General features: G+C 38.0%; 1 protein-coding gene and 1 long non-coding RNA gene across 2 annotated transcripts in view; both read right to left on the bottom strand.

Moving 5' to 3' along the window:
* LOC133571989 (uncharacterized) overlaps window positions 1-4234 on the bottom strand; it is a 163499-nt gene extending 159265 nt beyond the window's left edge. Inside the window, exon 1 of the long non-coding RNA XR_009810478.2 lies at window positions 4094-4234. This is a non-coding gene — a long non-coding RNA (uncharacterized lncRNA). The remainder of the gene's footprint in view (window positions 1-4093) is intronic.
* A 37905-nt stretch (window positions 4235-42139) lies between these two features.
* LOC133571983 (ubiquitin-conjugating enzyme E2 H-like) lies at window positions 42140-70571 on the bottom strand. Its single transcript, XM_061924559.2, has 7 exons — window positions 70296-70571; window positions 54167-54243; window positions 53794-53868; window positions 53659-53698; window positions 50350-50402; window positions 45809-45937; window positions 42140-43588 (listed from the first exon to the last, which is right to left on the bottom strand). Exons 1-7 carry the CDS (start codon window positions 70346-70348, stop codon window positions 43464-43466), a joined length of 552 nt encoding a protein of 183 aa, XP_061780543.1. The 5' UTR covers window positions 70349-70571; the 3' UTR covers window positions 42140-43463.
* Between the last annotated feature and the right edge of the window lie 1518 nt (window positions 70572-72089).

The following is a 72089-nucleotide window of genomic DNA, read 5'->3' as shown; positions in this document are numbered from 1 at the left end:
ACTCTCCTCAATATATTGAGTCCAAATTGAATTCGGTCTCTGTTTGATTCTTTGCCTCTTGTCTTGTTTAATAGATGTCATCAGTGTTTGAACCTGACAGTATGACTGGACATGAAGAGATTGATGAACACACGAGCGGATGGGTGCACCGTTTAAAGTATAGTTGTTGGACTGATAGATAAATGAATGGGTGGACGACTGGTCTAATCAATAGATTGTTGGATGGTCAAATTGTTGGTTGGTTGGATAGAAAATTCATTTCGAGAGCAAAGAAGACAAGCTGGTAGATTTCTGCAGAAGTTTTCACGTTGCTCTGAGACCACAGGACACTCAGGAGGCAGGGTGGACATGTCAAAGTCCTCACTGACATGCCTGTGGTCACTCACACTTCCCCTCCAGGTTTTGTCCTTCAAAGACGTCCTGCACGCGTTGCTGCTTCAACCTCTCCCTCAGTTTTTGGCAAGTCTAGAACCACCGGATCCTGCCAAGCCCCCAGAGTGAGTTCTACCATTGCCAAACACTGCAGGAGAGCATCTTAGTGTTCATCCGGGCTGTAGGTGTCCGGTTACGTCTCCACGGCAACCTGCGATATCTCCACAGGCCGGTGCAATTGATCAGCATCAACTAACACGAGAGCACACTCTGAAGACGCTCCATCTTGTCCCATATTGGCACCATACATGATTGCTGAAGACGAGACACACATAGCAAAAATGTGCTAGTGCCAAAATGGGCCGAAAGGCAGATCAGACACACTTTTAGGTGGAAGCCCACGGTGGAGATGTCTCTACTCTGTTTATGGCCCTATGGTAATTCACTGATAGTGTGATGAGACAGTGAATTCTACCAGTGCCATACACTGAATAGGAGGAGATACAAGTAGAGGACGCCGTGGTCCACTGAATAATTCAAAAGTCAAAACCTAAGAGTATTTCAATGTGTTCTGTGACAATAGTTAGTCGTACGTTCAAAACGCCAACAGGAAATTGTGCTTCCCCGTCATCTTGTGGAAAATTTAAACCAAATGTACAATTTTCTATTGATGTCTTTCCACTTATACTCCAGTTTACGTGGCAATATGGAAAAGTTGCCATAAAAATTTGTATTTGTATTTTATGAGCGGCAACCAAGGGCTAAAAAAAAGTGATGGGTCAAATTAAAATTGGTCTTATACTTTTATGAGAGGCAACAGAAGGCTAAAAACTAGTGATGGGTCAAATAAAAATTGTATTACATTTTTATGAGAGGCAACCGAGAGCTAAGAAATAGTAATGGGTCAAATACAAATTTGTATTGGACTTTTATGAGAGGCAACCGAGGGCTAAAAAGTAGAAATAGGTGAAATAAAAAACTTTAATTGGACTTTTATGAGAGGCAACCGAAGGCTAAAAAGTAGTGATGGGTGAAATAAAAATGTGTATAAGACTTTTATGAGAGGCCTCCAAGTGTTAAAAAGTAGTGATTGGTCAAATTAAAATTGGTATTTTCCTTTTATGAGAGGCAACAGAAGGCTAAAAAGTAGTGATGGGTCGAATAAAGTTTGCATCAGACTTTTATGAGAGGCCTTCAAGGGTTAAAAAGTAGTGATGGGTCAAATTAAAATATGTATTTTACTTTTATGAGAGGCAACAGAGGGCTAAAAAGTAGTGATGGGTCAAATTAAAATTTACATCAGACTTTTATGAGAGGCAACAGAGGGCTAAAAAGTAGTGATAGGTCAACTAAAAATTGTATTAGACTTTTATAAGAGGCAACCGAGAGCTAAGAAATAGTAATGGGTCAAATACAAATTTGTATTGGACTTTTATGAGAGGCAACCGAGGGCTAAAAAGTAGTAAAAGGTGAAATAAAAATTTTGAATTGGACTTTTACGAGAGGCAACCGAGGGCTAAAAAGTAGTGATGGGTGAAATACAAATGTGTATAAGACTTTTATGAGAGGCCTCCAAGGGTTAAAAAGTAGTGATGGGTCAAATTAAAATTAGTATTTTACTTTTATGAGAGGCAACAGAGGGCCAAAAAGTAGTGATGGGTTAAATTAAAATTTGCATCAGACTTTTATGAGAGGCAACGGAGGGCTAAAAAGTAGTGATAGGTCAAATAAAAATTGTATTAGACTTTTATAAGAGGCAACCGAGGGCTAAGAAATAGTAATGGGTCAAATACAATTTGTATTGGACTTTTATGAGAGGCAACCGAGGGCTAAAAAGTAGAAATAGGTGAAATAAAAAAATTTTATTGGACTTTTATGAGAGGCAACCGAGGGCTAAAAAGTAGTGATGGGTGAAATTAAAATGTGTATAAGACTTTTATGAGACGCCTTCAAGGGTTAAAAAGTAGTGATGGGTCAAATTAAAATTGGTATTTTACTTTTATGAAAGGCAACAGAAGGCTAAAAAGTAGTGATGGGTCGAATAAAGTTTGCATCAGACTTTTATGAGAGGCAACAGAGGGCTAAAAAGTAGTGATAGGTCAAATAAAAAATTTTAATTGGACTTTTATGAGAGGCAACCGAGAGCTAAAAAGTAGTGATGGGTGAAATAAAAATGTGTATAAGACTTTTATGAGAGGCCTCCAAGGGTTAAAAAGTAGTGATGGGTCAAATTAAAATTGGTATTTTACTTTTATGAGAGGCAACAGAAGGCTAAAAAGTAGTGATGGGTCAAATTAAAATTTACATCAGACTCTTATGAGAGGCAACAGAGGGCTAAAAAGTAGTGATGGGTCAAATAAAAATTGTATTAGACTTTTATGAGAGGCAACCGAGGGCTAAGAAGTAGTAATGGGTCAAATTAAAATTTGTATTGGACTTTTATGAGAGGCAACCGAGGGCTAAAAAGTAGTGATGGGTCAAATTAAAATTGGTATTTTACTTTTATGAGAGGCAACAGAAGACTAAAAAGTAGTGATGGGTCAAATAAAAATTGTATAAGACTTTTATGAGAGGCAACCAAGGGCTAAAAAAAAGTGATGGGTCAAATTATAATTGGTATTATACTTTTATGAGAGGCAACGGAAGGCTAAAAAGTAGTGATGGGTCAACTAAAGTTTGCATCAGACTTTTATGAGAGGCAACAGAGGGCTAAAAAGTAGTGATGGGTGAAATACAAATTTGTATTGGACGTTTATGAGAGGCAACCAAGGGCTAAAAAGTAGTGATGGGTGAAATAAAAAATTGTATAAGACTTTTATGAGAGGCAACCAAGGGCTAAAAAAAAGTGATGGGTCAAATTATAATTGGTATTATACTTTTATGAGAGGCAACGGAAGGCTAAAAAGTAGTGATGGGTCAACTAAAGTTTGCATCAGACTTTTATGAGAGGCAACAGAGGGCTAAAAAGTAGTGATGGGTCAAATAAAAATTGTATTAGACTTTTATAAGAGGCAACCGAGGGCTAAGAAGTAGTAATGGGTCAAACTAAAATTTGTATTGGACTGTTATGAGAGGCAACCGAGGGCTAAAAAGTAGTAATGGGTGAAATAAAAATGTTGAATTGGATTTTTATGAGAGGCAACCAAGGGCTAAAAAGTAATGATGGGTGAAATAAAAATTTGTATAAGACTTTTATGAGAGGCAACCAAGGGTTAAAAAGTAGTGACACCAACACAGTATCAGTGCAGTGTCAACACAGCCCCGGGTGTCATCTATCCATCAGTAAAAAAAAAAAAAACAATTTTGCGTCAAAATCGCTGTGTTGTCGTTAATCACTGAACTAGTCAAGGCTGTGATTAGTTCATCCTGAATATCCCACTTTGCTCCTCAATTTTGGGAAAAGACATTGCACATTTTGTGTTTTTCCCCCAAAGGTAAAATATTGTTATTATGACAAAAACATAAAACACATAATAATAGACATATAGTTAGGTCTTAACTTTCTCAATGTTTCTTTTAATAAACACAATAATAAAATAAAGCATTACGTTTTAAACCAGCCCAATTTCCGCACAGGAGGGATGCTATTTATTTGATGATTTACATGACTATTTGATGTAATTTGGGTCGTTAGAAACTCTCCATTCACAGTTATTAACAATATGTTAATGAACACTTTCTACACTCTTCTGTAAAAATAAAATTTGATATGTGTACTCACGAATGATGACTGAAGAGCTAAAACTTCATGACCCTGAGACGGTGGTGGCGTCACTCACTCTTGGCTCGTTCTGAGTCCGCTGCAAAGTTACGGTCTTTTCACAAGACACCGTTGCTGTCGTCCTCATATTCCCGTCTTCCTGTAGCAAACAAGCACCTATTGACAGTAGCAGAACTACCTCGGTATAGCACAGCAATGATAAGGTCCACTAAAATTTTTATTTTTATTTTATGAGAGGCAACCAAGGGCTAAAAAAGTGATGGGTCAAATTAAAAATTGGTATTATACTTTTATGAGAGGCAACCGAAGGCTAAAAAGTAGAAATGGGTCAAATTAAAATTTGTATCAGACTTTTATGAGAGGCAACCGAGGGCCGAAAAGTAGTGATGGGTCAAATAAAAAATTGTATTAGACTTTTATGAGAGGCAACCGAGGGCTAAAAAGTAGTAATGGGTCAAATTAAAATTTGTATCAGACTTTTATGAGAGGCAACTGAAGGCCAAAAAGTAGTGATGGGTCAGACAAAATTTGTATTACACTTTTATGAGAGGCAACCAAGGCCTAAAAAGTAGTAATGGGTCAAATTGAAATGTGTATTGGACTTTTATGAGAGGCAACCAAGGGCTGAAAAGTGATGGGTCAAATTAAAAATTGGTATTATACTTTTATGAGAGGCAACCGAAGGCTAAAAAGTAGAAATGGGTCAAATTAAAATTTGTATCAGACTTTTATGAGAGGCAACCGAGGGCCGAAAAGTAGTGATGGGTCAAATAAAAAATTGTATTAGACTTTTATGAGAGGCAACCGAGGGCTAAAAAGTAGTAATGGGTCAAATTAAAATTTGTATCAGACTTTTATGAGAGGCAACTGAAGGCCAAAAAGTAGTGATGGGTCAGACAAAATTTGTATTACACTTTTATGAGAGGCAACCAAGGCCTAAAAAGTAGTAATGGGTCAAATTGAAATGTGTATTGGACTTTTATGAGAGGCAACCAAGGGCTGAAAAGTAGTAATGGGTGAAATAAAAATTGGTATTATACTTTTATGAGAGGCAACCGAAGGCTTAAAAGTGGAAATGGGTCAAATTAAAATTTGTATCAGACTTTTATGAGAGGCAACCGAAGGCCAAAAAGTAGTAATGGGTCAAATAAAAATTTTGGGTCAAATTCAAATTTGTATCAGATTTTTATGAGAGGCAACCGAGGGCCAAAAAGTAGTGATGGGTCAAATAAAAATGTGTATTAGACTTTTATGAGAGGCAACCAAGGCCTAAAAAGTAGTAAAGGGTCAAATTAAAATTTGTATTGGACTTTTATGAGAGGCAACCGAGGGCTGAAAAGTAGTAATGGGTGAAATAAAAATTAGAGACGGTGGCGGCGTCACTCACTCTTGGCTTGTTCCGAGTCCGCTGCAAAGTTACGGTCTTCTAGCAAACGAGCACCTATTGACAGTAGCAGAACTACCTCGGTTTAGCACAGCAATGATATGGTCCACTAAAATTTGTATTTGTATTTTATGAGAGGCAACCAAGGGCTAAAAAAGTGATGGGTCAAATAAAAAATTGGTATTATACTTTTATGAGAGGCAACCGAAGGCTTAAAAGTAGAAATGGGTCAAATTAAAATTTGTATCAGACTTTTATGAGAGGCAACCGAGGGCCAAAAAGTAGTGATGGGTCAAATAAAAATTTGTATTAGACTTTTATGAGAGGCAACCGAGGGCTTAAAAGTAGAAATGGGTCAAATTCAAATTTGTACCAGATTTTTATGAGAGGCAACCGAGGGCCAAAAAGTAGTGATGGGTCAAATAAAAATTTGTATTAGACTTTTATGAGGGCAACCAAGGCCTAAAAAGTAGTAATGGGTGAAATAAAAATTTGAGACGGTGGCGGCGTCACTCACTCTTGGCTTGTTCCGAGTCCGCTGCAAAGTTACGGTTTTTTAGCAAACGAGCACCTATTGACAGTAGCAGAACTACCTCGGTTTAGCACAGCAATGATATGGTCCACTAAAATTTGTATTTGTATTTTATGAGAGGCAACCAAGGGCTAAAAAAGTGATGGGTCAAATAAAAAATTGGTATTATACTTTTATGAGAGGCAACCAAAGGCTTAAAAGTAGAAATGGGTGAAATTAAAATTTGTATCAGACTTTTATGAGAGGCAACCGAGGGCCAAAAAGTAGTAATGGGTCAAATAAAAATTTGTATTAGACTTTTATGAGAGGCAACCGAGGGCTTAAAAGTAAAAATGGGTCAAATTCAAATTTGTATCAGATTTTTATGAGAGGCAACCGAGGGCCAAAAAGTAGTGATGGGTCAAATAAAAATGTGTATTATACTTTTATGAGAGGCAACCAAGGCCTAAAAAGTAGTAAAGGGTCAAATTAAAATTTGTATTGGACTTTTATGAGAGGCAACCGAGGGCTAAAAAGTAGTAATGGGTGAAATAAAAATTTGAGACGGTGGCGGCGTCACTCACTCTTGGCTTGTTCCGAGTCCGCTGCAAAGTTACGGTCTTCTAGCAAACGACCACCTATTGACAGTAGCAGAACTACCTTGGTTTAGCACAGCAATGATATGGTCCACTAAAATTTGTATTTGTATTTTATGAGAGGCAACCAAGGGCTAAAAAAGTGATGGGTCAAATAAAATATTGGTATTATACTTTTATGAGAGGCAACCAAAGGCTTAAAAGTAGAAATGGGTCAAATTAAAATTTGTATCAGACTTTTATGAGAGGCAACCGAGGGCCAAAAAGTAGTGATGGGTCAAACAAAAATTTGTATTAGACTTTTATGAGAGGCAATCGAGGGCTTAAAAGTAGAAATGGGTCAAATGAAAATTTGTATCAAACTTTTATGAGAGGCAACCGAGGGCCAAAAAGTAGTGATGGGTCAAATAAAAATTTGTATTAGACTTTTATGAGAGGCAACCAAGGCCTAAAAAGTAGTAATGGGTGAAATAAAAATTTGAGAAGGTGGTGGCGTCACTCACTCTTGGCTTGTTCCGAGTCCCCTGCAAAGTTACGGTCTTTTAGCAAACGAGCACCTATTGACAGTAGTAGAACTACCTCGGTTTAGCACAGAAATGATATGGTCCACTAAAATTTGTATTTGTATTTTATGAGAGGCAACCAAGGGCTAAAAAAGTGATGGGTCAAATAAAAAATTGGTATTATACTTTTATGAGAGGCAACCGAAGGCTTAAAAGTAGAGATGGGTCAAATTAAAATTTGTATCAGACTTTTATGAGCGGCAACCGAGGGCCAAAAAGTAGTGATGGGTCAAATAAAAATTTGTATTAGACTTTTATGAGAGGCAACCGAGGGCTTAAAAGTAGAAATGGGTCAAATTCAAATTTGTATCAGATTTTTATGAGAGGCAACCAAGGGCCAAAAAGTAGTGATGGGTCAAATAAAAATGTGTATTAGACTTTTATGAGAGGCAACCAAGGCCTAAAAAGTAGTAAAGGGTCAAATTAAAATTTGTATTGGACTTTTATGAGAGGCAACCGAGGGCTGAAAAGTAGTAATGGGTGAAATAAAAATTTGAGACGGTGGCTTCGTCATTCACTCTTGGCTTGTTCCGAGTCCGCTGCAAAGTTACGGTCTTTTAGCAAACGAGCACCTATTGACAGTAGCAGAACTACCTCGGTTTAGCACAGCAATGAGAATGTCCACTAAAATGTGTATTTGTATTTTATGAGAGGCAACCGAGGGCCAAAAAGTAGTGATGGGTCAAATAAAAATTTGTATTAGACTTTTATGAGAGGCAACCAAGGCCTAAAAAGTAGTAATGGGTGAAATAAAAATTTGAGACGGTGGCGGCGTCACTCACTCTTGGCTTGTTCCGAGTCCGCTGCAAAGTTACGGTCTTCTAGCAAACGAGCACCTATTGACAGTAGCAGAACTACCTTGGTTTAGCACAGCAATGATATGGTCCACTAAAATTTGTATTTGTATTTTATGAGAGGCCTCCAAGGGCTAAAAAAGTGATGGGTCAAATTCAAAATTGGTATTATACTTTTACGAGAGGCAACCGAAGGCTTAAAAGTAGAAATGGGTCAAATTAAAATTTGCATCAGACTTTTATGAGAGGCAACCGAGGGCCAAAAAGTAGTGATGGGTCAAATAAAAATTTGTATTAGACTTTTATGAGAGGCAACCGAGGGCTTAAAAGTAGAAATGGGTCAAATTCAAATTTGTATCAGATTTTTATGAGAGGCAACCGAGGGCCAAAAAGTAGTGATGGGTCAAATAAAAATTTGTATTAGACTTTTATGAGAGGCAACCGAGGGCTTAAAAGTAGAAATGGGTCAAATTCAAATTTGTATCAGATTTTTATGAGAGGCAACCGAGGGCCAAAAAGTAGTGATGGGTCAAATAAAAATTTGTATTAGACTTTTATGAGAGGCAACCAAGGCCTAAAAAGTAGTAATGGGTGAAATAAAAATTTGAGACACAGCAATGAGAATGTCCACTAAAATGTGTATTTGTATTTTATGAGAGGCAACCGACAATAAGCAGCGTCCTCTGGGGCTTGGGTTCTGTGCCTTAGAAGGTGCAGAAATTTTGGACGACATTTGAAGGATTTCAATCAACAGAAATGTTGGCAGAGCTAAAACAAACATGAGGCTGGATGTGGCTGAGCCAATCAGCTGTCAGGACAGAGAACACAGTGCATTGTGATTGGTTCGCCCACCAGCCTATTACGTGCCAAACAGGTGTGATAAGACGTGTATAAAAACACTTTGAAAAGTTCTGAATCCGTGCTGAATTTATGGAAGTAATATTGTCGCAAAACAATTTGCAATTGTGCAATTAAATCGGATTCATGTGTTTGTGTACTAATGTGTGCGTCTGCATCGCAATCTCTGTGTGTAATTGCATCTGCCTGTGTACGTTTTCATTTGTGTGTCCTTATTCCGAATTGTGTGTATGCATTAGTGTTATTCTGTGTTGAAGCCCTGCCTTTAAACTCTCAGTGACACACACCTGTCCCTAACCCCGGCCCTAACCCTAACCCTGACCCCGACTCCAACCCTAACCCCTAACCCTAACCCTAACTCAAACCCTAACCCTCTCAGTGACACACACCTGTCCCTAACCCAAACCTAACCCTAAACCTGACCCTGGCCCTAACCCTTTCAGTGACACATACCTGTCCCTAACCCAAACCTAACCCTAACCCTGACTCTGACCCTAACCCTCTCAGTGACACATACCTGTCCCTAATCCAAACCTAACCCTGACTCTGACCCTAACCCTCTCAGTGACACATACCTGTCCCTAAACCCAACCCTAAACCTAACCCCAACCCTAACCCTAACCTTAACCCCAAACCTAATCCTCTCAGTGACACACACCTGTCCCTAACCCAAACCTAACCCTAAACTTGACCCTGACCCTAACCCTCTCAGTGACACATACCTGTCCCTAACCCAAACCTAACCCTAACCCTGACTCTGACCCTAACCCTCTCAGTGACACATACCTGTCCCTAAACCCAACCCTAACCCTAACCCTGACCCCAACCCTAACCCTAACTCAAACCCTAACCCTAACCCTCTCAGTGACACACACCTGTCCCTAACCCAAACCTAACCCTAAACCTAACCCTGACCCTAACCCTTTCAGTGACACATACCTGTCCCTAACCCAAACCTAACCCTAACCCTGACTCTGACCCTAACCCTCTCAGTGACACATACCTGTCCCTAATCCAAACCTAACCCTAACCCTGACTCTGACCCTAACCCTCTCAGTGACACATACCTGTCCCTAAACCCAACCCTAAACCTAACCCCAACCCTAACCCTAACCTTAACCCCAAACCTAACCCTCTCAGTGACACACACCTGTCCCTAACCCAAACCTAACCCTAAACCTGACCCTGACCCTAACCCTCTCAGTGACACATACCTGTCCCTAACCCAAACCTAACCCTAACCCTGACTCTGACCTTAACCCTCTCAGTGACACATACCTGTCCCTAAACCCAACCCTAACCCTAACCCTGACCCCAACCCTAACCCTAACTCAAACCCTAACCCTCTCAGTGACACACACCTGTCCCTAACCCAAACCTAACCCTAAACCTGACCCTGACCCTAACCCTCTCAGTGACACATACCTGTCCCTAACCCAAACCTAACCCTAACCCTGACTCTGACCCTAACCCTCTCAGTGACACACACCTGTCCCAAACCCCAACCCTAACCCTAACCCTGACCCCAACCCCAACCCTAACCCTAACCCTAACCTTAACCCCAAACCTAACCCTCTCAGTGACACACACCTGTCCCTAACCCAAACTTAACCCTAACCCTGACCCTCTCAGTGACACACACACACACCTGTCCCTAACCCCAACCCTAAATCCTAACCCTGACCCCGACCCCAAACCTAACCCCTAACCCTCTAACCCTAACTCTAACCCTAACCCTCTCAGTGACACACACCTGTCCCTAACCCAAACCTAACCCTGACCCTGACCATAACCCTCTCAGTCACACACACACCTATCCCTAACCCTAAAACTAAATCTAACCCTGACTCTGACCCTAACCCTCTCAGTGACACACACCTGTCCATAACCCCAACCCTAACCCTAACCCCGATCCCAACCCCAACCCTAACCTCTAACCCTCTAACCCTAACTCTAACCCCAAACCTAACCCTCTCAGTGACACATACCTGTCCCTAACCCAAACCTAACCATGACGCTGATCCTAACTCTCTAGGTCACACACACCTGTCACTACCCCTAAAACTAAATCTAACCCTGACTCTGACCCTAAGCCTCTCAGTGATACACACCTGTCCCTAACCCTAAAACTAAATTTAATCCTGACTCTGACCCTAACCCTCTCATTAACACACACCTGTCCCTAACCCTAAAACTAAAGTTAAAGTTAAAATACCAATGATTGTCACACACACACTAGGTGTGGTGAAATTTGTCCTCTGCATTTGACCCATCCCCTTGTTCACCCCCTGGGAGGTGAGGGGAGCAGTGGGCAGCAGCGGTGCCGCGCCCGGGAATCATTTTTGGTGATTTAACCCCCAATTCCAACCCTTGATACTGAGTGACAAGCAGGGAGGTAATGGGTCCCATTTTTATAGTCTTTGGTATGACTCGGCCGGGGTTTGAACTCACAACCTACCGATCTCAGGGCGGACACTCTAACCACTAGGCCACTGAGTAGGTGCCTAAAACTAAATCTAACCCTGACTCTGACCCTAACCCTCTCATTGACACACACCCGTCCCTAACCCTAACCCAAACCTAACCCTGACCATAACCCTCTCAGTGACACACACCAGTCCCTAACCCTAACTCTAACCCTCTCAGTGACACAAACCTGTTCCTAACCCTAATCCAAACCTATCCCTAACCCTGACCCTAACCCTCTCAGTGACACACACCTGTCCCTAACTCTAACCCTGACCGTAACTCTGACCCCATTGTGTTCTGTGTCCTGATTGGCTAAGGGACTGTAGACCCTTGTCAATCAATCTTCTTCATGCCATGTGTCCTGTACAGTACAGAATGTATACTGTGGTGGGGGATATAATCCTGGATGAGACAGACTTATTTTGGAAAGGAATGCCCTCTCGCACCTTTATAATGCAGGACTCTGGTTATGTGTGGAAATGCTGCGGGCTTTATGATCAAACCCGGGCTTATAGGTAGGTCAAAAAATCCTGGAACCCAAAAAAACTGGTTTTGATCTCTGGTTCCATTCTTTAATACAGTAGTTTAGTGTACTTATTTTTTTCAAATCCACCAATGTTTGAACTTTGTGAGTGTTTCAATGAGAGAAATGTGAGAAAATGTTCATGCCTGTTTGAGAAAAGTTGATAAAGTGTGTGGTTAGGGGTTTTACTGACTTAAAACATATATAAGAAAGGAAAAAACATATACTGTACAGTACTGTAAACGGGAAAAAAAACATAATAAAAAAACAAACTGTAAACAAAAAATATATATATAATGAACGAAAACGCATATAAAAAACGAAGAAAAAAACCAAAAAACTTCTACTACACAAATTTCACTTAAAGTGGATATTTTTTGGAACGTAACCCCGGCGATAAACGAGGGAACACTGCACAACTATTTTGCAATGTTGTTTCAACGTCCGTTTTAAAGGACATGTGTCAGAATAATTGTATCTAAGTTATCACAAAACTTTGTGTTTCAATGAGTTCCCGGCAAGAAGACAAAAGCTGTCTTAAATCCTACCGAGCAAAACTCTTGTAAAACTCCACTGTGTAGGATGGGAAGCAACATGAAGGTTTTCTGTTTCTTTCATGTATTGCAATCAACAGAAAGATATTGTCTTGACCCAAGAACTACAAAGTGAGGAGGAAGCATGACCCGACTCCCCTCAAGGCGACCTTTTCTGTGAACTGTTTACGACCTTTTCTTTGAACTGTTCTGTAACCAAAGGCAGCACCTGTTTACGACCCCCGTCCCTTAGAAACAGCTGTTGCCACGTAATCAGGGAAAGTCCAAATAAAAGAGGGGGCGTACAATCTTTCGCCGGAGCGTGTTGAGACACTGTGCAAGGGTACAGTGTCTACGCGTTTCTCCTCAATGAGCTAAATGTAATTCTGTCTCTGTTTAATTCCTTGCTTCTTGTCTTGTTTAATAGATGTCATCAGTGTTTGAACCTGACAACATGTATCAACGTCGTATCAACGTCTTGTGCCCGCTGGGTAATGACTACATTGGCGGACTCGCGCAAAGCACTCTGGGTAAGTTCAAACCAGACGTGGAAATATCTGCTGACGTTGTCAAAAAGCATGTAGTTTCAACGTTGTATTTGTGTTGTAGAATATTGGTTGGGAGTAAACACGGAGAAAGGCAAGATTGTTTTATAAAGTCTCGATAGGTAAGAAAAGTAGGTGTGAGCATGATGAAAGCAGGAGTGTGCAGAAGGAAGGTGCTAGTAGTACTCACAGGCAGATCCCCCTCTCACATTGATTGTGGATGTTGGGAATGATGTGCTAAGTGATTTTTGAGATGCTCCAAATGGCTCCCAGAGCGGGTCTCGTCTTCCCGTTTCCGGGCGAGATCAATGGAGCAGAAAGCTTGCGAGGGAGAGAGAGAGATATGACATCTCGCTTTGTGCGGAGTGATAATCGCATTGTCTGCGAGGAGGACGGCCATGATTGCTCATCAGACTAAACCGGGAGGGTCAACAACCCAAAACGTTGAAAGAGCCACATTGGATCAAAAATACAAAAAAGCAATCTGTCTGGAGCTGCAAAAAATGAAAAGTCCTATGTAAGGCAACAATGATGTAAGTGTCTATATTAGCTATATTAGCCTACTATCAAAATGACTTTAAAAGTCTTATATAAGTGTTATAATGAAGACAACACATGATGTAAGTGTCTATATTAGCTATATTAGCCTACTATCAAAATCAATTCAAAAGTCTTATATAAGTGTTATAATGAAGACAACACATGATGCAAGTGTCTATATTAGCCTACTATCAAAATGTATTTTAAAGTCTTATATAATTCTTATAATGAAGACAACACATGATGTAAGTGTCTATATTAGATATATTAGCCTACTATCAAAATGACTTTAAAAGTCTTATATAAGTGTTATAATGAAGGCAACACATGATGTAAGTGTCTATATTAACTGTATTAGCCTACTATCAAAATGACTTTAAAAGTCTTATATAAGTGTTATAATGGAGGCAACACATGACGGAAGTGTCTATATTAGGTATATTAGCCTACTATCAAAATGACTTTAAAAGTCTTATATAAGTGTTATAATGAAGTCAACACATGATGTAAGTGTCTTTATTAGCTATATTAGCCTACTATCAAAATTACTTTAAAAGTCTTATATAAGTGTTATAATGAAGGCAACACATGATGTAAGTGTCTATATTAGCCTACTATCAAAATGACTTTAAAGGTCTTATATAAGTGTTATAATGAAGGCAACACATGATGTAAGTGTCTATATGAGCTATAATAGCCTACTATCAAAATGACTTTAAAAGTCTTATATAAGTGTTATAATGAAGGCAACACATGATGTAAGTGTCTATATTAGCCTACTATCAAAATGACTTTAAAGATCTTATATAAGTGTTATAATGAAGGCAACACATGATGTAAGTGTCTATATTAGCCTCCTATCAAAATGACTTTAAAAGTCTTATATAAGTGCTATAATGAAGGCAACACATGACGTAAGTGTCTATATTAGTTATATTTAGCCTACTATCAAAATGACTTTAAAAGTCTTATATAAGTGTTATAATGAAGGCAACACGTGATGTAAGTGTCTAAATTAGCTATATTAGCTTACTATCAAAATGACTTTAAAAGTCTTATATAAGTGTTATAATGAAGGCAACACATGATGTAAGTGTTTATACTAGCCTACTATCAAAATGACTTTAAAAGTCTTATAAAAGTGTTATAATTAAGACAACACATGATGTAAGTGTCTATATTAGCTATAATAGCCTACTATCAAAATGACTTTAAAAGTCTTATATAAGTGTTATAATGAAGACAACACATGATGTAAGTGTCTAAATTAGCTATAATAGCCTACTATCAAAATGACTATGTGTCGCAGGCTGACGCAAATCTTCGTTGACGAGTAATATTTATTCGACACATTTTTACAACATTGGAAAACATTAGTAAAACTCCTCAGAGGGTGAGATAACTCCTGGAAATGACTGTCTTAAAATGGCCGAAGGTATAGATGTGTGTGTCCAAGTTAAAGGACGCGGCAGGCTGTTTTCTTCTAGTGGATTTATTACAATCTTTGCAAGATGGCTAACGTTTGCTGTGGTCTGGAACAACACCTAGACAACTATGAGAAAATGCAGCCAATATTACATACATATAATGTGTCATGAGACATGCAAATCATGCACTGAGCAAATATGCCTGCTTAGCACTCCACAACAAGTCAATAACATCAACAAAGCCTTTCACGCACAGCATAAAACGTTTGTTGGACGAAATGAGACAAAGAAGGAGTGGCATAAAACATGTCTTTCCGTGGCAGCGTCGGAGAAAGTCGTGCACGCAAAAAAATCTGTCGCGTCACGGTCCACACAACTACGGCGAGTTCAAGGGCCGCTGAAATTAGTAGGACAAAACGGCGCTCGGACAAATACTGTCATCAGTGAAGCATGAAGACAAATAAACTGGGAGAGTTCTAACAATTAGTGTACAGACACCATATTACAACTAAAAGTATATTTTTATCCCCATTTTTTTACCATTTCCATACATTTTTAATAAATGCATGTGGCTTTAGGGCTGCATGGTTGCCGACCCCCGGACTAAACAAACGTATTGAAGTCCTTCTAATCAGGGATTAAAGTCCTTCTGTGGGTCATGACTTGCTGAATAATTCAAGAGGTGTTCTTACCTTACGGGCGTCCCGAGTGGCACACCTTCAAAAAGAGACGGGACACTCCTTAAAAGGGCGCCTGGAAATAATGGGGACGACTTAAGTGTGCACCATGTCGGCGTCCTGGCCCGAGTGGACCGTGCAGGACCAGGGATCCTGCGCTAATGACTTGTAAGCATCTTACCGTGGAGTGGGGGTGGAGTCATCTGCACGCCACTTCCCTTCTCCCACAGCCTGCACACTAAAAAAATATGGGTTATTTTGATAACCCAATTTATGAGTTGCGAGTGTTGGGTTACATTTTGGTGTTATTTTTATGAATAGCAATCCATTTTTTGGGGTTATAAGGGTATTATTTTAACTCAATTTCTGGGTTTTTAAAACTATGACCCATTTTTGGGTTGTTTTTCAACAGTAATGCAATTTTGGGTAAAAGGCTTTTTTTTATTAAAAATTACTTTTTTCTAGAAGGGAATTTTATTATGGATTAATCTCATTAAGATTATTTACAATCACCCAACATTGAGTTAGCATAACTCAACTTTTGGGTTAAATAATTCAACCCAATAGTTTGGTTGGGAATAACCCAACATTGAGTTATTTTAACTCAACTTTTGGGTTAAATAATTCAACCCAATAGTTTGGTTGGGAACAACCCAACATTGAGTTATTTTAACTCAACTTTTGGGTTAAATAATTCAACCCAATAGTTTGTTTTGGAATAACCCAACACTAAGTTATCATAACTCAACTTTTGGGTTAAATAATTCAACCCAATAGTTTGTTTTGGAATAACCCAACACTAAGTTATCATAACTCAACTTTTGGGTTAAATAATTTAACCCAATAGTTTGGTTGGGAACAACCCAACATTGAGTTATTTTAACTCAACTTTTGGGTTAAATAATTCAACCCAATAGTTTGTTTTGGAATAACCCAACACTAAGTTATCAAAACTCAACTTTTGGGTAAATAATTTAACCCAATAGTTTGGTTGGGAATAACCCAACATTGAGTTAGCATAACTCAACTTTTGAGTTAACTAATTTACCCCAATAGTTTGGTTGGGAACAACCCATCATTAAGTTATCTTAACTCAACTTTTGGGTTAAATAATTCAACCCAACAGTTTGGTTGGGAATAACCCAACATTGAGTTAGCATAACTCAACTTTTGAGTTAACTAATTTACCCCAATAGTTTGGTTGGGAACAACCCATCATTAAGTTATCTTAACTCAACTTTTGGGTTAAATAGTTTAACCCAATAGTTTGGTTGGGAATAACCTAACATTGAGTTAGCATAACTCAACTTTTGGGTTAAATAATTCAACCCAATAGTTTTTTTTTGGAATAACCCAACACTAAGTTATCAAAACTCAATTTTAGGGTAAATAATTTAACCCAATAGTTTGGTTGGGAATAACCCTACATTGAGTTAGCATAACTCAACTTTTGGGTTAACTAATTTACCCCAATAGTTTGGTTGGGAACAACCCATCATTAAGTTATCATAACTCAACTTTTGGGTTAAATAATTCAACCCAATAGTTTGGTTGGGAACAACCCAACACTAAGTTATCATAACTCAACTTTTGGGTTAAATAGTTTAACCCAAAAATTTGGTTGGGAATAACCCAACATTGAGTTAGTGTAACTCAACTTTTGGGTTAAATAATTCAACCCAATAGTTTGGTTGGGAATAACCCATCATTAAGTTATCTTAACTCAACTTTTTGGGTTAAATAATTCAACCCAATAGTTTGGTTGGGAACAACCCAACACTAAGTTATCATAACTCAACTTTTGGGTTAGATAATTTAACCCAATAGTTTGGTTGGGAATAACCCAACACTAAGTTATCATAACTCAACTTTTGGGTTAAATAGTTTAACCCAATAGTTTGGTTGGGAACAACCCATCATTAAGTTATCTTAACTCAACTTTTGGGTTGAATAATTCAACCCAATAGTTTGGTTGGGAACAACCCAACACTAAGTTGTCATAACTCAACTTTTGGGTTAAATAATTCAACCCAATAGTTTGGTTGGGAATAACCCAACACTAAGTTATCATAACTCAACTTTTGGGTTAAATAATTTACCCAACAGTTTGGTTGGGAATAACCCAACATTGAGTTAGCATAACTCAACTTTTGAGTTAACTAATTTACCCCAATAGTTTGGTTGGGAACAACCCATCATTAAGTTATCTTAACTCAACTTTTGGGTTAAATAGTTTAACCCAATAGTTTGGTTGGGAATAACCCAACATTGAGTTAGCATAACTCAACTTTTGGGTTAAATAATTCAACCCAATAGTTTTTTTTTGGAATAACCCAAAACTAAGTTATCAAAACTCAATTTTAGGGTAAATAATTTAACCCAATAGTTTGGTTGGGAATAACCCTACATTGAGTTAGCATAACTCAACTTTTGGGTTAACTAATTTACCCCAATAGTTTGGTTGGGAACAACCCATCATTAAGTTATCATAACTCAACTTTTGGGTTAAATAATTCAACCCAATAGTTTGGTTGGGAACAACCCAACACTAAGTTATCATAACTCAACTTTTGGGTTAAATAGTTTAACCCAAAAATTTGGTTGGGAATAACCCAACATTGAGTTAGTGTAACTCAACTTTTGGGTTAAATAATTCAACCCAATAGTTTGGTTGGGAATAACCCATCATTAAGTTATCTTAACTCAACTTTTTGGGTTAAATAATTCAACCCAATAGTTTGGTTGGGAACAACCCAACACTAAGTTATCATAACTCAACTTTTGGGTTAGATAATTTAACCCAATAGTTTGGTTGGGAATAACCCAACACTAAGTTATCATAACTCAACTTTTGGGTTAAATAGTTTAACCCAATAGTTTGGTTGGGAACAACCCATCATTAAGTTATCTTAACTCAACTTTTGGGTTGAATAATTCAACCCAATAGTTTGGTTGGGAACAACCCAACACTAAGTTGTCATAACTCAACTTTTGGGTTAAATAATTCAACCCAATAGTTTGGTTGGGAATAACCCAACACTAAGTTATCATAACTCAACTTTTGGGTTAAATAATTTAACCCAACAGTTTGGTTGGGAATAACCCAACATTGAGTTAGCATAACTCAACTTTTGAGTTAACTAATTTACCCCAATAGTTTGGTTGGGAACAACCCATCATTAAGTTATCTTAACTCAACTTTTGGGTTAAATAGTTTAACCCAATAGTTTGGTTGGGAATAACCCAACATTGAGTTAGCATAACTCAACTTTTGGGTTAAATAATTCAACCCAATAGTTTTTTTTGGGAATAACCCAACACTAAGTTATCAAAACTCAATTTTAGGGTAAATAATTTAACCCAATAGTTTGGTTGGGAATAACCCTACATTGAGTTAGCATAACTCAACTTTTGGGTTAACTAATTTACCCCAATAGTTTGGTTGGGAACAACCCGTCATTAAGTTATCATAACTCAACTTTTGGGTTAAATAATTCAACCCAATAGTTTGGTTGGGAACAACCCAACACTAAGTTATCATAACTCAACTTTTGGGTTAAATAGTTTAACCCAAAAATTTGGTTGGGAATAACCCAACATTGAGTTAGTGTAACTCAACTTTTGGGTTAAATAATTCAACCCAATAGTTTGGTTGGGAATAACCCATCATTAAGTTATCTTAACTCAACTTTTTGGGTTAAATAATTCAACCCAATAGTTTGGTTGGGAACAACCCAACACTAAGTTATCATAACTCAACTTTTGGGTTAGATAATTTAACCCAATAGTTTGGTTGGGAATAACCCAACACTAAGTTATCATAACTCAACTTTTGGGTTAAATAGTTTAACCCAATAGTTTGGTTGGGAACAACCCATCATTAAGTTATCTTAACTCAACTTTTGGGTTGAATAATTCAACCCAATAGTTTGGTTGGGAACAACCCAACACTAAGTTGTCATAACTCAACTTTTGGGTTAAATAATTCAACCCAATAGTTTGGTGGGGAACAACCCAACATTGAGTTATTTTAACTCAACTTTTGGGTTAAATAATTCAACCCAATAGTTTGTTTAGGAATAACCCAACACTAAATTATCATAACTCAACTTTTGGGTTAAATAATTCAACCCAATAGTTTGGTTGGGAATAACCCAACATTGAGTTAGCATAACTCAACTTTTGAGTTAACTAATTTACCCCAATAGTTTGGTTGGGAACAACCCATCATTAAGTTATCTTAACTCAACTTTTGGGTTGAATAATTCAATCCAATAGTTTGTTTTGGAATAACCCAACACTACGTTGTCATAACTCAACTTTTGAGTTAAATAGTTTAACCCAATAGTTTGGTTGGTAATAACCCAACATTGAGTTAGCATAACTCAACTTTTGGGTTAAATAATTCAACCCAATAGTTTGTTTTGGAATAACCCAACACTAAGTTGTCATAACTCAACTTTTGGGTTAAATAATTCAACCCAATAGTTTGGTTGGGAACAACCCAACATTAAGTTATCATAACTCAACTTTTGGGGTAAATATTTTAACCCAATAGTTTGGTTGAGAACAACCCAACATTGAGTTATTTTAACTCAACTTTTGGGTTAAATAATTCAACCCAATAGTTTGTTTTGGAATAACCCAACACTAAGTTATCATAACTCAACTTTTGGGTTAAATAATTTAACACAATGGTTTGGTTGGGAACAACCCATCATTAAGTTATCATAACTCAACTTTTGGGTTAAATAATTCAACCCAATAGTTTGGTTGGGAACAACCCAACATTGAGTTATTTGAACTCAACCTTTGGGTTAAATAATTTAACCCAATAGTTTGGTTGGGAACAACCCATCATTAAATTATCATAACTCAACTTTTGGGTTAAATAATTCAACCCAATAGTTTGGTTGGGAACAACCCAACATTGAGTTATTTTAACTCAACTTTTGGGTTAAATAATTCAACCCAATAGTTTGTTTTGGAATAACCCAACACTAAGTTATCATAACTCAACTTTTGAGTTAAATAGTTTAACCCAATAGTTTGGTTGGTAATAACCCAACATTGAGTTAGCATAACTCAACTTTTGGGTTAAATAATTCAACCCAATAGTTTGTTTTGGAATAACCTAACACTAAGTTATCATAACTCAACTTTTGGGTTAAATAATTCAACCCAATAGTTTGGTTGGGAACAACCCAACATTAAGTTATCATAACTCAACTTTTGGGGTAAATAATTTAACCCAATAGTTTGGTTGGGAACAGCCCAACATTGAGTTATTTTAACTCAACTTTTTGGGTTAAATAATTCAACCCAATAGTTTGTTTTGGAATAACCCAACACTAAGTTATCAAAACTCAACTTTTGGGTTAAATAATTTAACCCAATAGTTTGGTTGGGAACAACCCAACATTGAGTTATTTTAACTCAACTTTTGGGTTAAATAATTCAACCCAATAGTTTGGTTGGGAATAACCCATCATTAAGTTATCATAACTCAACTTTTGGGTTAAATAATTTAACCCAATAGTTTGGTTGGGAACAACCCAACATTGAGTTATTTTAACTCAACTTTTGGGTTCAATAATTTAACCCAATAGTTTGGTTGGGAACAACCCAACATTGAGGTATTTTAACTCAACTTTTGGGTTAAATAATTCAACCCAATAGTTTGTTTTGAAATAACCCAACACTAAGTTATCATAACTCAACTTTTGGGTTAAATAATTTAACCCAATAGTTTGGTTGGGAATGACCCATCATTGAGTTATCATAACTCAACTTTTGGATTAAATAATTCAACCCAATAGTTTGGTTGGGAACAACCCAACACTAAGTTATCATAACTCAACTTTTGGGTTAAATAGTTTAACCCAATAGTTTGGTTGGGAATAACCCAACATTGAGTTAGCATAACTCAACTTTTGGGTTAAATAATTCAACCCAATAGTTTGGTTGGGAATAACCCAACACTAAGTTATCATAACTCAACTTTTGGGTTAAATAATTCAACCCAATAGTTTGGTTGGGAATAACCCAACATTAAGTTATCATAACTCAACTTTTGGGTTAAATAATTCAACCCAATAGTTTGGTTGGGAACAACCCAACACTAAGTTATCATAACTCAACTTTTGGGTTAAATAGTTTAACCCGATAGTTTGGTTGGGAATAACCCAACACTAAGTTATCATAACTCAACTTTTGGGTTAAATAATTCAACCCAATAGTTTGTTTTGGAATAACCCAACACTAAGTTATCATAACTCAACTTTTGGGTTAAATAATTTAACCCAATAGTTTGGTTGGGAACAACCCAACATTGAGGTATTTTAACTCAACTTTTGGGTTAAATAATTCAACCCAATAGTTTGTTTTGAAATAACCCAACACTAAGTTATCATAACTCAACTTTTGGGTTAAATAATTTAACCCAATAGTTTGGTTGGGAATGACCCATCATTGAGTTATCATAACTCAACTTTTGGATTAAATAATTCAACCCAATAGTTTGGTTGGGAACAACCTAACACTAAGTTATCATAACTCAACTTTTGGGTTAAATAGTTTAACCCAATAGTTTGGTTGGGAATAACCCAACATTGAGTTTGCATAACTCAACTTTTGGGTTAAATAATTCAACCCAATAGTTTGGTTGGGAATAACCCAACACTAAGTTATCATAACTCAACTTTTGGGTTAAATAATTCAACCCAATAGTTTGGTTGGGAATAACCCAACACTAAGTTATCATAACTCAACTTTTGGGTTAAATAATTCAACCCAATAGTTTGGTTGGGAATAACCCAACATTAAGTTATCATAACTCAACTTTTGGGTTAAATAATTCAACCCAATAGTTTGGTTGGGAACAACCCAACACTAAGTTATCATAACTCAACTTTTGGGTTAAATAGTTTAACCCGATAGTTTGGTTGGGAATAACCCAACACTAAGTTATCATAACTCAACTTTTGGGTTAAATAATTCAACCCAATAGTTTGTTTTGGAATAACCCAACACTAAGTTATCATAACTCAACTTTTGGGTTAAATAATTTAACCCAATAGTTTGGTTGGGAATAACCCAACATTGAGTTAGCATAACTCAACTTTTGGGTAAACTAATTCACCCCAAAAGTTTGGTTGGGAACAACCCATCGTTAAGTTATCTTAACTCAACTTTTTGGGTTAAATAATTCAACGCAAAAGTTGGGTTGAAAAAAATTAACCCAAAATGTTGAGTTAAAATAACTCAAATAAGGGGTTCGTCCTTTTCTGAACCAGCAGTTGGGTAAAAATTGGGTTATTTTTTAACCCAACATTTTTTAGTGTGTACACAATAAAAAATGCTGAGTTATTTTGATAACCCAAGTTATGAGTTGCTAGTGTTGGGTTAAATTTTGGTGTTATTTTTATGAAAAGCAATCAATTTTCTGGGTTATAAGAGTATTATCTTAACTAAATTTCTGGGTTTTCAAAATTATGAAACATTTTTGGGTTGTTTTTCAACGAGTAACGCATTTTTGGGTTACTTTTTTCTAGAAGGGAATTTTATTATGGATTAATCTCATCAACAGTTAACTCATCGAGTTAGCATAACTCAGCTTTTGTGTGAAATAAGTTCAACCCAATAGTTGAGTTATGAATGAACCAACATTGAGTTAGCATAACTCAGCTTTTGCGTTAAATAAATTCTACCTGATAGTTGGGTTCTGAATCAACCAACATTGAGTTAGCATAACTCAACTTTTGTGTTAAATTAATTCAACCCAATAGTTGGGTTATGAATCAACCAACATTGAGTTAGCATAACTAAACTTTTTGGTTAAATAATTCAACCCAATAGTTGAGTTAGGAATCAACCAACATCAAGTTAGCATAACTCAGCTTTTGTGTTAAATAAATTCAACTCAATAGTTGGGTTATGAATCAACCAACATCGAGTTAGCATAACTCAACTTTTGTGTTAAATAAATTCAACCTAGTAGTTGGGTTATGAATAGACCAACATCGAGTTTGCAATAACTCAACTTTTGTGTTAAATAAATTCAACCCAATATTTGGGTTATGAATCAACCAACATTGAGTTAGCATAACTCAGCTTTTGTGTTAAATAAATTCAACCCAATAATTGGGTTATGAATCAACCAACATTGAGTTAGCATAACTCAACTTTTGTGTTACATAAATTCAACCCAGTAGTTGGGTTATGAATCGACCAACATCGAGTTAGCATGACTCAGCTTTTGTGTTAAATATATTCAACCCAATAGTTGGGTTATGAATCAACCAATATCGAGTTAGCATAACTCAGCTTTTGTGTTGAATAAATTCAACCCATCAACCAACATCGAGTTAGCATAACTCAACTTTTGTGTTAAATAAATTCAACCCAATAGTTGGGTTATGAATCGACCAACATCGAGTTAGCATGACTCAGCTTTTGTGTTAAATAAATTCAACCCAATAGTTGGGTTATGAATCAACCAATATCGAGTTAGCATAACTCAGCTTTTGTGTTGAATAAATTCAACCCATCAACCAACATCGAGTTAGCATAACTCAACTTTTGTGTTAAATAAATTCAACCCAATAGTTGGGTTATGAATCGACCATCATTGAGTTAGCATAACTCAACTTTTGTGTTGAATAAATTCAACCCAATAGTTGGGTTATGAGTCGACCAACATCGATTTAGCATAACTCAGCTTTTGTGTTAAATTAATTCAACCCAATAGTTGGATTATGAATCAACCAACATCGAGTTAGCATAACTCAGCTTTTGCGTTAAATAAATTCAACCCAATAATTGGGTTATGAATCAACCAACATTGAGTTAGCATAACTCAATTTTTTGGGTTAAATAATTCAACCCAATAGTTGGGTTGTGAATCAACCAACATTGAGTTAGCATATCTCAACTTTTGTGTTGAATAAATTCAACCCAATAGTTGAATTATGAATCGACCATCATTGAGTTAGCATAACTCAACTTTTTGGTTAAATAATTCAACCCAATAGTTCAGTTATGAATCAACCAACATCGAGTTAGCGTAACTCGGCTTTTGCGTAAAAAAAAATTCCACCCAATAGTTGGGTTATGAATCAACCAACACTGAGTCAGCATAACTCAGCTTTTGCGTTAAATAAATTAAACCCAATAGTTGGGTTATGAATCAACCAACATCGAGTTAGCATAACTCAGCTTTTGCGTTAAATTAATTCAATCCAATAGTTGGGTTATGAATCAACCAACATCGAGTTAGCATAACTCAGCTTTTGTGTTAAATAAATTCAACCCAATAGTTGAGTTATGAATCAACCAACATTGAGTTATCATAACTCAACTTTTGTGTTACATAAATTCAACCCAGTAGTTGGGTTATGAATCGACCAACATCGAATTAGCATGACTCAGCTTTTGTGTTAGATAAATTCAACCCAATAGTTGGGTTATGAATCAACCAATATCGAGTTAGCATAACTCAGCTTTTGTGTTAAATAAATTCAACCCATCAACCAACATCGAGTTAGCATAACTCAACTTTTGTGTTAAATAATTCAACCCAATAGTTGGGTTATGAATCAACCAACATTGAGTTAGCATAACTAAACTTTTTGGTGAAATAATTCAACCCAATAGTTGAGTTAGGAATCAACCAACATCAAGTTAGCATAACTCAGCTTTTGTGTTAAATTAATTCAACCCAATAGTTGGGTTATGAATCGACCAACATTGAGTTAGCATAACTCAATTTTTGGGGTTAAATAATTCAACCCAATAGTTGGGTTATGAATCAACCAACATTGAGTTAGCATATCTCAACTTTTGTGTTGAATAAATTCAACCCAATAGTTGAATTATGAATCGACCATCATTGAGTTAGCATAACCCAACTTTTTGGTTAAATAAATTCAACCCAATAGTTGGGTTATGAATCCACCAACATCGAGTTAGCATAACTCAGCTTTTTTGTGAAATAAATCCAACCCATAGTTGGGTTATGAATCAACCAACACTTAGTCAGCATAACTCAGCTTTTGAGTTGAATAAATTCAACACAATAGTTGGGTTATGAATCGACCAACATCGAGTTAGCATAACTCAACTTTTGGGTTAAATAATTCAATGAAAAAGTTTGGTTGAAAAAAATTAACCCAAAATGTTGAGTTAAAATAACTCAAAATAGGGGTCGGTCCTTTTCTGAACAAGCAGTAAAAAATAACTTCATTTAAACCCAACATGTTTTAGTGCCTGCAAAATACCTACAATTTAAACACACTTTTGAAGTCATGGTTCACTCTGCTTAAAGTCAAAGAATGGTGTGTGAAACGGCCCTACCCACATCCACGGAGCGGGCGCCACGTCCCCACTGCAGCCCAGAAAGAAGCACCCTTGCCCGGCCAAGTGTCTCCGACCCCTCCGCCTCCTCCGGTCCTCGTTATATACTCCAGCCCGGTGGCTTCACCCGCCTGCTGTCGGCGATTATTAGACAGATTGTGCGTGGAAGGTGGGGGTGTGCGTCGTCTTTGTGATGGTTTGTGTTACCGGAGCTCCAAAGTTGCGAGTGAAATCCACCCGTGGATGCTTTTGTGCGTGGTGCTGCTCTGCATGCATTATGGAGGAAGTGCAGCCGGCCAGCGCCAGCCTCCATCCTCCATCCTCCATCCTCCATCCTCCATCCTCCATCCTCCATCCTCCATCCTCCATCTCGCCTTACTGAGCACCTCCTGCCTGCCGCTGGAACATTAATATCCCTGACAAATCCTTCAATAAAACAGACTTATATCGTGCTTTGACTGTGAGGCATTGGTGTCAAACTCAAGGCCCGGGGGCCATATGTGGCCCGCAAAGGCCTGGGATTACCATGCGTCTATTTTACTTCTAAATGTAGTCAACTTTCTACAAAAACAGGTCTGGACTACAGGGAGGCCAGTCTAGTCCCCGCACTCTTTTACTACGAAGCCACGCTGTTGTAACACGTGGCTTGTCTTTGTCTTGCTGAAATAAGCAGGGGCGTCCATGATAACGTTGCTTGGATGGCAACATACTGTATGTTGCTCCAAAACCTGTATGTACCTTTCAGCATTAACAGATGTGTAAATGACCCATGCCTTGGGCACTTATACACCCTCATACCATCACAGATGCTGGCTTTTCAACAACCCGGATGGTTCTTTTCCCCTTTTGACGTCCACAGTTTCCAAAATAATTTGAAATATGGACTCGTCGGACCACAGAACGCTTTTCCACTTTGCGCCAGTCCATCTTAGATGAGCTTGGGGCCCAGCGAAGCCGAAAGCGTTTCCGGGTGTTGTTGATAAATGGCTTTGGCTTTGCATAGTAGAGTTTTAACTTGCACTTACAGATGTAGCGACCAACTGTAGTTACTAACAGTGGTTTTCTGAAGTGTTCCTGAGCCCATGTGGTGATATCCTTTACACACTGGTGTCACTTTTTGATGCAGTATGCAATATCATCGCTTACGTGCAGTGATTTCTCCAGATTCTCTGAACCTTTTGATGATATTACAGACCGTAGATGGTGAAATCCCTAAATTCCTTGCAATAGCTGGTTGAGAAATGTTGTTCTTAAACAATTTGCTCACACATTTGTTGACACTTCCTTGTTTGTGAATGACTGACATGGAAGCTGTTTTTTATACCCAATCATGGCACCCACCTGTTCCCAATTGGCCCATAATCATACATAATCCGCTTGAAAAGTATCCAAAAGTGTTCCCCTGCTAATGAAGTGTCCAAAAAGTACACTTAACGTGACGTAACCGTTGGTAACCACATCGTGCTGTAGCAACACATAACCTATAGCCTAAGTGCACGACGTACCATACCTTACAGTACGTAATATTCGATGGTATGACCATAACATAATCATCTTACTGCACCATAACCACAAGACAAAGTGGAAGAACACGTGCTGCACCTCAACATAGTAGGGTTGTCCCGATACCAATATTTTGGTACCGGTACCGGTACCAAAATGTATTTCGATACTTCTCTAAATAAAGGGGACCACAAAAAAAATGTCATTATTGGCTTTATTATAACAAAAAATCCTAGGGTACATTAAACATAGGTTTATTATTGCAATTTAGTCCTTAAATAAAATAGTGAACATACTAGACAACTTGTCTTTTAGTAGTAAGTAAACAAACAAAGACTCCATTTATTTACCTATTATTTTGTCTACATTATAAAGGACAACCGGTAGAAAGTAAATTATTAATCTACTTGTTCATTTACTATTAATATCTGCTTACTTTCTGTTTTAACATGTTCTATCTACACTTCAGTTAAAATGTAATAATCACTTATTCTTCTCTTGTTTGGATACTTTACATTAGTTTTGGATGATACCACACATTTAGGTATCGATCCGATACCAAGTAGTTACAGGATCATACATTGGTCATATTCAAAGTCCTCATGTGTCCAGGGACGTATTTCCTGAGTTTATAAACTTGTTTCCCCTCGGGGTGATGGACGGCTGGCAGCGCTTCATAGCAGCAGTCGACCTCCAGGGGCCCCAACTCCCCACCCCTCTGTTGCGAGTTGTCGTGATTAAATGTAACGTGTTTATGTGTGCATTGCATGGAGGTTTTTCCCCCCCTAGGAGCCCAGTCTGGATTGTATTTTTTTTTACTCATCTTCTTCCCCAGCGTTTTACCTTTTCTTATCTTTTACAGCGTTCCTGTTCTGTAACCCTGTACACTGTTTGTTTGTCTAATCTTGAACGGGTTTGTGCTGAAAACACAGTTTCATTAGTGTTGGGTTACATTTTGGTGTTATTTTTATGAATAGCAATCAATTTTTTGGGGTTGTAAGGGTATTATTTTAACCCAAAATGTTGATAACTCCGATAAGGGGTTCCTCCTTTTCTGAACCAGCAGTTGGGTTATTTTTTAACCCAACATTTTTTAGTGTGTACACACTAAAAAATACTGGGTTATTTGGATAACCCAAATTATGGTTAAATTTTGGTGTGTTTTTTTTTTTTAATGAATAGCAATCCATTTTTTGGGTTATAAGGGTATTATTTTAACTCAATTTCTGGGTTTTCGAAATGATGAACCATTTTTGGGTTGTTTTTCAACGAGTAACACATTTTTGGGTAAAAGGCTTTTTTTTTTAATTAAAAATGTACTTTTTTCTTGAAGGGAATTGTATTATCATTAACATTATTTACAATCACCCAACATTGAGTTAGCATAACTCAACTTTTGGGTTAAATAATTCAACGCAAAGGTTAGGTTGAAAAAAATCAACCCAAAATGTTGAGTTAAAATAACTAAAATAAGGGGTTTGTCCTTTTCTGAACCAGCAGTTGGCTTATTTTTTAACCCAACATTTTTTTAGTGTGTACACACTAAAAAAATTCTGGGTTATTTTGATAACCCAAATTATGAGTTGCTAGTGTTGGTTAAATTTTTTTTTTTTTTTATGAATAGCAATCCATTTTTGGGGTTATAAGGGTATTATTTTAACTCAATTTCTGGGTTTTCAAAATGATGAACCATTTTTGGGTTGTTTTTCAACGAGTAATGCATTTTTGGATAAAAGGCTTTTTTTTTTTTATTATAAAGTCACTTTTTTGTACTTGTGCAATGACAATAAAGTCCTATCCTATCCTAATATCAATTAAAAAAAAAATGAAAGAAGTTGTTGTGATGCTAAAAAATATCGATGTAATCATAGTAGTATTTACTAGATACGCTCCTGTACTTGGTATCATTACAGTAGATGTTAGGTGTACATTGTTTACATTGTGACGCCGGTGAGCTACGGTGTGTAGTGAAGCATGTTTAGCTGTCGTCCTCCAGTGATAATGATACTTGTAAGAAGCGTACTTTATTCGTAGAAGGCCAGGATTAGTGATTTAGAAGTAGCTAAAGCACCTTTATCTTTACTTTTTAAGCCAAAAATGCATCCGTTCTCCCTTTTCGGTCCACACACTGTGTCTGCTTGTTAGTATTCTGTGTGTGTGCACTGCCGAACATGCTCCTCTGCTCGCAAAACCAGCAGTGTCACGACATGACGACAACAGCGGGGTGGGTATAGAGGCGGTACAGTACCGAATATGACTCATTTGTATCGCGGTACTATACTAATACCGGCACAACCTTTATACATACAGTTCCATAACGCCGATTAATCTTACTGTGCCAGAGCCTTTTTTACCATATATTGAAAATACTCCACAATATCATCTCACTCATGTAGATAAAACTACAGTAATAATGAAATGCATGCGTACATTCCTTGTCGTATTCATGCAGTCACTAAGGAAAGACTACAAGAGTTGCCACAGAATGCAACTAGAAACCAGATTGTGTTGAGGGGAAGATCTGCAGATGAATATTTCATAAGCTCATTGAACTGTCAGCCTGTTGAAGGACGCATCATGGCTACAGTAGCAGCAGCCTCTTCACTCACTTATTCATGAACATTAATAACACCGCATCACTCTTTTTTTTATATATATATTTTGTTTAGCTACATAATGTAGGCAAAACGTTACAGAACTTCTCCTGTGTGGATGCACTGCATTCCAGCGTCATTGCAGGGGACAGTAGAGCTCCCTCTAGTGGACGTCAAGACTTGATCATTATTTGTTTCTCGGTTTAATTTCTGTCTTCCAGTTGCAAATAAAAGGGAATTAATTGCTCATGGTGAAGATTGACCTGACCTGATTAACCTGGAGAAAGAAAACCACCAAGTTTAATTAGAAAGTGGTTTTTCAGTTTGAGCACATAAATAGATATCCTTGTGTTGAGACTGTACACTAAACAATGCTGGGTTATTTGGATAACCCAAATTATGAGTTGCTAGTGTTGGGTTAAATGTTGGTGTTATTTTTTTGAATAGCAATCCATTTTTTGGGTTATGAGGGTATTTTTTTAACTCAATTTCTGGGTTTTAAAAATGATGAACCATTTTTGGGTTGTTTTTCAACATTTTGGGGTAAAAGGCTTCTTTTTTTTTTTTATCAAAAAGTCACTTTTTTCTTGAAGGGAATTTTATTATGGATTAATGTCATTACCACCCAACATTGAGTTGGGATAACTCAACTTCTGGGTTAAATAATTCAACCCAATAGTTTGGTTGGGAATAACCCGACATAGAGTTAGCATAACTCAATTTTTGGGTTAAGTAATTCAACCTAATAGTTTGGTTGGGAATAACCCAACATTGAGTTATAATAACTCAATATCAAAATAACCCAGCATTTTTTAGTGTATACACACTATAAAATGTTGGGTTATTTTGATAACCCAAATTATAAGTTGCTAGCGTTGGGTTCAATTTTGGTGTTTTTTTTATGAATAGCAATCCATTTTTAGGGTTATAAGGGTATTATTTTAACTCAATTTCTGGGTTTTAAAAATTATTAATCATTTTTGGGTTGTTTTTCAACGAGTAACACATTCTTTATTATTAAATAGTTACTTTTTTCTTGAAGGGAGTTTTATTATGGATTAATCTCATTAACTTTATTTACAATCACCCAACATTAAGTTAGGATAACTCAACTTTATTATGGATTAATCTCATTAACTTTATTTACAATGACCCAACATTGAGTAAGCATAACTCAACTTTTGGGTTTAATAATTCAACCTAATAGTTTGGTTGGGAATAACCCAACATTGAGTTATCATAACTCAACATTTGGGTTAAATAATTCAACCCAATGGTTTAGATGGGAATAACCCAACATTGAGTTAGCATAACTCAGTTTATTGGTTAAATAATTCAACGCAAAAGTTGGGTTGAAAAAATTAACCCAAAAATGTTGAGTTAAAATAACTCAAATAAGGGGTTCGTCCTTTTCTGAACCAGCAGTTGGGTTAAAATTGGGTTATTCTTTATCCCAACATTTTTTTGTGTGTACACACACAAAAATACTGGGTTATTTTGATAACCCAATTTATGAGTTGCTAGTGTTGGGTTACATTTTGGAGTTATTTTTATGAAGAGCAATCCATTTAACTAAATTTCTGGGTTTTCAAAATTATTAACTATTTTGGGGTTTTTCAAAAGTAACGCAATTTTGGGTAAAACGCTTTTGTTAATTAAAAAGTTACTTTTTTTCTTGAAGGTAATTTTATTATGGATTAATCTCATTGACATTATTTACAATCACCCAACATCGAGTTGGCATAAGTCAACTTTTGGGTTAAATAATTCAACCCAATAATTTGGTTGGGAATAACCCAACTTTGAGTTATCATAACCCAATTTTTTGGTTAAATAATTTAATTCACGGCAAAGGTTGGGTTGAAAAAATTAACCCAAAATGTTGAGTTAAAAGAACTCAAATAAGGGGTTTGTCCTTTTCTGAACCGGCAGTTGGGTTATTTTTTTAACCTAACATTTTTTAGTGTGTACACACTAAACAATGCTGGGTTATTTTGACAACCCAATTTATGAGTTGCTAGTGTTGGGTTAAATTTTGGTGTTTTTTCTATGAATAGCAATCAATTTTTTGGGTTATAAGAGTATTATTTTAACTAAATTTCTGGGTTTTCGAAATTATGAACCATTTTTTGGGTTGTTGTTTTTTAACGAGTAATGCATTTTTGGGTAAAAGGCTTTTTTTTAAATTTTTATTAAAAAGTCACTTTTTTCTTGAAGGGAATTTTTTTATGGATTAATCTCATCAAGATTATTTACAATCACCCAACATTGAGTTGGCATAACTCAACTTTTGGGTTAAATATTTCAACCCAATAGTTTGGTTGGGAATAACCCGACCTTGAGTTAGCATAAACTGGGTTGAAAAAATTAACCCAAAATGTTGAGTAAAAATAACTCAAATAAGGGGTTCGTCTTTTTCTGAACCAGCAGTTGGGTTAAAATTGGGTTATTCTTTACCCCAACATTTTTTTGTGTGTACACACACAAAAATACTGGGTTATGATAACCCAATTTATGAGTTGCTAGTGTTGGGTTACATTTTGGAGTTATTTTTATGAAGAGCAATCCATTTAACTCAATTTCTGGGTTTTCAAAATTATTAACTATTTTGGGGTTTTTCAAAAGTAACGCAATTTTGGGTAAAAGGCTTTTTTTAATTAAAAAGTTACTTTTTTTCTTGAAGGTAATTTTATTATGGATTAATCTCATTGACATTATTTACAATCACCCAACATCGAGTTGGCATAACTCAACCTTTGGGTTAAATAATTCAACCTAATAGTTTGGTTGGGAATAACCCAACTTTGAGTTATCATAACCCAATTTTTTGGTTAAATAATTTAATTCACGGCAAAGGTTGGGTTGAAAAAATTAACCCAAAATGTTGAGTTAAAATAACTCAAATAAGGGGTTCGTCCTTTTCTGAACCGGCAGTTGGGTTATTTTTTAACCTAACATTTTTTAGTGTGTACACACTAAAAATGCTGGGTTATTTTGATGACCCAAAGTATGGGTTGCTAGTGTTGGGTTAAATTTTGGTGTTATTTTTATGAATAGCAATCCATTTTTTGGGTTATAAGGGTATCATTTTAACTACATTTCTGAGTTTTAAAAATGATGAACCATTTTTGGGTTGTTTTTCAATAGTAACGCAATTTTGGGTAAAAGGCTTTTTTTTATTATTAAAAAGTTACTTTTTTCTTGAAGGTAATTTTACTATGGATTAATCTCATTAAGATTAATTACAATCACCCAACATTGAGTTAGGATAACTCAACTTTATTATGGATTAATCTCATTAACATTATTTACAATCACTCAACATTGAGTTGGCATAACTCAACTTTTGGGTTAAATATTTCAACCCAATAGTTTGGTTGGGAATAACCCAACATTGAGTTAGCATAAACTGGGTTGAAAAAAATCAACCCAAAATGTTGAGTTAAAATAACTCAAATAAGGGGTTCGTCCTTTTCTGAACCAGCAGTTGGGTTATTTTTTAACAGCATTTTTTAGTGTGTACACACTAAAAAATGCTGGGTTATTTTGATAACCCAATTTATGAGTTGCTAGTGCTTGGGTTACATTTTGGTGTTATTTTTATAAATAGCAATCCATTTTTGGGGTTATAAGGGTATTATTTTAACTACATTTCTGGGTTTTCAAAATTATGAACCATTTTTGGGTAAAAGGCTTTTTTTTAATAAAAAGTTACTATTTTCTTGAAGGGAATTTTATTATGGATTAATCCCATTAAGATTATTTACCATCACCTAACATTAAGTTATCATAACTCAACTTTTTGGTTAAATAATTCAACCCACTAGTTTGGTTGGGAATAACCCAACATTGAGTTAGCATAACTCAATTTATTGGTTAAATAATTCAACGTAAAAGTTGGGTTGAAAAAATTAACCCAAAAATGTTGTGTGTGTACACACACAAAAATACTGGGTTATTTTGATAACCCAATTTATGAGTTGCTAATGTTGGGTTACATTTTGGAGTTATTTTTATGAAGAGCAATCCATTTAACTTCAATTTTAACTATTTGGGGGTTTTTCAAAAGTAACGCAATTTTGGGTAAAAGGCTTTTTTTAATTAAAAAGTTACTTTTTTTCTTGAAGGTAATTTAATTATGGATTAATCTCATTAACATCACCCAACATTGAGTTAGGACAACTCAACTTTTGGGTTAAATAATTCAACCCAATAGTTTGGTTGGGAACAACCCAACATTGAGTTAGCATAACTCAATTTATTGGTTAAATATTTCAACGCAAAAGTTGGGTTGAAAAAATTAACCCAAAATGTTGAGTTAAAATAACTCAAATAAGGGGTTCGTCCTTTTCTGAACCAGCAGTTGGGTTAAAATTGGGTTATTTTTTATCCCAACATTTTTTAGTGTGTACACACACAAAAATATTGGGTTATTTTGATAACCCAATTTATGAGTTGCTAGTGTTGGGTTACATTTTGGAGTTATTTTTATGAAGAGCAATCCATTTCTTTGGATTATAAGGGTATTATCTTAACTCAATTACTGGTTTTTCAAAATTATGAAACATTTTTGGGTTGTTTTTCAACGAGTAACGCATTTTTGCGTAAAAGGCTTTTTTTTAATTAAAAAATTACTTTTTTTCTTGAAGGGAATTTTATTATGGATTGATCTCATTAAGATTATTCACAATCACCCAACATTGAGTTAGCATAACTCAACTTTTTGGTTAAATAATTCAACCCAATAGTTTGGTTGGGAATAACCCAACATTGAGTTATCATAACCCAACTTTTTGGTTAAATAATTTGATTCAACGCAAAGTTTGGGTTGAAAAAATGTACCCAAAATCTTGAGTCAAATAGGGGGTTCGTCTTTTTCTGAACCAGCAGTTTTGGTTAAAATTGGGTTATTTTTTTACCCAACATTTTTTAGTGTGTACCTGTCTCGCTCAACGCCAACATTTAAGTTATGACTTAAAGGCCTACTGAAAGCCACTACTACCGACCACGCAGTCTGATAGTTTATACAATCAATGATGAAATCTTAACATTGCAACACATGCCAATACGGCCGGGTTAGCTTACTAAAGTGCAATTTAAAATTTCCCACGAAATATCCTGCTGAAAACGTCTCGGTATGATGACGTCAGCGCGTGACATCACGGATTGTAGAGGACATTTTGGGACAGCATGGTGGCCAGCTATTAAGTCGTCTGTTTTCATCGCAAAATTCCACAGTATTCTGGACATCTGTGTTGGTGAATCTTTTGCAGATTGTTCAATGAACAATGGAGACAGCAAAGAAGAAAGCTGTAGGTGGGAAGCGGTGTATTGCGGCCGACTTCAGCAACACAAATACAGCCGGTGTTTCATTGTTTACATTCCCGGAAGATGACAGTCAAGCTTTACCATTGGCCTGTGGAGAACTGGGACAACAGAGACTCTTACCAGGAGGACTTTGAGTTGGATGTGCAGACACGGTACCGTGAGTACGCATGCAGCTGCGGCTTCCAAACATTTGATCGCTTGCCCGTACGTGCGTGCCGCTATGTGCATGTCACGTACGTAACTTTGGGGAAATATATGTGCTGTATGAACTTTGGGGAGGTGAACGGTACTTTGGGCTGTGGGATTGAGTGTGTTGTGCAGGTGTTTGAGTTGTATTGGCGGGTTATATGGACGAGAGGGGGGAGGTGTTTGTTATGCGGGATTAATTTGTGGCATATTAAATATAAGCCTGGTTGTGTTGTGGCTAATAGAGTATATATATGTCTTGTGTTTATTTACTGTTTTAGTCATTCCCAGCTGAATATCAGGTCCCACCCGCCTCTCACAGCATCTTCCCTATCTGAATCACTCCCACTGCCCTCTAGTCCTTCACTCTCACTTTCCTCATCCACGAATCTTTCATCCTCGCTCAAATTAATGGGGAAATCGTCGCTTTCTTGGTCCGAATCGCTCTCGCTGCTGGTGGCCATGATTGTAAACAATGTGCAGATGTGAGGAGCTCCACAACCTGTGACGTCACGCTACTCGTCTGCTACTTCCGGTACAGGCAAGGCTTTTTTATCAGCGACCAAAAGTTGCAAACTTTATCATCGATGTTCTCTACTAAATCCTTTCAGCAAAAATGTCTATGTTGCTGCTTCTTGATCTTAGCGCTGCTTTTGATACCGTCGATCATAATATTTTATTAGAGCGTATCAAAACACGTATTGGTATGTCAGACTTAGCTTTGTCGTGGTTTAACTCTTATCTTACTGACAGGATGCAGTGTGTCTCCCATAATAATGTGACCTCGGACTTTGTTAAGGTAAAGTGCGGAGTTCCTCAGGGTTCGGTTCTTGGCCCTGCACTCTTTAGTATTTACATGCTGCCGCTAGGCGACATCATACGCAAATACCGTGTTAGCTTTCATTGTTATGCTGATGACAGCCAACTCTACATGCCCCTAAAGCTGACCAACACGCCGGATTGTAGTCAGCTGGAGGCGTGTCTTACTGAAATTAAACAATGGATGTCCGCTAACTTCTTGCAACTCAACGCCAAGAAAACGGAAATGCTGATTATCGGTCCTGCAAAACACCGACATTTATTTAATAATACCACCTTAACATTTGACAACCAAACAATTACACAAGGCGAATCAGTAAAGAATCTGGGTATTATCTTCCACCCAACTCTCTCCTTTGAGTCACACATTAAGAGTGTTACTAAAACGGCCTTCTTTCATCTCTGTAATATCGCTAAAATTCGTTCTATTTTATCCACTAGCGACGCTGAGATCATTATTCATGCGTTCGTTACGTCTCGTCTCGACTACTGTAACGTATTATTTTCGGGTCTCCCTATGTCTAGCATTAAAAGATTACAGTTGGTACAAAATGCGGCTGCTAGACTTTTGACAAGAACAAGAAAGTTTGATCATATTACGCCTATACTGGCTCACCTGCACTGGCTTCCTGTGCACTTAAGATGTGACTTTAAGGTTTTACTACTTACGTATAAAATACTACACGGTCTAGCTCCGTCCTATCTTGCTGATTGTATTGTACTATATGTCCCGGCAAGAAATCTGCGTTCAAAGATTAGTGATTCCCAGAGCCCAAAAAAAGTCTGCGGGCTATAGAGCGTTTTCTATTCGGGCTCCAATACTATGGAATGCCCTCCCGGTAACAATTAGAGATGCTACCTCAGTAGAAACATTTAAGTCCCATCTTAAAACTAATTTGTATACTCTAGCCTTTAAATAGACCCCCCTTTTAGACCAGTTGATCTGCCGTTTCTTTTCTTTTCTCCTCTGCTCCCCTTTTCCTTGTGGAGGGGGGGGGGGGGGGGGGCACAGGTCCGGTGACCATGGATGAAGTGCTGGCTGTCCAGAGTCGGGACCCGGGGTGGACCGCTCGCCTGTGCATCGGCTGGGAACATCTCTGCGCTGCTGACCCGTCTCCGCTCGGGATGGTTTCCTGCTGGCCCCACTATGGACTGGACTCTTACTATTATGTTGGATCCACTATGGACTGGACTCTCACAATATTATGTCAGACCCACTCGACATCCATTGCATTCGGTCTCCCCTAGAGGGGGGGGGGGGGGGGTGTTACCCACATATGCGGTCCTCTCCAAGGTTTCTCATAGTCATTCACATCGACGTCCCACTGGGGTGAATTTTTCCTTGCCCTTATGTGGGCTTTGTACCGAGAATGTCGTTGTGGCTTGTGCAGCCCTTTTGAGACACTTGTGATTTAGGGCTATATAAATAAACACTGATTGATTGATTGATTGATATAGCAATATCGCGAAATGATCAAGTATGACACATAGAATGGACCTGCTATCCCCGTTTAAATAAGAAAATCGCATTTCAGTAGGCCTTTAAAGCAGTTGTTTTCCAAACACTTACACATGAACATCTCCTTTTATGGTCAGGATGTGCTCTCCTGATTTAGCACACACACACAGGAAGGAGGAATATACAACTTACTGTTTTGACTTCTCCAGTTTCAGAGACCTTCATTTTTTGACCGAGGCTCCTCCGGGTACTGCAGACCTGTTTAATGACTCTCTCGCTTGTAATAAAGCAACTTTTTTGTCTCTCCGACGTCTCTTTTGATCCAGCTGTGTTGCCCTCCTGCCCGGGAGGGGGTGACAAGACCAGAGGTACACTTCACAAGGGAAGCACATTTATTGACTTTTTGCCTTTTTAAAAAAAAAAAGAAACATCTGGAATATCCCAACTTGTGTCCTGGACAAAGAAGTTTAAAAGAGCAAAAATAAAACCATTCAAAGAAATGATATAGGTATCAAATATATGTCGTCGTTTACAAAAAGACACGTTAGACTACTGAGCCGGGCTGATATAACGACGAGTTAGAGCCGGTCTACTACAAATACATTTCAACGCTGACCTGTTAAATGTCCCCAGAAAAAAAGGTCGAAACCAATCGCAAACATCGTCCGTTTCGTGTTTACGTTAGAATGATTCTTTTTGTGTTCTCCGGAGCTGAAGAAGCAGTCTATTTTCATGGCCGTGACGTCATCGGGCTTCACAGCTGCGTGGGAGAGAGGCGTAAACATGACAAATGTACCTCAAACGCTTTGTTTTTGTTTTTTTTGAAGATCCATCAGATTTTGGTCCCGCAACATGCCATCAACGCCATTTTTTTTTTTTTTTTAAACTGCCGGAATGTTGACAGGCTGAAAGAAAAGAGCACTTAATAGTCGGACGACGTAACATCGCACAACGGCCACGTTTGCATATTCGATACGTTGCGTCTCGTCTTTCCCGGGGGGGGGGGGGAGTATGTTTTGCTTTTGAACACGAGCGTGTTGTCTACAAAAAAAGTACATTATGATGAGTCACCACCTGGGAGAGGGGAAATAAACGACACCAAGCTATCTCTAAACGACTCGTACTGTAGTCCAGTACTTGCAATAGAAGCCCCGCCCCCTGGCTCCGAGGCCACACCCCCGCAAGAATTTAGTAGGATATTGCACACAAAGCACATTCAACAGATTACTGTGTCCAAATGGTTACAATCATTATAAAATGATTAACATAAACAACTGACTTGCTCAAAATATTAACAAAAAGTGAACAAAAATAGTAAATGGGAGGTATTATTTGAAGAGTTGAGTGGCTATTTCACCAACTAACTAGCATACTTATCATTTCATCTTGCTGGCATTCTGACTAACTAGCGCGCTTAGTAGACAAAGTAGCTAACTAGCATGCCTATTTTTTTCAAACCTATGAGCTAACTAACCAAGTAGCTAAATAACTTGATTACTTTCTAACAGACTAGCTAGTTTTCAAACTAGCCACCAACCTTAGTAGGTACTAGAGCAGTGGTTCTTAACCTTGTTGGAGGTACCGAACCCCACCAGTTTCATATGCGCATTCACCGAACCCTTCTTTAGTGAAAAATAAAATGTTGTTTTTTTCAAATTCAAGACTAAGTTATATGTTTTTTGGTAACACTTTAATATGGGGAACGTATTCTAAGTAACAAAGACTCGATTTACAGTTATTTGGACACTAGGGGAACATATTCTAAGTAACAAAGACTCAATTTAGTTATTTGGACACTAGAGGAACATATTCTAAGTAACAAAGACTCAATTTAGAGTTATTTTGCACACTAGGGGAACATATTCTAAGTAACACATATTTAATTTAGAGTTATTTGGACACTAGAGGAACATATTCTAAGTAACAAAGACTCAATTTAGAGTTATTTTGCACACTAGGGGAACATATTCTAAGTAACACATATTTAATTTAGAGTTATTTGGACACTAGAGGAACATATTCTAAGTAACAAAGACTCAATTTAGAGTTATTTTGCACACTAGGGGAACATATTCTAAGTAACACATATTTAATTTAGAGTTATTTGGACACTAGTGGAACATATTCTAAGTAACACAGACTTAATTTAGTTATTTGGACACTAGGGGAACATATTCTAAGTAACACAGACTTAATTTAGTTATTTGGACACTAGGGGAACATATTCTAAGTAACAAAGACTTAATTTAGAGTTATTTGGACACTAGGGGAACATATTCTAAGTAACACAGACTTAATTTAGTTATTTGGACACTAGGGGAACATATTCTAAGTAACAAAGACTCAATTTAGAGTTATTTGGACACTAGGGGAACATATTCTAAGTAACAAAGACTCAATTTCGAGTTATTTGGACACTAGGGGAACATATTCTAAGTAACAGAGACTCAATTTCGAGTTATTTGGACACGAGGGGAACATATTCTAAGTAACAAAGACTCAATTTCGAGTTATTTGGACACTAGGGGTACATATTCTAAGTAACAGAGACTAAATTTCGAGTTATTTGGACACTAGGGGAACATATTCTAAGTAACAAAGACTTAATTTAGAGTTATTTGGACACTAGGGGAACATATTCTAAGTAATAAAGACTTAATTTGGAGTTATTTGGACACTAGGGGAACATATTCTAAGTAACAAAGACTCAATTTAGAGTTATTTGGACACTAGGGGAACATATTCTAAGTAACAAGACTTAATTCAGAGTTATTTGGACACTAGGGGAACATATTCTAAGTAACAAAGACTCAATTTAGAGTTATTTGGACACCAGGGGAACATATTCTAAGTAACAAAGACTTAATTTAGAGTTATTTGGACACTAGGGGAACATATTCTAAGTAACAAAGACTCAATTTCGAGTTATTTGGACACTAGGGGAACATATTCTAAGTAACAAAGACTTAATTTAGAGTTATTTGGACACTAGGGGAACATATTCTAAATAACAACGACTTAATTTAGAGTTATTTGGACACTAGGGGAACATATTCTAAGTAACAAAGACTACATTTAGAATTATTTGGACACTAGGGGAACATATTCTAAGTAACAAAGACTTCATTTAGAGTTATTTGGACACTAGGGGAACATATTCTAAGTAACAAAGACTCAATTTCGAGTTATTTGGACACTAGGGGAACATATTCTAAGTAACAAAGACTTAATTTAGAGTTATTTGGACACTAGGGGAACATATTCTAAGTAATAAAGACTTAATTTAGAGTTATTTGGACACTAGGGGAACATATTCTAAGTAACAAAGACTCAATTTAGAGTTATTTGGACACTAGGGGAACATATTCTAAGTAATAAAGACTTAATTTAGAGTTATTTGGTTAGGGTTAGGGCCAGGGTTAGAGAGTTAGGGTTATAATAAGGCCATGCCGAATAAGGCATTAATAAGTACTTAATAATGACTAGTTAAGAGCCAATATGTTACTAATTTGCATGTTAACAAACAACTAATTAATGGTGAATATGTTCCCCATACTAAAGTGTTACCATGTTTTTTTTACTGGTGCACAAAATGAAGCGTGCATGAACATCACCTTGTTCAAACAACAAAACCAACACAGTGCATAAACTGAAACTCACAACAAATTACACACCTGCAAATCAGTCAGCTGTTGCCATATCCGTAATACGCCGATAAGGGAGAAGTTTGTATTTACACGATGAGTCGGGTGTGTCTTGACCTCCGCCGAACCCCTGAGGCCGACTCACCGAACCCCTAGGGTTCGATCGAACCCAGGTTAAGAACCACTGTACTAGAGCTATTTAAACAGCAAGCTGTCATAGAAGTGAGCTAACTAACAAAGTAACTTGCTGGCGTGCTTATTTTCAATCTGGCTAGCTTCCCAACAAGCCATCAAAAGTACCTTGTTAACCGGCTTGTAGCTAGCTGTCTTAGAAGTGAGCTAATTAACAAAGTAGCTAGCTCATTTTCAACCTAGCGGTCTTTTTAACATGTGATCCAACTACAAAAGTACCTCGCTAACTAGCTTGTAGCGAGCTGTCTTAGAAGTGAGCTAACTAAAAACTGCTGACTTTAAAAACGAGGAGGCTAGCAAAACTTGCTGATTATCCATTAATTACATTGTTGACTAAGCTCACTAAGAAAGAAGCGAATGACATTAACTTGCTATGGCTAACAAAGTAGCTAGCATTTTAACTGAAGAAGCTAACTAACAAAGTACTTTGCTATCTAGCTTATTTATTTTTATGTTCAAAATAGCTGTCAGTCTAACCAGTGAGCTAATCAACAAACAAGGTAGGTAGCTAAATAATACAATAGCTTGCTTGCTGACTTTAAAACAAGCAGGCTAGCAAAACTTGCTGATTATCCATTAATTACATTGTTAAATAAACTAAGAAAGAAGCGAATAACATGAACTTGTTATTGCTAACAAAGTAGCTAGCATTTTACCTGAAGTAGATAACTAACAAACTATTTTGCCATCTAGCTTATTTATTTTTTATTTTGAAAATAGCTGTCAGTCTAACCAGTGAGCTAATCGACAAACAAGGTAGGTAGCTAGCTGTCTAAATAATACAATAGCGAGCTTGGTGACTTTAAAACGAGCAGGCTAGCAAAACTTGATAATTATCCATGAATTACATTGTTGACCAAACTCACTAAGAAAGAAGCGAATAACATTAACTTGCTATTGCTAACGAAGTAGCTAGCATTTTACCTGAAGAAGCTAACTAACAAAGTACTTTGCTATCTAGCTTATTTATTTTTATGTTCAAAATAGCTGTCAGTCCAACCAGTGAGCTAATCAACAAACAAGGTAGGTAGCTAGATGTCTAAATAATACAATAGCGAGCTTGCTGACTTTAAAACGAGCAAGCTAGCAAAACTTGCTGATTATCCTTTAATTACATTGTTAACTAAACTCACTAAGAAAGAAGCGAATAACATGAACTTGTTATTGCTAACAAAGTAGCTAGCATTTTACCTGAAGTATATAACTAACAAAGTATTTTGCTATCTAATTTATTTATTTTTTATTTAGAAAATAGCTGTCAGTCTAACCAGTGAGCTAATCGACAAACAAGGTAGGTAGCTAGCTGTCTAAATAATACAATAGCGAGCTTGGTGACTTTAAAACGAGCAGGCTAGCAAAACCTGATATTTATCCATGAATTACATTGTTAACTAAACTCACTAGGAAAGAAATGAATAACATTAACTTCTTATTGCTAACGAAGTAGCAATCCCAGTCTAAAGAGTCTTATTGACAAGCATGAGAAAGCGTGTCCCAACTTTTGTTTTCTACTACTTGGAGTGAGTCTACAAAATCCTACTAAATCCTTGTGAAAACCTGACTCGTCAGGTTCTGGTGGTTCCTCCCCCCCAAAAAAAAACCACACAATTGGATTTGTGTGTCATGCCACGATAGAAGAAACTTTCCTAAAACGGAGAGGAGGCGGAGCTGGATGAAATGGTACCTCTGACGGGGGTCGCTGGTACCAAGTTGACAAAAGGTGCGACGAGTGGTCTTCACTCCCAAAAAAAGGAGGCGGCGGTCCTCCGGTGGTCGGTGCTGTAAAAAAATAGTCATGGTGGTTTTTTCGGTTGAAATAGCACGGTACGCTTCAGTCCGCTTAGCGAGCGTCCGAGGGGGCGGGGCTTGCCACTACAACTCCATGTCCTGAGCCTCGTCCTCGGAAAAGTCCGACATGGAGCTCTCGGAGGAGGAGTCTCCGCCTCCTTCCTCCTGTTCCTTCAGCGCCTCTTCCGTGGCGTACTTCTGGATGTACTCTGATAAGAGACAAACAAGAGTCAGCACCGGTTGTGCGCAAGGGGGCGTAGCCTATCCCAGCCGACTTAGACTCGACTCTAGATGGACACGTACAAACCCCAAAAGCAGTGAAGTTGTCACGTTGTGTAAATGGTAATTAAAAACAGAATACAATGATTTGCAAATCCTTTTCAACTTATATTCAATTGAATAGACTGCAAAGACAAGATATTTAACATTCACACTGAGAAACTTTGTTATTTTTTGCAAATATTAGCTCATGTGGAATTTGATGCCTGCAACATGTTTAAAAAAAAAAGTGGCAAAAAAAGACTGAGAAATTTGAGGAATGCTCATCAAACAATTATTTGGAACATCCCACAGGTGAACGGACTAATTGGGAACGGGTGGGTGCCATGATTGGGTATAAAAGCAGCTTCCATGAAATGCTCAGTCATTCACAAACAAGGACGGGGCGAGGGTCACCACTTTGTCAACAAATGCCTGAGCAAATTGTTAAAGAACAACATTTCTCAACCAGCTATTGCAAGGAATTTAGGGATTTCACCATCTACGCTCCGTAATATCATCAAAAGGTTCAGAGAATCTGGAGAAATCACTGCACGTAAGCGACGGTACTGCATCAAAAAGCGACATCAGTGTGTAAAGGATATCACCACATGGGCTCAGGAACACTTCAGAAAACCACTGTCAGTAACTACAGTTGGTCGCTACATCTGTAAGTGCAAGTTAAAACTCTACTATGCAAAGCCAAAGCCATTTATCAACAACACCCAGAAACGCTGCCGGCTTCACTGGGCCCTAGCTCATCTAAAATGGACTGATGCAAAGTTTAAAAGTGTTGTGGTCGGACTAGTCCACATTTCAAATTGTTTTTGGAAACTGTGGACGTCGAGAGGAGAAGAACCATCCGGACCGTTCGAGGCGCAAAGTGTAAAAGCCAGCATGTGTGATGGTATGGGGGTGTATTAGTGCCCAAGACATGGGTAACTAACACATCTGTGAAGGCACCATTAATGCTGAAAGGTACATACAGGTTTTGGAGCGACATATGTTGCCACATATGTTGCCCCTGCTTATTTCAGCAAGACAATGCCAAGCAACGTGTTACAACAGCGTGGCTTCATAGTAAAAGAGTGCGGGTACTAGACTGGCCTGCCTGTAGTCCAGACCTGTCTCCCATTGAAAATGTGTGGTTTGATTGATTGATTGAGACTTTTATTAGTAGGTTGCACAGTGAAGTACATATTCCGTACAATTGACCACTAAATGGTTTTTCAACTTGTTTAAGTCGGGGTCCACTTAAATTGATTCATGATACAGATATATACTATCATATATACTATCATCATAATACAGTCATCACACAAGATCATCACATTGAATTATTTACATTATTTACAATCAGGGGTGTGGAGGGGGTTTGGGTGTTATCATCAGTCATCAAAAATTGAAAACAGAGAAATGGATATTGGAACAGTGTAGGTCTGAATTGGTAGGATATGGACAGCAAGTAGTGGGCAGAGAGCGAGAGAGAGAGAGCGAGAGAGAGAGAGAGAGAGAGAGAGAGAGAGAGAGAGAGAGAGAGAGAGAGAGAGAGAGAGAGAGAGAGAGAGAGAGAGAGAGAGAGAGAGAGAGAGAGAGTGACATCAGAAGGCATAAGAAAAAGTATCTGCATTTGATTGTTTACATTTGATTATTAACAATCCGGGGAGGGTGTTAGTTTAGGGTTGTAGCTGCCTGGAGGTGAACTTTTATTGCGGTTTTGAAGGAGGATAGAGATGCCCTTTCTTTTATACCTGTTGGGGGTGCATTCCACATTGATGTGCAATATGAAGGCTAAAATATGAGAAGGGAGACTGTTGAACAACTTAAGCTGTACATCAAGCAAGAATGGGAAATAATTCCACTTCAAAAATGTGTCTCCTCAGTTCCCAAACCTTTACTGAGTGTTGTTAAAAGGAAAGGACATGTAACACAGTGGTAGAAATCCCCCTGTGACAACTTTTTTGCAATGTGTTGCTGCCATTAAATTCTAAGTTCATGATTATTTGCAAAAAAAAATATGTTTCTCAGTTCAAACGTTAAATAGCTTGTCTTTGCAGTCTATTCAATTGAATATAAGTTGAAAAGGATTTTCAAATCATTGTATTCTCTTTTTATTTACAAATTCCACAACTTCACTGGTTTTGGGTTTTGTAATAAGACACACGTTCTACCTTTGATCTTGTGTTTGTAGTCCTCCGGCCGGTGAAGGTACATGGCGGCGGCATCCCCGTTGAGAGGGTCTATGGGGTTGGGGTAGGCCAGCAGTTGGGGCAGGAAGGACTCGAAGATGTTGGTGAGGTCTGGAGGGAGGAAAAGAGACGAGTAAATGTCGTATCCAATCAAGACTGGAGGTCAAAAGTGTCAACACAATATTGTCCACTAGAGGGCACTGTTGTCAAGACAGGCTTCATGACCTTCATCAGCACATTGAAAAATATTCATGCTCAGTTAGGATGGCTTTTAGTTTGGGCTGGGAAATCATTAACAGTTTTTAATCAGACTAATCGCAGTTGTTAATGTATTATTCATCACCATTTGAAACCATGTCTAAAACTGACAGCTGTAATTGAAATGACAATACGAATCAAAAATAAACTAAAAACTTATCTATTAACCACCTATATTTAATGCCTCATGTAGGGTAGACTACTGTTGGGTTTTGCATGGTTGAATGAATGTATGTATGTATGTGTATGCTTGCTTTAGTACTATTATCTTGTGTTAATTATATAGCGTTGTTTTTTGTTTTGTTTTTTGTTGTTGTACTTGCTACCATGTTCCATCATTCCATGTATATTCCATCATTTCATGTATATTCTATCCTCTGGACCCCCTGTCAAAAGCTTCTTCTAGCTTATTTGGGGGACCCTTTCACGTACCAACATCTTTAAATGATGATATTTTACTACTATTGTATTTGTTATATGGTATTGTGAATAAACTTGAAACGAATCAAGCTCAAACATAGCAATAACAATAATATCAAGTATTGCATTGTAAACTAGATGAGGCAATTCCTGAAGGAATTGCGTGTGAATGCTCCAATGCTGAAGTTGAACACAAATCCTGGAATTTTTTTTTTAGAATTGCTGAAGTAGAGCACACAATTCCCAAACAGGCTGAATATTTTGAAGTTGGAACGGTTTGAATCAGATGAAAAATGTGGGCGTTGTGGAACTTTGAAGAATGTCCCATTCATTTTAATGGGTATTTCCAAAAAAAATGGGGAATTTCGGGAAAAGCGGGAATTTCTTTGAAAATGGTAAAAAAAACTTGAATGGTCTGAATGAGTTGAAATGGTTGGTGTTGGAATTTTTCAAATCAGTCGAGAAAGGTTGAAGTAGTAACATGTTTAATTGAGAAATGGTATTACGGAATTCCTGGAATTTTGAGAAAATCGGGAATTTTTCCAGTTCAAAAAACAACTTTGTTTTTTGTCCTGATTTAGAGGAATGATTTGACGGGGGAACGGTTGAAATGCGTTGAAAAATGTGGAAGGAGTAGTCGCCAGAAAAAAAGGGTGGAAGTAGGGCTTTGGAAAACCAGGAATTCTGGAAAATCCTGGAATTTTTTGGAACTTGGAAAAATGATACTTCGAATTTCCAGAATGGTGGAATGTGTTGAAGGTGGAATGGTTTGAATCGGTTGAAAAATGTGGAAATGGTAAAAGTTTGAAAAATGTCCAATTCATTTTGAATGGGAAAAATGTCCCGGAAAACCAGGAATTGTGGGAAATTTGGGATTTTTTTGGAATTTGTCAAGGGAAAGCCCGCGATGCCCGAATAGGCTAAACAGTTTGAAGTTGGAACGGTTTGAATTGGTTGAAAAATGTGGAAGGTAGAGCGCACCAAAATCTGGATAAGAAGAAGTTGAAGTTGAATAATAAATACTGTATTTTTCCGACTATAAGTCGCAGTTTTTTTCATAGTTAGGCCGGGGGGTGTGACTTATACTCAGGAGCGACTTATGTGTGAAATTATTAACACATTAGCGTAAAATATCAAATAATATTATTTATCTCATTCACGTAAGAGACTAGACCAAGGGTCGGCAACCTGCGGCTCTAGAGCCGCATGCGGCTCTTTAGCGCCGCCCTAGTGGCTCTCCGGAGCTTTTTCAAAAATGTATGAAAAATGGAAAAAGATGAGGGGAAAAAAATATATTTTTTGTTTTAATATGGTTTCTGTAGGAGGACAAACATGACACAAACCTCCCTACTAATTTTGGCGGTCCTTGAACTCACCGTAGTTTGTTTACATGGAACATTTCTCCGACTTTCTAGGACGTGTTTTATGCCACTTCTTTTTCTGTCTCATTTTGTCTACTTCAACTTCAACTTCTTCTTATCCACATTTTGGCGCGCTCTACCTTCCACATTTTTCAACCAATTCAAACCGTTCCAACTTCAAACTGTTCAGCCTATTCGGGCATCGCAGGCTTTCCCTTGACAAATTCCAAAAAATCCCAGATTTCCTAGAATTCCGGGTTTTCCGGGACATTTTTCCCATTCAAAATGAATTGGCCATTTTTCAAACTTTTACCATTTCCACATTTTTCAACCGATTCAAACCATTCCACCTTCAACACATTCCACCATTCTGGGAATTCAAAGTATCATTTTTCCAAGTTCCAAAAAATTCCAGGATTTTCCAGAATTCCTGGTTTTCCAAAGCCCTACTTCCACCCTTTTTTTCTGGCGACTACTCCTTCCACATTTTTCAACGCATTTCAACCGTTCCACCGTCAAATCATTCCTCTTAATCAGGACAAAAAACAAAATTGTTTTTTGAACTGGAAAAATTCCCGGTTTTCTCAAAATTCCAGGAATTCCGTAATACCATTTCTCAATTAAACATGTTACTACTTCAACCTTTCTCGACCGATTTGAAAAATTCCAACACCAACCATTTCAACTCATTCAGACCATTCAAGTTTTTTACCATTTTCAAAGAAATTCCCGCTTTTCCCGAAATTCCCCATTTTTTTGGAAATACCCATTAAAATGAATGGGACATTCTTCAAAGTTCCACAACGCCAACATTTTTCATCTGATTCAAACCGTTCCAACTTCAAAATATTCAGCCTGTTTGGGAATTGTGTGCTCTACTTCAGCAATTCTAAAAAAAAATTCCAGGATTTCTGTTCAACTTCAGCATTGGAGCATTCACACGCAAATCCTTCAGGAATTGCCTCATCTAATTTAGAATGTAATACTTGATATTATTATTGCTATCTTTGAGCTGTCTCATTTTGTCCACCAAACTTTTAACGTTGTGCGTGAATGCCCAAAGGTGAGTTTTGTTGATGTCATTGACTTGTGTGGAGTGCTAATCAGGCATATTTGGTCACTGCATGACTGCAAGCTAATCGATGCTAACATGCTATTTAGGCTAGCTATATGTACATATTGCATCATTAGGCTTCATTTGTAGCTATATTTGAGCTCATTTAGTTTCCTTTAAGTCCTCTTAATTCAATGTATATCTCATGACACACTATCTGTATGTAATATGGCTTTTAATTTTTTGCGGCCCAAGACAGATTTGTTTTTGTATTTTTGGTCCAATATGGCTCTTTCAACATTTTGGGTTGCCGACCCCTGGACTAGACGTATAAGATTTCATGGGATTTAGCGATTAGGAGTGACAGATTGTTTGGTAAACGTATAGCATGTTCTATATGTTATAGTTATTTGAATGACTCTTACCATAATATGTTACGTCCAGTTGGTTATTTATGCCTCATATAACGTACACTTATTCAGCCTGTTGTTCACTATTCTTTATTTATTTTAAACTGCCTTTCAAATGTCTATTCTTGGTGTTGGCTTTTATCAAATACATTTCCCCAAAAAATGCGACTTATACTCCAGTGCGACTTATATATGGTTTTTTTTTCCTTCTTTATTATGCATTTTCGGCCGGTGCGACTTATACTCCGGAGCGACTTATACTCCGAAAAATACGGTAGATGAATTTTGGTGTAGAAAACCATATGTGTAAATGCTTTGGAGCATTCACACAATGAGTAATATAATTCAGCTATCAAATCAGGCTATAGGCTGGAGATATAAGTAGTAAGAACAGTGTTTGAATTTTGCACAAGTCACTTTCATCATGGCAGTTTGGATTTCCTGTTTCGTGCTTCTATTTTGTTACATCACATCACTGCTTCCTGTGATGGTTGTTTTGAGTTGTAATAGTACTTGATGCCAGATGACTTCTTGCATCCTGTTTGCAGAGACCACATAGTACCCCCCCCCCCCCCCCTCCCTCCATGTTCAGGTTGCACTTCATCTACTCCCTCGTGGTTCGTGCTATTTGCAGTCACTCTCTAGTTCTTAGTTTCGTCTCCTTCCTGCTATTTTTACTCCTTTGCCTCACTTAGCTCTCTGCACCGCACGTTTGTTACTGGTTTTCCTATCTAGCTGCTTGGTGTGAACAGATTATTTATCATTCAACACCATTCACTTCTCAGTGACATTAGCAGTAGTGTGTCCGTACTGCGAATGCTTTGTTTACTATTTTCTCAAGTACTCAAAGGAGTTTACGCGGCTGAGCCGGTTTGACGGTGTCACTTATCAGGCTGTCAAACCTGAAGCTCAACTGGCTGCCTTTCACCTGTGTCAAGGCCGACACCTGCCACAGTCTGAGACACCTTCAGAGGGGGCAGAATGCTCCGCATATAGAGCAGTCGTGAGTGAGAGTCCTACCGTAGAGAGCCGTCCATGTCTGGTTAATGACGTCCAAACACACGGTTCCTGACCTAAGAAAAGACATGGTCATGATGTTAATAGAGAAGTGGGTGGGGAACAACAACAGCAAACACATTTATATTGTTTTTATATTGTTTATACTGCAGGAAATAATTATTCTGGCCCGGCACATCACTTAACGTGACCCGGCACGTCACTTAAAGTGGACAGGCACATCATTAAAGTGACCCGGCACATCATTAAAGTAACAGCCAGTGCTTAGCATTCAGCAGGTAAGCATCAGGCAGCGGACTCTCCCCAAATTATAATAATCAACTACTAGTAACATCACTATGAGCCCGTTGACCTTCTAGAAATATAAAAGGCAGTTCAGCTCGCTCGCAGTCCTGGCTTGAGGTGAAGGTTAATTCGCTTTTAGCGTAATATTAGCTCATTTTGCGGTGTGTATGTGTGTGTGTTACGGACAGCAAAGCCCTGTCTGTCTGTTATTTCACTTTACCTTTTTCTGTGTTGATTGAGCTGTGTTGAAGCAGCAAAAAAGGACATTATGTTAAATGAAGAGTTTCTGTCTCTGATAGTTGATATAATAATGTAAGTGCATCATTAAGCCTACATGAACTCCATGGTGTTCAGGGATGAATAGTCTCTCCTATTGCTATTGTACTATTTTTTCAGCTATAGTTACATTAATCATTAGTAATGCAGCAGCCTAGTTTTGAATGGCAGGGTCCCTGCTATCCCGTGTTGATAAAAATATAACATTTACATAATAAAACACCTACAGGCTTCCCAAATGCTGTACAAAATTAAGCATGATGAGTTAACTTGAAACTGTTTAATGTTGCACTTTTTATATGTAAAAGAAAAGTTTAGTCATTGTATTTAATCTGAGCAACAACTTGAGGCAGTTTAAAGTTGATTAACGTGGGCAGAATTATTATAGTGTTCCCAATGTTAAAAGGATAAAGCCATTGTTTACAAATTTGATAAATAAATAACCAAAAAATGTATATTCTGTTGTTTTCTTACTGTACCGAAAATTAACCGAACCGTGACCTCTAAACCGAGGTACGTACCGAACCAAAATTTTTGTGTACCGTTACACCCCTATCTATTATACAGCATTATTCACATGTGAATAATATAAATACAGTCTATTATACAGCATTATTCACATGTGAATAATTTAAATTCAGTAGTTGAGGGGATTTTAATTACCGGTAGACTAAGTTACATTTCAAAAAAAAAATTTTTTTCCTTTGGTCCTTATTTTCCCTAGGTCTTAAGAATATCAATAATTATCGATATTGACCATCAGCGATGACCATTATTGGTTGAGATTCTCTGTTACAAACGGCTCTTTGAGAGCAGCCACGATTGTTTGACATTCTTGATTCACAACATCATTTTCTACACATCTTTCTCCAGTGTTGGGACTAACGCGTTTAACGCGTTAGCGTAACGCCGTTAGTTTCGGCGGTAACTAGTAATCTAACGCGTTATTTTTTATATTCAGTAACTCAGTTACCGTTACTACATGATGCGTTACTGCGTTATTTTACGTTATTTTTTATGTAGTATCGGCTAGAAACTGAGGATCTGAGTGTGTTTTATTGCAGCGAAGCAGAGACGTGCTTCTGATTCTTCCTCTGCGCTCTCTGTGTGTGTGTGTGTGTGTGTGTGTCTGGGTGTGGGAAGGGGAGGGTAGGGGGGTGCGCAATACAACGTAAACCGTTGGCCAACCAAAAAGTAACCACAGAACACTATACGACTATACGGTATAGTGTTCTGTGGTTACTTTTTGGTTGGCCAAGCGGACGTGACAGGCTGTCCCCACTCAGATCCGCACGGACCGGGAGGGGGCGTGCCTTAAGTCCGGCTGGAAATCGGGAGAAATTTGGAGAATGGTTGTCCCAGGGAGAGGCACTGAAATTCGGGAGGGTTGGCAAGTATGAGATATTCTCACTTCTTTTCTTTTGTCGAGCACAAAGAAAAGAAAATTTTAGTTAAATGTAAGTTGTGTCTTGGATCAAAGATCCCGTCTACTGCCCAAAACAACAATTCAAATCTGCCTGGTTAGGCTCTGTGTATGTCACGTGTGCCTTCCTTAGGTGAAGCCAGCTTTACAGCTATGTTGTTGATTGATTGATTGATTGAAACTTTTATTAGTAGATTCCGTACAATTGACCACTAAATGGTAACACCCAAATAAGTTTTTTAACTTGTTTAAGTCGGGGTCCAGATACAGATATATACTATCAAATATATACTATCATCATAATACAGTCATCACACAAGATAATCATCAGGGTATATACATTGAATTATTTACATTATTTACAATCCGGGGTGTGGGATATGGAGGGAGGGTGGGGGGGGGGTTAGGTTTGGTTGATATCAGCACTTCAGTCATCAACAATTGCATCATCAGAGAAATGGGCATTGAAACAGTGTAGGACTGACTTGGTAGGATATGTATAGCAAGTAGTGGACACAGAGAGAGAGATCAGAAAGTATAAGAAAAAGTGTCTACATTTGATTATTTACAATCCGAAGAGGTATTATGTGGAAGGGATGGTGTTAGTTTAGGGTTGTAGTTGCCTGGAGGTGTTCTTTTAGTGCAGTTTTGAAGGAGGATAGAGATGCCCTTTCTTTTACACCTGTTGGGAGTGCATTCCATATTGATGTGGCATAGAAAGAGAATGAGTTAAGACCTTTGTTAGTTCGGAATCTGGGTTAAACGTGGTTAGTGTTAGTGTTATTATGCTGTTTGTTACTTATGTATGTTATGTTGCAGCTATTTAAAATAGTTTTGTCAATTTGTTCTGGCTTGAAATAAATTGGCCCTTTGAAACATATCTTTGTCTTTGTGTGTTGTATGTAGAGCACATTGCTTAGCAGAGTTCAGTGATGCAAATGTATGTCAAGTTGATCAACAGATTGTATTATTCTCCAGTGCAATAACAGTACTGAAATGAAGGCTAAAAGGGCATTAATGGGAGCTTTAAAAAAAAAAAGTAGAAGAAGTAACTAAATAGTTACTTTTCACAGTAACGCATTACTTTTTGGTGTAAGTAACTGAGTTAGTAACTGAGTTACTTTTGAAATAAAGTAACTAGTAACTGTAACTAGTTACTGGTTTTCAGTAACTAACCCAACACTGTCTTTCTCTGCTGTTGTTTACATTCTAACTCCTGAAAGGTGCCTCAAATGTATTAGGGTGAGTGTATTGATGACTGTGGAGACTCCAGAAGGTCATAAAGTACAACCACAAGGACTCTTCAGAGATGGAACAGGCCTACTTACGCTTCATCGATGTTGGGATGAAAAATCTTATTCATGAACCCTGTAAAAAAACAAAAAAGGAGCGAGAAAATTGATTAAAAGTATAAGAAAGGTTTGAAACGTGACACGGAACTAAGCGGTAGAATTAATTCACACCGATTGATGGAGACTTGAAGGGGTATTTGTCGGGCAAATCCACTCTGACCTTCCACACGCCGCCTTCGTAGTGCGCTGAAACGAGAACCAAATCACATTCTAACTGCATCAGAGCTAAAAGAAGTACATTGCTCACATTTCAGAAAGTACTACGTCATCGTGGGACAATGCTAGAGAAATTTAACTTAACAATGCTTGACTGGAGGCAACGCACATTTTTTTAATGCTACTCACATGTTTTTTCAGTTATTTTGACAATAACGGCACTCTGATCACTCAGTTCCAGTGAATAGTAAATCTACAAGCTGCACACTGACTACTCTAAAGTACACTAGTTTCAACAAAAACAGATATACATGTGGGCGATGCTTACATCCGGGGGGTCCGTGGAACTTGACCACAAACTCGTTGAGCCCACTGAGGATGGTGACCTCATGCTTGCTCTCGATGCTGATGTCTGGTTAAAGAAAACAAAACAGGATGCCAGAACCATCTTTGGACTTTCTACTTTCGAGCAGCGAGACATAATCGATGACATTTCCATGGTGGCAGGGCGTGGAAATCCATCAATGCAGCAAAACTGACGGGAAAATGTTCTCTCCGACGTAAAAGGCTTTGATAACTACAGAGTGTCTTCTACACTGCAAAAACTGAAATCTAAGTAAGATGAAATATCTCAAATAAGGGTGATATTTGCGTATTTTCTGTCTGATAAGATAATTCTTCTCACTAAGCAGATTTTATGTTAGAGTGTTTTACTTGTTTTAAGGGTTTTGGTCCTAAATGATCTCAGTAAGACATTACAGCTTGTTGCTGAGATTTGATGACCTATATTGAGTAAAACATGCTTGAAACTAGAATATCAACAGTTGCAAAGCTGTGTCTTCAACACTCACAAGTATAAAACTACTTTTTTTAAAGTAATCATTTCTTATATCAAGCATGAAAAAAAAATCATGATTTTGACAAAATTGTGTCTCATAATTAAAACGGTTGACAGCCAAATGGACTTTGCTGTTTTATTTTCAATGAAACAATAGAAAATACGTACTCTTATAATAGTACAGTTGAAACAGTACAGTTAAAGGGGGAACATTATCACCAGACCTATGTAAGCGTCAATATATACCTTGATGTTGCAGAAAAAAAATACCTTTTTTTTTTTTACCGATTTCCGAACTCTAAATGGGTGAATTTTGGCGAATTAAACGCTTAGTTCTTGTTATTTTCCGTTTTTTCGACTGTTTTCCGTACCTTGGAGACATCATGTGTTGTCGGAGGGTGTAACAACACGAACAGGGACGGATTCAAGTTGCACCAGTGGCCCAAAGATGCGAAAGTGGCAAGAAATTGGACGTTTGTTCCGCACACTTTACCGACGAAAGCTATGCTACGACAGAGATGGCAAGAATGTGTGGATATCCTGCGACACTCAAAGCAGATGCATTTGCAACGATAAAGTCAAAGAAATCTGCCGCCAGACCCCCATTGAATCTGCCGGAGTGTGTGAGCAATTCAGGGACAAAGGCCCTCGGTAGCACGGCAAGCAATGGCGGCAGTTTGTTCCCGCAGACGAGCGAGCTAAACCCCCTATCGACCCTAGCTTCCCTGGCCTGCTGACATCAACTCCAAAACTGGACAGATCAGCTTTCAGGAAAAGAGCGCGGATGAGGGTATGTCTACAGAATATATTAATTGATGAAAATTGGGCTGTCTGCACTCTCAAAGTGCATGTTGTTGCCAAATGTATTTCATATGCTGTAAACCTCGTTCATAGTTGTTAGTTTCCTTTAATGCCAAACAAACACATACCAATCGTTGGTTAGAAGGCGATCGCCGAATTCGTCCTCGCTTTCTCCCGTGTCGCTGGCTGGCGTGTCATTTTCGTCGGTTTCGCTTGGATACGGTTCAAACCGATATGGCTCAATAGCTTCAGTTTCTTCTTCAATTTCGTTTTCGCTACCTGCCTCCACACTACAACCATCCGTTTCAATACATGCGTAATCTGTTGAATCGCTTAAGCCGCTGAAATCCGAGTCTGAATCCGAGCTAATGTCGCTATAGCTTGCTGTTCTTTCCGCCATGTTTGTTTGTCAAGACAAGTTGTCTAGTATGTTCACTATTTTATTTAATGACTAAATTGCAATAATAAACATATGTTTAATGTACCCTAAGATTTTTTGTTGAAATAAAGCCAATAATGAAATTTTTTGTGGTCCCCTTTATTTAAAAAAAAAGCATCGAAAAGTACCGAGAAGTATCGAAATACATTTTGGTACCGGTACCGGTACCAAAATATTGGTATCGGGACAACACGAGTCTACCTGTATGCTTGCCTTTTGCACTCCCCATGTTGTTTGTCCAAATTTTAGACACAGCTGCGTGTGAACAATGAACATGTCTTGCAACGCTGCGTGATGATTGACATTCTTGTAGAAGGTTGTTTCAACTGACATCTCTCGTGTTGCAGCATTATTCATGTCAATGCAAACAGTGTAACCGTTCTCCGAGGTATGAACACTCCTTTCTACCTGCAGGCATATGAACATCTTTCATCTGACACAGGTGTTAGCTTTGAAAATGAACATTTACAGGTTGATTCCATAATACTGTCCTTAGAATTGAGTGATTCCGTATGGTTTTCCCCTCTGCTTGATCTAAAAAAATAAAACTGTTATGGACTACACAATTTATATTTAGTTTTTGTGTGTTTCTTGAAGCCAGAAAGTAGCCATTTGAAATTACTACTGTATTTTCCGGACTATAATCCTTTTTTTTTCTCAAAACATGACAGTGCGCCTAATGCATACTTGCCAACCTTGAAACCTCCGATTTCGGGAGGTGGGGGGTGGGGCGGGGGGCGTGGTCGGGGGTGGGGCGGGGTCGTGGTTAAGATATATATATATATATAAGAAATACTTGACTTTCAGTGAATTCTAGCTATATGTATATATATATATATATATATATATATATATATATTTTATTATATATATACATATGTATATATATAAATAAATAAAAGAAATACTTGAATTTCAGTGTTCATTTATTTACACATATACACACACATAACGCTCATCTACTCATTGTTGAGTTAAGGGTTGAATTGTCCATCCTTGTTCTATTCTCTGTCACTATTTCAGAACACACACGTTATACAAATATACATTATAAAACCAATAAGAAAACGGGAGCTCTAATTTGGGAGTCTGAATTAGGATCAGAAGTTCCTATGTAAACATTGCGTACTCACGTCGCCTTTTTGTATTGATTACTGCAGCTGTGCACTGGATTCATTCACAAATACAAACTACAACTCACAAACACTTTAGAGTTAGGCTCCACCATCAGAATGTGTACTTAAACTTATAAAGATCACATGGATATTATTCAGTGAGTTGATTCACCAAAACTAACCTGTTATACAGGAGGAAAAAGCACACAGGACGTTTCAATTGTTCACAGACTGGTCGCGCTCATCAGAATGGCAAGACACTTCCGGTCTGCAGGTGATAGCATTCAATTGGGAAGAAACGCCCTACTGCCCCCTACTGACCAATGTGAATACTGATAAATGTGTAATGACAGCTCCAAAAACGAATTCAAACCACAAAATAAAATAAATAAATCAACACAAAAATGTGACACATTATGGGTGGGTCACATATGCATGTACAGTAGATGGCAGTATTGTCCTGTTTAAAAGTGTCACAACATTGCTGTTTACGGCAGACAAACTGCTTTACGGCAGACGAAAACTTGACTGCTGTTGTTGTGTGTTGTTACCGCGCTGGGAGGACGTTAATGAAACTGCCTAACAATAAACCCACATAAGAAACCAAGAACTCGCCCTCGATCATTAGCTGTTTATATTGTGAGAAAGTGTGAACAGGCTGTCAACACGTCACTCAGGTCCGCATGGAGCTGGAGGGGGCGTGGCCTCCAGCTCCGCCTGAATTTCGGAAGATTTTCGGGAGAAAATTTGTCCCGGGAGGTTTTCGGGAGAGGCGCTGAATTTCGGGAGTCTCCCGGAAAATCCGGGAGGGTTGGCAAGTATGGCCTAATGTACGGAATAATTCTGGTTTTGCTTACCGACCTCGAAGCAATTTTAATTGGTACATGGTGAAATAAGTGTGACCAGTAGATGGGCAGTCACACATAAGAGATACGTGTAGACTGCAATATGACTCGAGTAAACAACACCAACATTTTATATGTTCCATTGAAAATATAGAACATTACACACGGCGCTCAAAAATCTATCAAAATGTTTTAGTACGACTTTGGGAAGCTATGAAGCCGCACCGCTTGATGGATTGTCGGTCCATATTATGGTGTATATATAAGGTAAGACATATTATCTGGCTTGGCCCTGCGATGAGGTGGCGACTTGTCCAGGGTGTACCCCGCCTTCCGCCCAATTGTAGCTGAGATAGGCTCCAGCGTCCCCCGCAACCCCAAATAGGGAATAAGCGGTAGAAAATGGATGGATGGACGGATATTATCTGGCGTTTTGTTTCACAAATGCAAAATTTCTTACCTTCTGGTACCTGCTGATCTGTATTTGGGATCTGCATAAATACAGAAAAATTGCGCACTTCCGCCTTTGTAGTCCGTGACGACACCATAGTTGATAAGCTTCTTCTTTTTCTCTATCTTCTTGTTATGGGACATTCACCCTCCGCTGTTGCCATTTCTAATATTAAGTAGTGTAAAGTTCTTACTTGAGATGTCCGATAATGGCTTTTTTGCCGATATACGATATTCCGATATTGTCCAACTCTTAATTACCGATTCCGATACCGATATATACATGGAATTAACACATTATCATGCCTAATTTTGTTGTGATGCCCCGCTGGATGCATTAAACAATGTAAGAAGGTTTTCCAAAATAAATCAACTCAGGTTATGGGAAAAAAATGCCAACATGGCACTGCCATATTTATTATTGAAGTCACAAAGTGCTTTTTTTTTTTTTAACATGCCTCAAAACAGCAGCTTGGAATTTGGGACATGCTCTCCCTGAGAGACCATGAGGAGGTTGAGGTGGGCAGGGTTGGGGGGGGGGGTGGGGGGGATAGCGGAGGGTGTATATTGTAGCGTCCTGGAAGCGTTAGTGCTGCAAGGGGTTTCTGGGTATTTGTTCTGTTGTGTTACGGTGCGGATGTTCTCCCGAAATGTGTTTGTCATTCTTGTTTGGTGTGGGTTCACAGTGTGGCGCATATTTGTAACAGTGTTGAAGTTGTTTATACGGCCACCCTCAGTGTGACCTGTATGGCTGTTGACCAAGTATGCCTTGCATTCACTTGTGTGTGTGAAAAGCCGTAGATATTATGTGATTGGGCCGGCACGCAAAAGCAGTGCCTTTAAGGTTTATTGGCACTCTGTACTTCTCCCTACGTCCGTGTACCACTCCGTACAGCTGCGTTTTAAAAAGTCATAAATTTAGCTTTTTTGAAACCGATACCAATAATTTCCGATATTACATTTTAAAGCAGTTATCGCCCGATAATATCGGCAGTCTGATATTATCGGAGATTTCTTACTTATATCTGTCAGTAAACTCGCCATGAAAGCACTAAAACATACCGGTGTAGTGAGTATACATTATTCACCCAAGGAAGTTTAGTTATTAGGGAGTTTCGGTCGGACGTTTTTTCACGGGACACATTTCCGGTGTTGTTGTTGTTTCCGGATGAGGAGATGCTGCTCCGTTATTGATTGAAGTAAAGTCTGAATGTCATTAAAACAGTTAGCGCCATCTTTTGACACTTTTTCCACTCCCGTCCTTGCACGCTACACCGCTACAACAAAGATGACGGGGAGAAGACGCTGCCGAAGGTGAGCCACGTAAATAAGACCGTCCCACAAAACGGCGCATCCGGAAGCGACTGTCAGAAAGCGACTTGAAGAAGGTCTGTACAACATCATCAATACAACATTTTGAGCAAAGAACCTCCATTACATGTTATGGAAGTCTTTTACATTTAGACATTTTTTTAATATGACTCCTTTAATGCGCCCTATAATCTGGTGTGCCTTATATTTGAAAAAAGGTCAAAAATAGACCATTCATCGGCAGTGCGCCTTATAATCCGGTGCGCCCTATGGTCCGGAAAATACAGTATATGTCTTTTATCTGCCTTTTTTCAACAAAATTAAACAACTGAAAGAACATCCTCTAACATCCCCCCGTGACTGTACTTTAGTGCGATGAACCCTTCTAATAATACAAACATGGAGGACGTAACCTCCAATGATCAAAGTGTTACGAATGGTTGCTCACATTACAGTAATGAAAGGTGGCATGTTCATGTGCGCACGGCACTTCCTTTATGAGTCACGTTCCTCTTTGCACGAAACCTGTGTGGTGAATGAACATAAACACGCTTACTTTAAGTCACTTTGGCAGCAAGGAGGACGTCTGTTTTCAGGAGGTGGGAGTGGAAAAAGAGGACGTGTGTCATACTCATAGGAGTCAAGTGAGAGAGCAGCTTGTGACATAAATTGACAGACTGTGCACTAATACACAACCCAAAAGCAGTGAAGTTGTCACGTTGTGTAATTCGGAAATAAAAAGAGAATACAATGATTTGCAAATCCTTTTCAACTTATATTCAATTGAATAGACTGCAAAGACAAGATATTTCATGTTCATACTGAGAAACTTATTTTTTTTTTGCAAGTAATCATTAAGTTAGAATTTAATGGCAAAAAAGTTGTCACAGGGGCATTTTTACCACTGTGTTACATGGCCTTTCCTTTTAACAACACTCAGTAAAGGTTTGGGAACTGAGAAGACACATTTTTGAAGTGGAATTCTTTCCCATTCTTGCTTGATGTACAGCTTAAGTTGTTCAACAGCCTCCCTTCTCATATTTTAGCCTACATATTGCGCCACACATTTTCAATGGGAGACAGGTCTGGACTACAGGCAGGCCAGTCTAGTACCCAAAATCTTTTACTATGAAGCCACGCTGTTGTAACATGTGCAGAATGTGGCTTGGCATTGTCTTGCTGAAATAAGCAGGGGCGTCCATGGTAACGTTGCTTGGATGGCAACATATGTTGCTCCAAAACCTGTATGTACCTTTCAGCATTAATGGTGCCTTCACAGATGTGTAAGTTACCCATGCCTTGGGCACTAATACACCCCCATACCATCACACATGCTGGCTTTTACACTTTCTGCCTATCATAGTCCGGATGGTTCTATTCCTCTTTCTTCCGGAGGACACGACGTCCACAGTTTCCAAAAAACTATTTGAAATGTGGACTCGTCAGACCACAGAACACTTATCTACTTTGCATCAGTCCATCTTAGATGAGCTCGGGCCCAGCGAAGCCGGCGGCATTTCTGGGTGTTGTTGATAAATGGCGAGGTGAGGCCTTTAATCCCAGGAACACCAGGCCTACCATCAAGCATGGTGGTGGTAGTATTGTGCTCTGGGCCTGTTTTGCTGCCAATGAAACTGGTGCTTTACAGAGAGTGAAAAAGGAGGATTACCTCCAAATCCTTCAGGACAAGCTAAAATCATCAGCCCAGAGGTTGGGTCTTGGGCGCAGTTGGGTGTTCCAACAGGACAATGACCCCAAACACACGTCAAAAGTGGTAAAGGAATGGCTAAATCAGGCTAGAATGAAGGTTTTAGAATGGCCTTCCCAAAGTCCTGACTTAAACGTGTGGACAATGCTGAAGAAACAAGTCCATGTCAGAAAACCAACAAATTTAGTTGAACTGCACCAATTTAGTCAAGAGGAGTGGTCAAAAATTCAAGCAGAAGCTTGTGGATGGCTACCAAAAGCGCCTTATTGCAGTGAAACTTGCCAAATATTAACATTGCTGTATGTATACTTTTGACCCAGCACATTTTCAGTAGAATGTTTTTTGTGACCAACAAGTATGTGCTCCAATCACTCTATCACAAAACAATTACAGTTGTAGAAATGATTGGAAACTCAAGACAGCCATGACATTATGTTCTTTATAAGTATATGTACATTTTTGATAGCGACTGTACATACATATATGTATACATAAATATGTATACATATATGTACTGTATATATAATATACATATATTATATGTATAATTATACACACCGGCCCCCAGACACATTTTTTTTATCTCAATGTGGCCCCTGAGTTCAAATAAATGCACGGGTCTGCATTCGGAGTTAGCACTTTCAAATCTAAGTCCCAGCGTCAGGGCTGGATTTACACGTCCAATAGACTGACTATAGTTATTCAAAATTGGTGAAAAATACTATAATATGGGGCATTTCAGCCGTTAATGAGATTAATTAACGCACTCAACTTAATCAGTGGTAGGATTGTACGGTATACCGGTATTAGTATAGTACTGCGATACTAATGAACCATTTTCGGTACGATACCGTCTCTGAAACGTACCGGTGCCGCGACGAAGTCACGTTGTGACATTGCTGGTTTTAAGAGCAGAGGAGCATGTTCGGCAGCGCACACACACGGAGTACTTACAAGATAGAAAAGGGAGAACGGACACATATGTATATACACACATATATATAAATGATAAATGATAAATGGGTTGTACTTGTATAGCGCTTTTCTACCTTCAAGGTACTCAAAGCGCTTTGACACTACTTCCACATTTACCCATTCACATACACATTCACACACTGATGGAGGGAGCTGCCATGCAAGGCACTAACCAGCACCCATCAGGAGCAAGGGTGAAGTGTCTTGCTCAGGACACAATGGACATGACGAGGTTGGTACTAGGTGGGGATTGAACCAGGGACCCTTGGGTTGCGCACGGCCACTTTTCCACTGCGCCACACCGTCCCTATATATACACATATATGTGTATACACACATATATATATATATATATATATATACATACATATATATATAAATAAATAAATAAATATATATATATATATATATATATGGTAGACAAAAGGAAAGTTGGAAGGCGTGTCCAACGCATATATAAAGACAGGTGTCACAGTAATTATTTCAGTAGGAGGGACAACGAGACAATGGTTCCACATTGACAAAACATCGAACAATATTCAGGTATTTACATGTAACTTACACACTTTGTGTAATTATACCAATAATAAAGCATTATAAAATACATTATTTACAAGACATAATGGACCCTGTTACATATATATATATATATATATATATATATATATATATATATATATATATATATATATATATATATATATATATATATATATATGTGTGTGTCTTAATAAGGTTATCCAAAAAATAGTGCTCGATACCGTAGTAGAGCGCAATATATGTATTGTATTAACCCCCCCCGGCCCATCTCCCGAATTCGGAGGTCTCAAGGTTGGCAAGTATACCTGTCAACTGTCCGTTTAGGCTGCTCGCCCGGCTCCTCATCACCACTTCAAGATGGCGGCCCAATTTCTCGCGTCGCAGCAGCCTATGCTGCTTTTAAGACATTGTGTTTTTCAACCTTTTTTGAGGCAAGACACAATTTTTTCATTAAAAAATACGGAGGCACACCACCAGCAGAAGTCGTAAAAAAATATATATACTTATTTTGAGTTTGTTAGTGTTTTCCTGTGTGTAGTACTTTAGGTCTTGTCTTGCGCTGTTATTTTGGCGGCCTTTCCTGTTTTGTTGGTGTTTTCCTGTAGCACTTTCATGTCTTCCTTTGAGCGCTATTCCGCGCACCTGCTTTGTGTTAGCAAGCAAGGCTATTTATGTTATTGATATCCTTCTTTGTGGGGACATTGTTCATTGTCATGTCATGTACGGATGTACTTTGTGGACACCGTAAGTTTTTGCTGTCGTTCAGTATTCTGTTTACTTCGTAGCCAGTTCAGTTTTACTTTAGTTTTGCATTGTTATTGCATTTTCCTTTCCCTTTCGTTCATTTTTGGTTTAAGCATTACATACCTTTTTACCTGCACACTGCCTCCCACTGTTGCCTGCGTATTGGGATCACAACAAACCATTCCTTGTCTCACCCGACACATTCCAGCTTTTACAAAGCAATTAACTACCTGCTGCCACCTACTGACATGGAGTATTACGTGGTTACCCTGCTGAGTGTTACACAACACAGACCAGTGACGTGCGGTGAGGTTGATGGCTGGTGAGGCACTGACTTCATCACAGTCAGATTTACAAACATATGAACCCTAAAGAGTATCTTATTCACCATTTGATTGGCAGCAGTTAACAGGTTATGTTTAAAGGCTCATACCAGCATTCTTCCCTGCTTGGCACTCAGCATCAAGGGTTGGAATTGGGGGTTAAATCACCAAAAATTATTCCCGGGCGCGGCGCCGCTGCTGCCCACTGCTCCCCTCATCTCCCAGGGGGTGATCAAGGGGATGGGTCAAATGCAGAGGACAAATTTCATTACACCTCGTGTGTGTGTGACAATCATTGCTACTTTAACTTAACTTTAACTTTACACATACAAACTGTAGCACACAAAAAAGCACATTTAATTAAAAAAAACGTTATTATGGTCTTACCTTTACTTAGAAATTAAGTCCATGCGCCGCAACTAAAGCCCTCACTTAAACTTTCCACGTGCAAGATTGAATCTATTTCAAAAAGTGTAACCGAGGGTCTATAAATGTCGCCTATACTGTATGAAACTACAAAATAACAAACACGGAGGCTCCAGTTTACACGAGGACCACTTTATTTACCTTCTTTCAAAAACCTCCGCAACGTGACATCACTTCCGCTCTTAGCGCCTTCAAAATAAGAGCTCAAGGCATATACTGTATAACAGCGCATAACAGGAACTTAACATCACAAAGAGGAAAGCCCATGAAAATAGGTTACAAACGTTATTTAATAAGAAGCCAAAAAGTGCAAAAACAATAATGTTGGAGGAGTTGTGAATTAGGTACACCTGCAGTCTGCAGGTGTACCTAATGTTGTGTCCCTGCAGTCATTCACAACTCCTCCAACACCAACATGATTGTTTTTGCACTTTTTGGCTTCTTATGAAATAATTTTTTTTTAAATAGATTCAATCTTGCACGTGGAAAGTTTAAGTGTGGGCTTTAGTTGATATAACAATTCTACGGCGGGGGTGCAGGAGGCGAGCCTCAGCCAGTGCGTCTTTTGCAGCCGTTTTATGATCGCTCAGCACAAGAAATACTTTACACACATACAGTTGTTGACAAAATACACTGTACATTATATACCTCAGCTAACTAAACTATGGAAATGTAAAATATAGTTCATATAGCAATACAGTCTCACTGCACAGCAGGCCAGCAGTTAGCCGAGTCATTGCGCAATCCATGTTGCGGCACTGAGTGACGTGCCTCAACTGGCTGCTGTTCACCGCACCGTCTCTTCTCAGTATTTGAACGGCAAATGTGAAAATTCAGCGATTTTGAATAAAAATAATCTAAAACTGGTGAAGTTAAATGGAAAATAGCTTTATAGTATAATCACTGGATACATATAACAATTTTTTTTTTCTTTCCATGATGGCAGGTGAGGCCCCGCCTTATGGCGTCACATTAGTGCCAAAAATCCGAGCGCATAAAAACTGTTATCGCGCGCTGATTCTCCACTTCGTGCGCGCGGTGCCTTTTTGCGCGCTCTCTGTGTACTCCTGGCATCTCTCCTCGCGCTGTCATGTTTCTTTTTGGCACTTTGGGGGCGGGTATGCTTAGACGGCCCCTCCTTTCTGATTGGCTGTGAGCATTTTTCATATGACCAATCATTCTCCAGTGTAGCAACGTTGTAGCCATCTTACCTCGGACATCTAGCCTCAATCATTACATTGATGTCAATGGTACATGTACTAATTAAATTACCATAACTTGCTCGATTTTCGACCAATTTACAAACGGTTTGCCTTGTTACAAATCTTATTACATGTAGATATGACACAGGATGCTGTACCTGTTGAAATTACCTCTTTCGCTTTAAAAAAAAAAAGACTTAATTGTGCAACATAGTTGTGTAGGGTCAGTGTTAGTCAGTTCTCTGATTATTTTAAACTGTTTCAGAATACATTATTAAAAGCTATTTTTAACATTTTAAAAACACAATTCAAAGATTATTTCATTAATTTTATGGCTGAATCAAAAGAAATTCCATAAATTAGAAAACAAATGTTCAAGAAGAAGTGAAAATATAAAATAATGTTATGGTTGGATGTTATTGCTGGTGGACCAGTTCTGGCTGAAAGATGTGATTATGGTGTTTGTTGTCTTATTATTTATTTGGGTCACATTTTGTATTACCCTTTATTGTGTTTATGTGGTATGAAATAACCTTCATCAGCGCGCGGCATTTTTTTATCCACTTCTTCCTGCATACCTGCCAACTTTTGAAATCAGAAAAACCTAGTAGCCAGGGTCCAAGGGCCACAGGCCCCGGTAGGTCCAGGACAAAGTCCTGGTGGGGGGTTCCTTCGCCCCCCGACGCAAAATGATTATTAGCATTCAGACAGGTTAAAATGTTGCTAAAACCATCACTTTTCTATCAGTCACAGTGACTTTTCAAAACAAAAATATTACAGCAAAAATCATATGGGTTGATTGACATGTTTATTCTGTAAGCTAACTTCAATAGTTTGAAATTATTTTGACAGTTAATGCCAGTTATCCTGTCAACCTTTCACAAGACTTCAATTTGTTAATTGAAAGTATAAACAGTATAAACACTTTTTACAGTAAACAAATGGTAAAACAGTACTAAAAAATTCCATTGAAAAAAAATTGGTGTCATTATTAACTTTCTGTCCAAGCTTGTATAATCTACTGCCTTGTTCAATTGTAAAAAATATTCTGTGCCTAAAATTCACATTTCTATCACAATTATCATACTGTAAACATGGTAAGCTAACTTCATTAAAATTAATAGTCCTGTCAATAGCATGGAATTACAATTCAAATGTAGTTTTTTTGTAAGCCTTTCAAAAGAATTCAAAATATGAAAAATTAATGAAAATTAATTTAAGCCATCAGACACTTGAAAAGTGGCACATCACATCTCTAATGTAATCATTTTAACTTTTCAACAGAAATAGCACTGCAAAAATATTAAGGACATACTTCTGTATTTTGGTAGTTATGCTGTCAACATTTAACAAGATTTCTTCAACTTGGACTTGAAAGCATAAATAGTATAAACACTTTTAACAGTATAACAGTACTAAACAATTCCAATAGATAACATTGGTGTCATTACCTTTTTGTTTGCTCAATTATTGCCTCCGTAAATAAAACTTCGGCATTTATCACATCCAAAGAATCTGTTTGGGCGACGAAAAACGTTGAAAGTTTTCCACTTGTATCGCTAGCAACGGCATTAGACTTGTGTTTTTTTGTCCCAACGTGGTCTTTTACATCGCTAATTCCTCCGTGTCCGATCGAAAAATCTTGTCTGCACAAGGTGCAATTCGCGTAGTTTTCACCCTTTTTGGAAAGGATAATTATTCCCGGATAGGCTTTTGAATATTCTTCACGGAATGACTGCAGTTTTCTTTTCGGTTTAAGACTCGTTTGCGATTTTTCTCCGGCTGATTCCATGATCGTTCGCTCGTTTGGAAACAATGGCCTCGTGCTTGGCAGCGGTGCTATAAATAGCCTCGCGCATGGCATTCGGAATGGCTCGATAGGAAGTTACGGGAAGCAGTGTCGATTGTCATTGTTGTTATGCGATTTCGTGAATAAAACTTAAAAAAAAAAAAAAAAAATTGTAATTAATGAAAAAACGTATTTTTTATCACTGCAACCGTAACCCGGAATAGGTTGATGAAAACCGTACTAATTACGGGAAAACCGGAGTAGTTGGCAGGTATGTTCCTGCGTAAATCTTGATACATATTGACGATGACCCGCCCTGCTATACTTCTGATTGGCTCTGAGCATTTTTCGCCTGACCAATCAGAAAGAAGGGGCCGTCTAAGCATACCCGCCCCCAAAGTGCCAAAAAGAAACATGACAGCGCGAGGAGAGATGCCAGGAGTACACAGAGAGCGCGCAGAAAGGCGCGCGCAAAAGGGTGTCGCACGCGCGCACAAAAGGGTGTCGGGCGCGCGCACGAAGTGGAGAATCAGCGCGCGATAACAGTTTTTATGTGCTCTGATTTTTGGCACTAATGTGACGCCATACCGCCTCACCTGCCTCTAGTGACTGCACGTCACTGACACAGACACTAAGCAACGGCACATTATTTGCAGATTATAACTATTGATTTGCAAGAAATATTTTTTAGACCAATTAGGTGAAGTTGCATAATTTCCCACGGCACACCAGACAATATCTCGCGGCACACTAGTGGTTGAAAACACTGTTCTAAGATGCCTATGGGCAGGGCCGGCCCGTGGCATAGGCCGTATAGGCAAATGCTAAGGGCGCCGTCCATCAGGGGGCGCCATGCACGCCAGTGCCACAAATGTTGGAGAAAAAAAAAAAAAAAAGAAGTTGGTACTATTATTTCTAAATACAAAAAATAATCCCACGTTAATTAAAATGCAAAGTAAAGCCTATTTAATAGAAATATTATTTGTTACAACATTACGCCCCCCCTCCTCCCCCCGCACGGTGCGCCCCCTCCCTTCCCGTATCATGACTCTTTTTGGACGTCACCACATCAAAAAATCAACACAAGATGCCAAAACTGTCAGGTGCCCAGGGAAGAAAAAAGAGAAAAGAAGAGGAGGAGAAACGAGAAAAGACAGAGGTAGCAGGTAGGTAACGTTAGCCTACATGAAATTATTTGTCTGTTACAGAATGTGATAGTAACCTGGCTTTTTAGCATTAAGCTAATGTTACATGATTCGGCAATTGCTAATCAATAAATAGCTAGTTCTGTTTTAACATCGAGTTAATATTGTGGAGGGGGCTAAATTGTTATGGAAAATAATAATGTAACGTTAGGTAATTACAGTACTCCCACCTTACATTCCTCAGGGACATTTCTTTCTTTCTTTAGTTTATTTCGAACATGAACACACTTACATCATAATACATCACACAATTTCATATCATTTCATTTTACATCATGCCCGAAAAGGAGTAGGAAGAAGCAAAGCTTATTTAAACCTACCCCTTTCCCACTTCAAAGCGTTTACAAATATATAGAATCATTTACTGACCTTTTTATATAATAAAATAACATCTATGAATTAGTATACAACAGTTTTGTAATATGTAATTAATTAATTAATTCAGTCATTATTAACATACTGAGATGAAGAATATCTTATTTTCAATAAGGTTGAAAGTATTTCTCATAATTCTTCTTCTTTGTACTCTGTAAGCACTATTATTTTGAACAACCTCTTAAACTGGATCATATCAGTACAATTTTTAACTTCTTTACTTAATCCATTCCATAATTTAATTCCACAAACTGATATGCTAAAAGTTCTAAGTGTTGTACGTGCATATAAATGTTTGTATTAGATCTTTTAAGCAGGTGTTTTTTGTTTACATTGTTATTGCTTTCTGGTTAGCTAATGTTTGCCCTGCAGGTAATCGTCACTTTTCCACCCCTTTATATATTACCGGTAGGTATAGTTGTAAGTAAAAAAAAAAGGTCAAAGACAAAGCTATTCGGGTTCTTGTGAGTATATACACTTCACTGCCGATGTGGGGGGGCGCCACCTAAAATCTTGCCTAGGGCGCCAGATTGGTTAGGGCCGGGCCTGCCTATGGGTTACAACACTACCCAGTGGATAAGCAAAGGTTAAAAGCCATGCCCCTCCCCCCTCCCCTCTGCATGTCCCTACATGTTGTGCCTCCGATCAGCTGTGTGCTGCGAAGCCCCGCCCTCTGCCGTGTTCCGGATGGTAACAGGCCGACCAATCACGGCGCGGCATCTCGTTGCAGGACAAAAACAAAACAATTGAGCTCACGCTGTCCGACCACCTTTGCACATAACTTCACTCCCCTGGCCCCCAAATAGACACAAACGCTATCTTCGCCATTGTGACAAAACACAACACGAGATTAAAGAGTCACGCGTCGACTGTAACTCAATGATTAACAGTATTAAGCATTTCCTGTCTAATCAGTATTGGCTCAAACGGACATATTTGTTATCACAGCTCACAACTGCCACGACCGTATTTGTTCCTTTTTTTATTTTAGCTAGCACGCCTTCCAACCGCAACACGCCACAAACAACAACAAATGAAAATAAAAATACACAAAATGGGAATTGTCACGCCACTACGGCTCGTCCGCAACGTGATTTTGGCAAGCTAACGTCGAGTTAGCCGCTAACGTGCTAACAAACAAGTAGCAACAATGCTAACTGGAAAGCTAAGTGACTTGACACTTGGCTGGGGGGGAAATGTGAATTACGGTCGAATATAGACGGTTGACACTTTTGAAAAGCTAGCCGTTAAAATAGTGTTGTGTCCGTCAAAAACAACGGCGAGAAAATAACGTTTAAAAAAAAAAAAAAAAAAAAAAAAAAAAAAAAAAGTACAAGCGTGTTAAAAATAGCAAAGTTGAATAAAGGATACAGTTTGACCACGTCGGTGTCCATCCGTCTCTTGCCAGGACTTGGCGACGACATCTTTTTCCTTGTCTTCCTTCCACAAGTCTGCTAAAAAAAAAATAAAAAAAATAAAAAAATACAAATAATTGTTACGCTGCGTTGGAAACTCGACGGTCAGCCTTCCCGAAGGCTCCGTGGACCAAACGCTGGCTGTGACATTGTCCACGGGAGTCGTGTTTTCTTGTTTTTTTGTCGGTGCGATAGGGATCGTGTCCTCCTGCGGTCCGCGGACATCAAGCAGACGGGCAGCCTGCTGCTGCTGCTGGGGAGGGGGCGGGGCTTGGCTGGAGAAACACAACACGTGGGGAAGGGGGCGGGGCTTGGCTGGAGAAATACAACACGTAGACACACACACACACACACAGCGGACACGGCGTCGCACTTGACGTAAGGTTGCAACACTTCGTCTGACGTCGCGTTGTTGTCGAGCGAGGGGGACGAGCAAGGCGACGCACGGTGCAAGTGTCGATGTTAGCTATATTAGCCTACTATCAAAAATACTTTAAAAGTCTTATATAAATGTTATATTGAAGACAACACAAATGTAAGTGTCTACATTAGCCTACTATCAAAATGACTTTAAAAGTGTTACAATAAAGGCAACACATGATGTAAGTGTCTATATTAACTATATTAGCCTACTATCAAAATGACTTTAAATGTCTTATATAAGTGTTACAATAAAGGCAACACATGATGTAAGTGTCTATATTAGCTATATTAGCCTACTATCAAAATGACTTTAAACGTCTTATATAAGTGTTATAATGAAGACAACACATGATGTAAGTGTCTATATTAGCTATATTAGCCTACTATCAAAATGACTTTAAAAGTCTTATATAAGTGTTATAATGAAGACAACACATGATGTAAGTGTCTATATTAGCCTACTATCAAAATTTATTTTAAAGTCTTATATGAGTGTTATAATGAAGGCAACACATGATGTAAGTGTCTATATTAGCTATATTAGCCTACTATAAAAATGACTTTAAATGTCTTATATAAGTGTTACAATAAAGGCAACACATGATGTGTCTATATTAGCTATATTAGCCTACTATCAAAATGACTTTAAAAGTCTTATAAAAGTGTTATAATGAAGACAACACATGATATAAGTGTCTATATTAGCCTACTATCAAATTTTATTTTAAAGTCTTATATAAGTGTTATAATGAAGGCAACACATGATGTAAGTGTCTACATTAGCTATATTAGCCTACTATCAAAAATACTTTAAAAGTCTTATATAAATGTTATATTGAAGACAACACAAATGTAAGTGTCTACATTAGCCTACTATCAAAAATACTTTAAAAGTGTTACAATAAAGGCAACACATGATGTACCGGTAAGTGTCTATATTAGCTATATTAGCCTACTATCAAAATGACTTTAAATGTCGTATATAAGTGTTATAATGAAGACAACACATGATGTAAGTGTCTATATTAGCCTACTATCAAATTTTATTTTAAAGTCTTATATAAGTGTCATAATGAAGGCGACGCACGGTGTAAGTGTCGATGTTAGCTATATTAGCCTACTATCAAAATGACTTTAAAAGTCTTATATAAATGTTATATTGAAGACAACACAAATGTAAGTGTCTACATTAGCCTACTATCAAAAATACTTTAAAAGTGTTACAAAAAAAGGCAACACATGATGTAAGTGTCTATATTAGCTATATTAGCCTACTATCAAAATGACTTTAAAAGTCTTATATCAGTGTTATAATGAAAACAACACA

This window comes from Nerophis lumbriciformis, linkage group LG29 (assembly GCF_033978685.3).
Source record: "Nerophis lumbriciformis linkage group LG29, RoL_Nlum_v2.1, whole genome shotgun sequence".
In the NCBI taxonomy this organism is placed as follows: domain Eukaryota; kingdom Metazoa; phylum Chordata; class Actinopteri; order Syngnathiformes; family Syngnathidae; genus Nerophis; species Nerophis lumbriciformis.
Note: the sequence above shows the minus strand (reverse complement) of the source record. Positions and strands in the feature narration are given on the sequence as shown.

Coding starts and splice junctions, on each gene's coding strand:
- LOC133571983 (XM_061924559.2), bottom strand. CDS start 70,348: ATGTCGTCGCCAAGTCCTGGCAAGAGACGGATGGACACCGACGTGGTC. Junction 54,244..70,295: donor GACACCGACGTGGTCAAACT/GTATCCTTTATT, acceptor ACCAGACATCAG/CATCGAGAGCAAGCATGAGG. Junction 53,699..53,793: donor CTTCAAGTCTCCATCAATCG/GTGTGAATTAAT, acceptor GTTTTTTTACAG/GGTTCATGAATAAGATTTTT.